At 48.1% G+C, this 71,050-nt stretch overlaps 1 protein-coding gene across 3 annotated transcripts; it reads right to left on the bottom strand.

Annotated features, from left to right (window-relative positions):
- Positions 1 to 11,938: 11,938 nt before the first annotated feature.
- Slc25a48 (solute carrier family 25 member 48) lies at positions 11,939 to 52,605 on the bottom strand. Of its 3 annotated transcripts, XM_048791975.1 has the most exons (9): positions 52,362 to 52,603; positions 47,419 to 47,462; positions 39,896 to 39,967; positions 37,011 to 37,269; positions 24,573 to 24,653; positions 23,345 to 23,602; positions 20,688 to 20,821; positions 15,006 to 15,162; positions 11,939 to 12,340 (listed from the first exon to the last, which is right to left on the bottom strand). In XM_048791975.1, the coding sequence occupies exons 1-8, from the start codon at positions 52,405 to 52,407 to the stop codon at positions 15,040 to 15,042; spliced, it is 1,017 nt and encodes a 338-aa protein (XP_048647932.1). In that variant the 5' UTR covers positions 52,408 to 52,603; the 3' UTR covers positions 11,939 to 12,340; positions 15,006 to 15,039. The 3 variants fall into 3 exon arrangements, with proteins under 3 accessions (XP_048647932.1, XP_015344071.1, XP_048647933.1); XM_015488585.2 differs by lacking the exon at positions 24,573 to 24,653 and having other exon boundaries at positions 52,362 to 52,600; XM_048791976.1 differs by lacking the exons at positions 11,939 to 12,340; positions 15,006 to 15,162 and adding an exon at positions 15,169 to 16,042 and having other exon boundaries at positions 52,362 to 52,605.
- Positions 52,606 to 71,050: the final 18,445 nt, after the last annotated feature.

Here is a 71,050-nt window from a genome sequence, read left to right as displayed (position 1 = left end):
TATTTCATTTTCTCGCCTAACTGCCTTGGCTAGAACCCCCAGTCCAATGTTGTACGGGTGGGCATCCTTGTTTGCTTCGGGTTATTAGTGGAAACATCCAGTCTCTCACCTGTAAGTACAATGGTGGCCGTGGGCTTCTCCTAAGTGCCCTTTACTGGGTTGAGAAAGGTCCCTTTTATTCTGTCTGTCAAGCATTTTTGTCATGAACTAATATTGGATTTTGTCAAATGCTTTTTTCTGTATCTATTATGACCATTTTCTTTTACTTATTAATACAGACATTATTCTTGGCCTTTGATTTTCCAAAGGAAAAGCTCCTAGTCCTAGGGATATGTCTACAGGAGAGAAGTCTGAGCGAGGCTGTGGCAGGCTGCTGAGTGCCCTGGAGAGGGTCTCTCTGTCTGCTGCCAGCACAGCCTCAGCACAGCCTGATTTGTGTGTCCTAAATGTCCTGAGAGTTGACAATCTGAAAAGAGAATGGCTTCCACTACCCAACACCTCCCAGGTGTGAAGTAGGGAGGGCTACCTGCACACAGTCCTGGGAAGTGTCGGTGGAGAGGCCAAGGTTTCCCACAGGGCAGAGAGGCCTCAGAGTTGGTTGATACAGCAAGCCTGGACCACAAGGTCAGGGGACAGCTGCGAGTAAAGCTGATGCCATTAGAAGCCACCATGGAGGCAAAGCCAGGGCCCAGGGCTACTCAGGAAGCAGCCCAGGGTAGGATGGAGCACCTCCCAAGATCCAGATCATTCCCCATATCCCAAATCCCAGAATCTAAGGTCACCTCCGGGGAAGGAGAAAATTGTGAACTAAGCAGTTGCAATTTCTAAGTTTTACCCTGAAATGACAAAATTACTTTTTCTGCCATCAGATAGATGGAGAATTAAGAGGGAAAAAACCCCTAAATTTAGGTAGAGGGAAAAAAAGCTTCATTTATTTTCTGCACACCTGAGAGGTGTTTTAATCACTTGACAACCACTAATAGGCACGCAGTGAGTGCCAGGTGCTGAGCTCAGCACACGGTGAGAAGCTGCCACTGTCCTCACAATCTTCAGGAGCAGAAGGGAAAGATCTGGTCAGTGTTGAGAGGAGACAGGAGAAATATCGGGTGGTACTGTTGTAGGGACAAACAAGGCAAGGCACCGAAGATAGCAGGAAACAGTTTTATTTGGCTGCAGCCAGGTTCAGAGGGCACAGCTTTTGCTGTAATCAATTAATCCCCTGAACCCCAAGTTCAGGGAGTTTCAGAGTTTTATACCCAGCATGTAAGGGGAGGGGCTCAGAATTCACGGTCTGCAGAAGTTCACATAAAAGCAGCTTTTTATTTCAATGTTTTGGGCAAGTTAACCCTTCAAGGACAACACCTGAGAAGGGGAGAGCTTCTTCTCCCCTTTCTTTCCTCCCCTGCCAGCTGTTACCATGGGCCCATTTGAAACTTATCTTAAAAATGTACACATCTCTGTGAAGCCCAGCTCAAGGCCAGAGGCCTTGTTTGTACACTTCTTCAAAGTACTATACTGGATATGTTTGTGAAAAACTAGTAAGGGGTGCCCAGCTCCTGGAGTGCTGGTATCTTCTTGGCCAGTGGCCAAGTAAACCAGGGCGACCCGAAAATAGGAAGTTTATCTACATTGAACTCTTTTGCAGAGACTCTTTTGCTGACAGTCCTGAAATCAGACTGGGTGAAGATTCTGGAGAAACCCAGTTAAGTCTTTTCTGTGGAGAAAGGGGGTGCCATTTCAGTACATGTACAGTACCCAGTGGGCTCAGGCGCAGATGGAGAAGGGAAGCAGTTCCTCTCTAGACAGATTTCTGGCTCTCTGGTGCTCATGGTCTGGACTCCTCTACAGGAGCAAATGTTTTGTACGAACTTCTTTGATGTCAATCCAGAAGAGCAGAGCTGTGGGCATCAGATCCTTAAAGAACTTTAGTCAATGATCCACCAGGCATTCTGAGCATCCGAAGGTGGTGTCAATCCCAAGTGTGCTTTTTGAATGTTGGAAGTCCAGGGGCCTAGGAACCGCACATTCATAGTTTTTAAGACAGCAGGCCCAGGGAACACCACTGCAGCCATCCTGGGTCTGCCTCCTATAAAAACAAACAGCCTAGACTCATAGAGAAGAAGGAGACAGAAAGCAATCAGAAAAATCAGCATCTTCTGTGCCTTCCCTGACCTCTGTTTTGCATTTTGCAATCTGCAAAAACACTTTTATCCTTGATTCTTTTTTTTGTATTTTTTTAACAGCTTTATTAATTGGCAAATAAATGTATACGATTTGATAAGTTTTGACCTATGTGTACACCCATGAAACCATCATGAGAACATATCCATCATCACAAAGAGTCCTCATGCCCCTTTGTCATTCCTTCTTTCTCCCTCCCCACATTTTCCCCTCCTCTCTCCTCCCCTTCACACTACCACTCCCTTTCCTAGTTCAATGACACCACCAATTTGCCTTTTTTAATTAATTTTTTAAAATTTATATATAACAGCAGAATGCATTACAATTCTTACTGCACATATAAAGCACAATTTTTCATATTTCTGGTTATATACAAAGTATATTTACACCAATTTGTGTCTTCATACATGTACTATGGATAATAATGACCATCACATTCCACCATCATTTCTGCCCCCTGCCCCCTCCCTTCCCCTCCAATCTCTCCTCCCTATCTAGAGTTCATTTATTCTTCCCATGCTCCCCCTCCCTACCCCACTATGGATCAGCCTCCTTATATCAGAGAAAACATTTGGCATTCGGTTTTTTGGGATTGGCTTACTTCACTTAGCATTATCTTTCTAACTCCATCCATTTACCTGCAAATGCCATGATTTTATTCTCTTTTATTGCTGAGCAATATTCCATTGTGTAATAAGCCAAATTTTTAAATCCATTCATCTACTGAAGGGCATCTAGGTTGGATACACAGTTTAGCTATTGTGAATTGTGCTGCTATAAACACTGATGTGGCTGTGTCCCTGTAGTATGCTATTTTTAAGTCCTTTGGGTATAGACCAAGGATTGGGATAGCTGAGTCAAATGGAGGTTCCATTCCCAGATTTCTGAGAAATCTCCACACTGCTTTCCATATTGGCTGCACCAATTTGCAGTCCCACCAGCAAAGTCTACCTTTTTCCCCACATCCCCACCAACACTTATTGTTGCTTGTATTCATAATAGCTGCCATTCTGACTGGAGTGAAATGATATCTTAGGGCAGTTTTGATTTGCATTTCTCTGATTGCTAGAGATGATGAGAATTTTTTCATATATTTGTTGATTGATTGTACAACATCTTCTGAGAAATGTCTGTTCAGGTCCTTGGCCCATTTATTGCTTGGGGTATTTTGTGTGTGTGTGTGTGTGTGTGTGTATGTGTGTGTGTGTGTTTAGCTTTTTGAGTTCTTTATATATCCCAGAGATTAGTGCTCTATCTGGTGTGTGAGGGGTAAAGATTTGCTCCCAGGATGTAGGCTCTCTATTCACCTCACAGATTGTTTCTTTTGCTAAGAAGAAACTTTTTAGTTTGAGCCCATCCCATTTATTGATTCTTGGTTTTAATTCTTGTGCTATAGGAGTCTTATTAAGGAAGTTGGGGACTAATCCCACATAATGGAGATTAGGGCCTACTTTTTTCTTCTATTAGATGCAGGGTCCCTGGTTTTATTTCTAAGTCCTTGATCCATTTTGAGTTGAGTTTTGTGCATGGTGAGAGATAGGGGTTTAACTTTTCATTTTGTTGCATATGGATTTCCAGTTTTCCCAGCACCATTTGTTGAAGAGGCTATCTTTTCTCCAATGCATGTTTTTGGCACCTTTGTCTAATATGAGATAATTGTAATTTTGTGGGTTAGTCTCTATGTCCTCTATTCTGTACCATTGGTCTACCAGTCTGTTTTGGTGCCAATACCATGCTGTTTTTGTTACTATTTCTCTGTTGTATAGTTTAAGGTCTGGTATAGTGATGCCACCTGCTTCACTGTTCCTGCTGAGAATTGCTTTAGCTATTCTGGGTCTCTTATTTTTTTCAGATGAATTTCATGATTGCTTTTTCTATTTCTATGAGGAATATCATTGGGATTTTGATCAGAATTGCATTAAATCTGTACAGTGCTTTTGGAAGTATGGTCATTTTGATAATATTGATTCTGCCTATCCAAGAGTAAGGTAGATCTTTCCATCTTCTAAGGTCTTCTTTGACTTCTTTCTTTAGGGTTTTGTAATTTTTATTATATAGATCTTTCACCTCTTTTGTTAAGTTGATTCCCAAGTATTTTTTTGAGGCTATTGTAAATGGAGTAGTTTTCCTTGTTTCCCTTTCTGAGGATTTGTCACTGACATACAGAAATGATTTTCATTTATGGATGTTGATTTTATATCCTGCTTCTTTGCTGAATTAATTTACTAGTTCTAGAAGTTTTCGGGTGGAACTTCTAGGGTCTTCTAGGTATAGAATCATATCATCAGCAAATAGTGCCAATTTGAGTTCTTCTTTTCCTATGTGTATCCCTTTGATTTCTTTTATCTGTCTAATTGCTCTGGCCAGTGTTTCAAGAACTGTGTTAAATAGAAGTGGTGAAAGAAGGCATCCCTGTCTTGTTCCAGTTTTTAGGGGGAATGCCTTCAATTTTTCTCCATTTAGAATGATGTTGGCCTAGGGTTTAGCATAGATAGCCTTAATGATGTCAAGATAGGTTCCAGTTATCCCTAGTTTTTCTAGTGTTTTGAACATAAAGGGGTGCTGTATTTTGTCAAATGCTTTTTCTGTATCTATTGAGATTATCATTTGATTCTTATCTTTAAGCGATGAATTACATTTATTGATTTCTGTATGTTGAACCAAACTTGCATCCTTGGGATGAACCCCACTTGATCATGGTGCACAATCTTTTGTATATGTTTTTGTATTTGATTTGCCAGAATTTTATTGAGAATTTTTGCATCTATGATCATTAGAGATATTGGTCTGAAGTTTTCTTTTCTTTTTTTGATGTGTCTTTGCCCGGTTTTGGAATCAGGGTAATATTGCCCTCTTAGAATGAGTTTGTAAGTGGTCCCTCTTTTTCTATTTCCTGAAATAAATTGAAGAGTATTAGTCTTAGTTCTTCTTTAAAGGTCTTGTAGAACTTGGCTGTGTATCCATCCTGTTCTGGGCTTTTCTTGGTTGGTAGACTTTTGATGGTGCCTTCTAATTTGTCACTTGAAATTGATCTGTTTAAGTTGTGTATATCATCTTGATTCAATTTGGGCAAATTATATGACTCTAGAAATTTGTGGATGTCTTCGATATTTTCTATTTTATTGGAGTACAAGTTTTCAAAATAATTTCTAATTATCTTCTGTATTTCTGTAGTGTCTGTTGTGATACTTCCTTTTTAATCACATGTGTTAGTAATTTGAGTTTTCTCTCTCCTTTTCTTCATTAGCATAGCTAAGGGTCTGTTAATTTTATTTATTTTTCAAAGAACCAAATTTTTGTTCTGTCAACTTTTTCAATTGTTTCTTTTGTTTCAAGTTCATTGATGTGAGCTCTGATTTTAATTATTTCCCATCTTCTGCTTTTGGTGTTGATTTGTTCTTTTTCTAGGGCTTTAAGATGTAATGTTATTTATTTGTTGACTTTTTTTTCTTTTAAGGAATGAACTCCATGCAATGAACTTTTCTCTTAGAACTGCTTTCAGAGTGTCACAGAGATTTCAGTATGTTGTATCTTTGTTCTCATTCACCTCTAAAAATTTTTTAGTCTTCTCCTTGATGTCTTCTGCAACCCATTGTTCATTCAGTAGCATATTATTTAGTCTCCAGGTGTTGTAGTGGATTTTATTTCTTATTTTATCATTGATTTCTAATTTTACTCCATTATGATCTGATAGAATGCAGGGTAGTATCTCTACTTTTTTACATTTGCTAAGGGTTGCTTTGTGGCATAGTATATGGTCTATTTTAGAGAAGAATCCTTGTGCTGCTGAGAAGAAAGTATATTCTCTCATAAAAAGATGAAATATTCTATATATGTCAGTTAAGTCTAAGTTATTGATTGTATTATTGAGTTCTATAGTTACTTTGTTCAGCTTTTGTTTGGAGGATTTATCTAGTGAAGAAAGAGGTGTGTTAAAGTCACCCAAAATTATTGTGTTGTGGTCTATTATCTGACATTCTTTCTTCCAAGTGGTCTAGTCATTGGTTTTGCATTCCATTGAGTTTTTTATTTGATTTATTGTATTCTTCATTTCAAGGATTTCTGACTGGTTTTCTTCAAAGTCTCTATCTCTCTCTTGAAGTAATATTTTGCTACCTGTATTTGCTCTCTTATCTCTTTGTTGGAGTGATCAATTTTTGCTTGTATCTGCTCATTTAGTCATTCTTTAATTCACAGATCATTTTAATTATGAACCTTCTGAACTCCTTCTCTGACATTTCATTAACTTTGCTGTCCATGGGTTCTGTTATTATAGTGTCCTGGTCTGTTTGGGGCACTTTCCTCCCTTGTTTTTTCATGTTATCTATGTGTCTTCCTTTCTTGCAGTGTGGATCTGAGATATTACAGTTTCTACCCTATATTCTTGTAGTACCTGTGCAGATTGTCTGTACCTCACCTTGATGTTGGGCTTCCAGACCCTGCTGGTGTCCCTCAGTGTATGCTACTGCATCTAAGGTTGGTGGCGGCAATAGTAGAGGTAACTTGAGATAATAGTTAAGGTATCCCAAGATGGAAGCAATGTCTCACAGAGAAGGAGCTGCAAGAATGGGCCTCACACTCCCTTTGGGATGCCTGCTCTGAGATGCAGCTGCTTGTAGGCCCTGTCTGTTGTCAAAGTTAGGGGCTACTGTGTGGGGAAGGCTATGGCGATGACTGCAGTGTCCAAAGATGGAAGTGGGTTAGGCTTAGGCTCCCAGGTGGGGGTCAGGGAAAAGTCGGACCTACCTTGGACCTGGGTCCTGCACAAGTTGGCTTGGACATATCTGGGCCAGGCCTGGGCTCCCGTGGTAGTCCGCTGGTCAGAAGAGGCAGTCCTGTGCTGCAGGCTGGGCTCGGGCAGGTGCCTGCTGGTGGAGGGGTGGACCCGGGCCTACCGTGAGCCTGGGTCCCGTGTAAACTGATGTGGGTGAATCTGGGCCGCAGGGCCTGACCTCCCACGGTAGTCTGGTGGTCAGAAGGGTGGTTCTGTGCTAGAGGCTAGGCTCTAGCGGGTGTCTACTCTGTGGATGAAGGGATAGATCTGGGCCTACTATTAGCCTGGGTCCCACATGGCTGGTGTGGGCGGGCTGGTCTGGGCCTGGGCTCCCCTGGTAGTCTGCTGCTCTCCCTTGATTCTTACTGAATAATAATTTCCTTAATGAATAATAGGGAAGGGGAAATAGTGTGATCATTTTACAGATGGGAAAACTGAGACCCAGGGGTCCAAATTTTGCTGAGATCATGCTGGTAGCCAAAACAAACTTGGGACAGGAACCCAGAGCTGAGTTTCTGTCTACCAAAGGGACAGGAAACGACAACACTACAGGAAATGGAAATACAGGGAACAGTAAAATTCCCAGGTCTTCATCACTATGGTCAAGGCCAAGGCCAGCATCTGCAGCGCAGGCACCTGGGAGAGTTTAGTTGACCTCTGCTGCCACCAAGTGGTAATTCTGCAATGTGTCAGCCAAGGAAGCTATTCTCAGCCTTTGGGTGACAGGTTTTTTTATTGTTGTTTTGTAGGACAGTGGTTCTCAAAGGGGACCACAAGGTCAAAATAGTGTTTGTAAAATCCTGAGATGTTACCTTTTTTCACTGACATTCCCCCATGAGCATATATGGAATTTTCCAAAGTCTACTGACCTCACAGACTGAAAGCAGAAGCTGATAAGGGACTTCAGCTGCTTTCTATTTAAGCCAGACATTCAAAAATGAAAACCCAGGCAAACCTTCTCATTATATTTGCTTGGAAGGAATGTTTTCCCAATTTCTTTTATTCATATTGACATGTATTAGGTTATTATACTTTAAATGAATAAATATTTCTTAAATTTACAATTTTCATTTCTGGTAAATATTGATAGATAAGCAGAAATTCTTTGAGGTCTTCAGTAATTTCTAAGAGTGGAAAGATCCCTGTTGAGATCACTACTGTAGAATGGTGAATGCTATTCCCAGTAAAGCTCCCTGGCCAAGGCAGAAGCCCTTCGACTCCTGGACAAGACACCAAAACTAGTGCCTCACTTGAAATTCTGCTGTTTCTAGTGTTTCTGTAAAGCACATGTCATTTGTTTAAAGACATTCCAGATGATGGCACAGAAATCAATACCTGACACTGATACTGGTCTTGGAAATCAGGATTGGGTCCTTATTCCCCCAGCGTTGAAGATTAAACACCCGAGAAATGCCAAGTCAAGAGTAGAAAGCAAGCTGGGTTGGGTGGTGCATGCCTGTAATCTCAGCAGTTTGGAAGGCTGAGGCAGGAGGATTCAAAGCCAGCCTCAGCAAAAAACCAAGCACTAAGCAACTCAGTGAGATCCTGTCTCTAAATAAAAATACAAAATAGACTTGGGGAGTGCCAGGAGTTCACTCCCCTGTACCCAAAACAAAACAAAACAAAAACAACAAAAAGAGAGACAGCCCAGAGACAGCAGACCTCTGGAGAGAAGTGGAGGCCCAGAGCTAGGTGTTGTGGGACGGAGTGGTCTTATCTCTTTTATAGATCTCAGATTTCCTCTCCCCATCCACACCTCCACTTTCTACCTTGTTTACTTGCCCAAGGGCAGGAAAGAGCCTAGCAGGAGGGTGATCATTAGCTACTTCAGTGTAGGGAGGAGCAACTCCCTAGAGGTGTTAGCAACTGGTTGAGGAGCGAGGTACTCTGGAGGTATTAGCAACCCTGTTTCCTTTTCTTTAATAATTATCCCTCATCTTTCCTAACTGAGCATTTACTATCTACTTGCTGTCCTTTGCCCCTATCTGAATACTAAGCTTCCTGAGGTCAGGGTCCTTGATGTTGTCACCCCATGTCTATTGCAGCTCTGGGCTGCGGACTCAAACATGTTGATTAAGAAAAAGACCTATGTTGTTGACCCTATGTGTTCCACAAGATCACCTGCTCACAATAAGGGATGGGAAGGCAAGCATGGGAGTTCACTGGATTAGATAAAGGGGAATGAAGGGAAAGGAGTGCGATGGAAATGGGAAAGACAGGAGAATGAATCAAATACAACTTTACTATGTTCATATATGAATACACAACCAGTATAAATACACATCACGTACAACCACAAGAATGGGAGTATTCCATGTATGTATAGTATGTTAAAATACACTCTACTGTCATGTAAAACTAAAAAGAACAAACAATTTTTTTAACAAAAAAAAAAAACACCTTCTCCAGAAAAATCTAAGAGGAAGCACTGCTGGCTGACCCCTCCCAGTGACTGGCTATCTTGAGATTGTCTGCGTTGGGAGACCATTCTAGAAGGACCATTCTGATGGCATTTATGGAAGACCTGTAGCTTTTTGTGGAGGAAGGGAACAGGAACATGTGTTGGAGGTGGTGTCTAACCAGCATGGAGGGGGGCAGAGGTGACAAAGGGCTGTCACTCAGAGCCTTGCTAGGGGTGGGCAGTGTGGCATAACCAGTTGGGGACCTGAGAAAAAAGTGCCAGCATGCACTGTGCAAAAAGGTGTGCTTTAATCTAAAAAAAATATAACACGATATAAGCTCACTGTAAGAACTGAGACACTTACTGATGTACAAAGAGACGATTATCAAAGTAGAAATTGACAAGCTTTCCCCAGTTCCACATCCCAGAATTAGCCACTGTTAAACTTGGTGCATATCCTTCTGGACTCTTCATTGCCCATGTAGTTGTGCGTTTACAATTCATATTGTAAAAAGAAAATGAGTAACATGCACTTATTCTGCCCCTTCCCTTCCATGTTTGTTACATTGCTGACACAATATTGCCATTACAATATGTGTAAGATCTGTCTCATTCTCTGTGACTGTGTGAGACTTGTCTGGAGAATGGCTGCATCTCCATTGATTTAAAACCCCCCCATCAGTTGGGCATCTAGATCTCTAAATTTCCATTATTACAGACAATTCTCCATGAATTGTGATGTTCCATGGTTTGCCCATAAATCTGTGCTTCCTTCATTTCAAACACTATTGGTAATTGTTGGTTCACAAGTGTGCAGATAAGGAAGACTGTGAAAGAAAGCACCCAGGGGTGACTCTAGCACAGGTTGGTGTATCATACCACTGGGGTTGTATGGATACCAGGGACATGGAAGCTGCTGGGGGGCGGAGAGGAAGAAACCTGGAAGCCCTAGGTGGTATACCTTAGCTGGGTCTGGAATGCAGACTTTCCTGTCCCTGGAGATGATGGGGGTGAGGGTGTCAAGGCCAGAGAAAAGTACAGAGGCAAGGGGGTCTGGAGGGTGGACGGCAGACACAGCTGTCCAGCGGGTCCATTGGCCACTCAGTCATTCCTTCAACAAACAATCGAGTGCCCTTATGCTCCTGATACTGGTTGGGATGGGAAAATGACTGGAGCACAGGAAACCTGGGACAGAGCAATGAAAGGGGAGTCTAGAAGGACCATTCTGAAGGCATTTATGGGAGACCTTCAATAGAAATTCTTGAGACTCCATACTTAGGTGTCCCAACAGCTTTCTGTTTTTTCCACTGAAATGATCATCACCATTTCTGCTAGTGATGTTCCCTGGGCTGGACAGCAGGGACGGTGAGACCATGGGAGGATTGTCAAGAGGGATTGGTGGTCCAGGTCCTCAGCAGGTGTTCAGGGACAATTGGAGTCTGTTTTCTGCATCTGTGAGCTGGGTCAGCGGTGATGCTCTCATTATCTTCTATTATTTGAGGAGCACCAAGATGATATGGACGACCTGAGGAGGGTCTGGACACCTGAATAAGGCTGTTGTATTGCAGACTCATCCGGGTGTCCAGTAGAAGACCCCAGATGACCCTGTGAACCCAACACCGCTTCTAATTAATCTGAGCAACCAGAACTAGCACCAGGACATGGTCTAGTTGGGGAGGACCAGGGTGGCGCAGAACAGAGACAGAGGAGCACAAGCTGAGGGGCTCCTCCCAAAGGGAGAACCTTCTGCTGGGCAAGAGGATGTTGCTGGACAGACTTAACACTTTCAACTCCCTTGTGTGCAGTCATGCTTCATTTTGGGTCTGGTGTTGGAGATTTTCAGAGGCATGATCCAAGTCACCAAAAGGCAAGGTGGTGGTGAGTGGGACCAGGTTAGTGGAGAAATCAAGGGAGACTCTTTTAAGGGAGTTTTAAAAAGGGAATTCAGGGACATTCCCCTGTCTTGAATTTAAGCCAGGGATGGCAAGTGGATTTATCTTACATTCTAGTTCTGACCGACTGGTGGTGGCTGCACAGTGTTGAGGATCCTGAAGTGACATTTAGCTCAGTGAGAAAGAGCTCTCTGCTGGACTAGGTTTGCCTACCTCAGACACAGAATTGGGAGTGACATCATGGATATGCCACTTCAATAGCAAAAGAGCCAGATCTCCCAAGTGGTTCTAATAGGAAATAAAACACAGAACAGTGAAATCATTCTGGAAACCAGAGTGTCGACAAAGTGTTTTGTTTTGTTTTATTCTCCAGGTGAAAATCAGGCCCAGAGAACACCCACCCCTCTGAGTTCAGGGTCACCATCTCTGGAGCCTTAAGGCACAGGCTGGGAAACACCTACCTGTCTTTCTCTCCGTGGCCCTTTTCAACCACGGTGCCCTTCACTGCTGACCTCAGGAACCTGGGAGAACGGGAGCCAGACAGCCATCCCTAGTTCCTCGGCTTACTTGCATGGAGCAGGCTTCTCTCTGGGCCATGCCATCTCCAGGAGCCTGAAGAAACTCAGGAATGAGGGTACCTGGTGCCTCTTGGAAGTCAGCCAGAGGCATCTGACACAGAAACAACCTGAAGAGGTTTTTAATGCTTTTATTTGAAAACCAAGAGTCAATTCCAGCTCCTCCATGTGAATCCCCAATGAGTTTATGACAGTTGCGAGGGCAGGGTTTATTTGGCCCTGACTTTTTACCATGCACTGATCTGGAGCTGATATAGATGGTCACTGCTTGGTCAATGGTCCATTGGTTTCTTCCAAAGCAACAGCTCAGGGCCCCAGGCTGGGGTGAGGGGCAGAGAGCCTGTAGTCATGAAGGAAGGCGTCTCGAGGCCAGTGCACTGGCTGGAGGCCCACTTGACACAGAGCCTGCATGGCCAGGGTCCTGATTTCTCTCCAGTAAATTTACTCTTGCTGGTTGGGCAGATGCTGCCAGCCCCAACATGTAGTGGAATGAGACCCTGGTCAGATGACACCAGTCCTGGGAGAAAAGGAGCAAAGATAAGAACATTACCTTTTAAGGCTGTCATCTTGGATCTTAGGGTCAAACAACCCACTCAGAGAGTTCTTGTGACTACTCATGGAACAGCAATGGGCCAAGCCTCACCATGAAAACACATGTACATGGCTGAAGGGCGGGGGCGGGGGCCGTCTGGGGTTATATGTAAATGTTTTTAAAAAGATATTATAGAAAGAATGTGTCTCCTTTCCTTGGATATTAAATTTTCCTGAAATTGAAAGTAGGCCACTGAGGTTTGGAGCATGCGTGTCAAGCAAAGAACAGATCAGCATTATTCCAGGAAGGTTCAAGGTACTGAGAGATGGGCAGGGATGCCCAGTTGGACTCAGAGACCTCAGAAAAGCCATTCACTGGCTGCTGGCCAGTGAATGGGAGCCCATCTCGACTGCCAAATGTCTTTCTTGAATTGTCTGTTGACTCTGGTTTCTCCATGTAAAAGATAAAAGTAAAATCCATCACAAAACAGAAACCTCACATACTGTTTATTGGGTTTTATGTTGTCCCTGGGTCACTCCTTGTACCTGAGAGGGAAATAAGGCAGGGGACAAATGGCAAAAAGTATTTTTCCTCCCTGAGAATGGAGGTGTTGGGTCCTCTATCCCTGGCAGGCACTTAGAAACGATCTCCACATGAGTCCTGCACCTGTACCCAAGGGACTCTTGAGACAGTCACTGTCCCACCACTGAGGAACTGCAGGGCTGCTTGGTCCTGTAATAGCCGTCATCTTGTTCTGTCTAAAGGGTGTTCTAGCTGCCTGGAAATGACCTGCCTGAAATCTTAGAGCTACTTGGTAAATTAAAATCTAGGTCTTGGTAGAAGGCCTTGGTATTCTTGGGTCTTGTTTAGAATACAAAGCTGAACACCTTGAGCAAGGTTTGTTCAAAATGAGGCTCCAGACCAGATGCTGGGAGCCTCCTCCCCGTCCCTCGCTGGCCTCTTTCCTAAGGGATGCAGATGTCCAAGGCCCTTGCAGAGGAGAGCACTTTCAGAAAGAAAAGCTTCCAATTGGGTTGGGCACTGCTCTGAAAGGCCAAATCCAGGACGGTCGTGACTTGGCTCACTAGAAACTTCCTCCTTCCTCCTGAAGTCACTGATCACCGGGACAGTCACAGTGGCACAGTCTGACAGCTTGGGCAAGCATCCAGCCACTCTGGGATCCGTGAGGCTGGCATTAAAACTATTTTGTAGCTGAAGATTTAATGACATGGAAAAATAGTCCTGAACTATCAGACAGGAAGAGTGAGTTATAAAACGCCGTGTAAAGTACAATTGGAACGTGGGGAGACACATTAAGAACACTTGGAAGAATACTAACAAGTTCCTGTGGTGGCAGGTATTTTTATTTTGCATTTCCAGTTTATTTGGATTTTCCATCTTTTCTACAGTAAAAATATGTTGATCTTATTATAGAATTTTGAAAAGTTACCTTTACCTGTTAAAGGTGTGTGTGTGGGGGGGGATGGTGGCTGATATCTGAACACATCTTCAGTAAACATGACAATGTCCCTGCCCCGCCCTGCCCTGGACATTATCCAAATGCAATAACTCTTCACCAAGATGTTTAGTTATGCAAAATGTGTTACTACCCTTTTCCTTTTATTTCCAAAAAACAAAAAAAAAAAAGGAGCAAAAAGCCAGAAGAGCTGTGAATGTCAGTCCTTTAGTAAAAATTGGAAGCAGTTTATTTAAAGTCAGCTCCCAGGGCTGGTCCTGGAAGTTTTCTAGAATTCTCTGATGCAGACCCTCCTTGGGAGAGTTTGTAGTCATGGCTGCTGGGAGGCCATCTGTGGAGCTCTGTGGGAGGCCCTAGCAGTACAGCGGGTGGGGTGCAGTGTGCTGGGGCCTTCACCTGGCTGGGAACGGGGCAGCAATCAGGCAGGTGGAACTCACCCGGGTGGCATGGGGTGTCTACAGCAGGCACCCCTCGTCCTAGCTGAGAAATCAGGCAGGCATCCTGGGGGAGGAGATTTCTATACCTGGGGCTGCTGGACAAAGACCTGATGAAGCCAAGACAAGGGGGAAGGAGGGAGAAGAGGGAGTTGGGCAGAGGGCGCAGCCTGAGTAAGACCTAGAGGTGAGGACGAGATGGGATGTTCAGGAGGGTGTGAGATTTGAGGCTGGAGAAGGGGCAGGGTCAAAGATGGACTCTGTCTGAAGGGCAGGGGGAAGCCACTGAGGGCATTTGAGCAAAGGAGTCACCTGCTCAGATTTGTTTTTAGAAAATCCCTCAGGTTCTGTGATCTTTCAGAAGCGGGCAGTATGGAGGCCAGGAGTGGTGGCAGAAGCCTGTCCTCTAGGGCCGCAGGAGCTTATGGGAGGCTCTCACACTGAGGCTCTGAAGTTCAACAGGGAGGTGGGGAGGTGGTGCCCTTGGAGCAGGGAGTGGAGGCCTTGTTGGGAGTCCTCGCTTCCGAGCCTGGTCACTCCATTGAAACGGAAGAGCTCACCACACTTCTCTCGAGGGCTGTGGGATGGGAACAAGGGGAGGCGAACTGGCCACACCAGGGGAGTTCTGTGCCCACCTCAGTCACTGAGGACTCAGCACACTGCCAGTCCACAGGCGACAGAAAAACAAATTCAGAAGGCCACAGCATTTTCACAACGAAGAGAGGAGTTTCATACTCACAACTGGCTGGGAAGGAAGCACAATGACCTGGCCCTCATGGGCTCGTCACAGCCTGGTCCCCGCGCAGGGCCTGCCGCGAGAGCTCATACCCAAGGAACATGGCGGCGCTCATGGGGAAGCCTCGCACAGCGTTCACAGTGATGCCTCTGAAAAACACCTTCGTACAGGAGGCCCAGTTAGTGCAGGACCTGACACACACCTTCTGCAGTGCCACCCCTGGGAGCCAGAGAAACAGCTGGTAGTGCTGCCCACCCTGGCCCCTGGCCCTGTGCAAGCAAAGACCACATGGGATGCCCCAGTCATGCCCCTGCCCTGACCCATGTCATGTCTGATGGAGCACCCTCCCCCTCCCCCGCCACTCTGATACACAGGCACTTAGGACCATAGGCAAACCACTGAGTCCCTAAGACACTGTCGAGTCCCTGCATACACTTGCTTGATTGTCCTCTCTCTCTCTCTCTCTCTCTCTCTCTCACACACACACACACACACACACATACGGGCTCAAGAATCTGGAAATCCTAAGTAGGCAGAACATCACCCATGCCACCACGGTGACAGGTGCTTCATTCATGTGACATCTCCAAAACTGCAAGTGAAAAACTCAGCTGTCCTTAAAACTGCAGATATGGAGTCAGGTCACCGCTTTCCCAATGAGTAGCTGGGTTACCTGGGCGAGTAGCAAACTCTCTGGAACTCAGCGTTCCCAACTGTAAAATGGAGCTGCTATTTGAGGGAATGAATGAGATGCTTCTGAAGTACTCACACAGCGCCTGACGCATGGTGAGCACCCAGCACGGCTGACTGCCACCCCCACCATTGTCATTATGGAAAACTGTCACCTAAAAGTGAGAAGAACTCAACCTCAAACGCTGGCTGAGGAGGCGTGGCCTGTCCTGAGGAGCCGCTAGACTCTGCCTCTGCGGCTCTGTCACCTGAATTTATCTCACATTCCTAGGGACATCATCAGATGCTTCCCTCCTTGAGTCTTCCTGTGTGGTGCTGAGCGGGCTCTGGCAAATGTGGGCAGTTACAACCTATTGGAGAACATGAGCCCCATTTAGGAACAACATAAGCAGACAGTGATGAGCACAGATAAGGGCTTGGGCGAGTGGAGGTGTGGAAGGATCTGTCTTTTCATGTGTTCTGTGGGCAGAAACAACCACCCAATCCTCACTCAAGCATGAATGACCTGAGAACTGTCAGGCACAAGATTTAAACCTGCTCTGACAGGTTTAAAGAGGTCATTAAGCTTGAGAAACTGACATGGCATTTGAAGAAAGCAGTGACCAGCCCTTTGTGTTTCTCTAGTTCCCTCGGACCCTGGGCTGCTGTGTTAGGATGGGTGAAGGTCATTGTCATTGGCCAAGATGCCAGGTGATCTTGACAACCTAGGGATTCAGCTTGGTCAATAAAGGAGCTGATGGACCCAGGTCCCCAGAGGTGAGCAAGTTAAACCCTGGAGCCATTTGGGCAGGGTACAAGCTAGATCCTGGTAACATGAGCCCTCCTCTCCAATGTCTAACCTTTTTGGAATTCCACAAGCTCACCCAGAGTGACAGAATAACAGCAAGGAACTGGGTCAACCTCCAAGAGGAAAATTCCATGCTGGGTGCCCACAGAGGCTTCCCTGTGGGCCTTGGCTTGGCTCTGCTCTATGAAGCTGGGCCAAGCAGGCTCAGCTTTGGAGTGTGGGCCTCCTGCCCCACAGAGGGATCTCTTTCCAGGAGCTGTGACCTGCTCTGCCGTGAAGCCCACGGATGAGAACAATGAGCAGAGCTGCTGGCTTTACCCCACGTTTTTCAGAACATATAGTCCTGCCTGACCAAATTACTCCTCTTGAAGCCTCCATAGCTGCCCAATAGCCAAAATCAAGTCCATGCCATTCCCTGGCCTGCAACATCTCATGTGCCCTGGCCCTGCACTCTCTCTGGGCTGCCGCTCATCATATCTGACACTCGGAGAAGGCTGACCACCTGTGGTTCTTTGGAGGAGCCGGCTCCCTCTCACCACTAGGTCTCCTCTGGTCCCCTCTGCCAAAAATGCTCTAGAGACCTGGCTTGCAGCCTCTGGATATCCTCACATGGCTTCCCCAAGGTCCATTATGACCTGTCCCCTTCTGTGCGCTCAGCATCTCCCCTTTACAGCACTTCCCACACTGGTTTCCCACCACCCGTGTCCTGTCTGTCCCCCAAGGGGCAGTGAGTGCAGGGTTGTGGGTGTGGCTGATCTCTGAGTCCCCAGCACCTGCCAGCATAGACCTTCTATATCTGCTTATTAAATGAGCCAATGGAGGGATCAGTAAATGAAGAGATAAATGAATTCCCCCATGTGAAAAAGGAACAGTCTCTGAGCCGCAGGACTCCTGGTGCAGAGGCAGTGGGGGATTCCTGGAGTAGGAGGAGGGCTCCAGACCCCCAAGGGACAGAAGTACCAGGCAACTGACCCCTGGTGCCTCAGGAAGCTCGTCCACCTACAGCATTTCTATCAGTCTCTCATCCAACCCCATCCTGCTGTCAGTAGCCCCTTCAGCATGGCCACCTGTGTGGCACTGAAGGATATGGAGGTGCTCCTCCAGCCTCCTCTGTTCAGATGACAACTCTCCAAACAGGAGCCATGGCCCAGGTGGCCAGAGATGAGCCTTGAGGTGGGCAGAGAGTGGATTCCAGGGCACTAGGTCTTCCTCCTGTTCTCACTCAAAAGCTTTCGAACAAGACCATGAACTTTTGGCTTCTCCACCCCGAAGGCCACTCCCCTGTCATCTTGAAGTGATTTACCAACAGCTACTCAAGTCCCGTTCTCCTGTCCCTTTCTTTCTGGTTCTTTGTCACCCCAAGTTGTTCTTCCACAGGAGACCAGAGCAGGTGAGAGGAAGATGGGCACAGGGCTTTGTGCCTGCCTCTGAGATACAGCAAAGAATGTTCCAAACACCGTGGTCCAGAGAGCAGAGCTCAGGCCCCTGGGGCTTCAGTCTCCCCCTGGCCCTCAGCAAAGGTGGCTCCTGCTGCTAGAAATGGCCTTTGAGGCAACCTGAGTGTCCAGGACTGTGGGTTTTTTCTCTTTTCACTGTACTATTGGAAATGTCCGTATATGCCCTCACACATAAATAGGCAATCACATAAATATGTTTGTGCAGGCAGTCTTCTTGGAATATATCATGAAAAACTCATAATAGCAATTGCTTTTGAAAGGACAGCGGCCATAAGGGGGCCATTGAGACAGCCTGCCCCCTGTGCCTTTGGAACTTTCCTATGCTCACACATTATCTGTCTCTAATCCATTAATTAAAATTTAAAACTTAATCTTGAACCATCCGGCTGGGGCCGTGGTTAATCAAGCTGAGTACTCCTGTGTCTATTTCAAACCCTGCTGTGAAGAAACACCACGGACCCCAATGGTACCAAGACTAAGACCCGATTGCCTGGCTTGGTGCCTTCTAGGACTCCACTTTTTATGGAGCCCGTAATTTAGGGAGGAAATAATATCAGCCGTATATTTAGCCTGTATAGATTGCTTGGAATTATGGCACATTAATATTTTGGGAAACAGACAAAAGCAGCACCCCACTTGAATATCTTTTGTGTTTCTCTGTAATTGTTGGTTGAATTACAAACTGTGCCTCTGCTAAAAGGAAAAAATACAAAAGAAAGAAAAAACAACAACAAAAAAAAACTTGACCCTTTTGTCAGAGCAGCTCTTGTAAAAATAATAATAGTAACAATAAAAATAAAACAGAAAAGCTTCAAGTTTTCCCCAAACACAGATAGAAATAAAATTCCCTCTACATCACATCTTTTTATACCAGAGTCCCAGTGTCAGTGCCTGCCTTTCCTTCACGTGCTATGAAGTTTTACTTCTGGTCTTCATTCTGAGCAGCATCCGTGTCCTAATCTATAGATAGTGACCAGAGGTGGACACAACATTCTGTCTGTGATTCACCTCCCTTACTCTACCCACTCTGCTTGTATTAATGAAGCCCTGGGACCTGCTTCCGTCATTGGCTCCCTGGCAGTTAGCTTCATCAGAGCATGGGCTGTGTTTCTTTATTTACTGTTCTAGGCCCGACTCCTAGAACTGAACTTGGCACATATTGGTTGTTCTAAAAGTAGGCATTTGTCAAATTAATAGTGAACACATAAAAATAGAAAGCCCTCAGGCATTTTTCCCAAGATCCTCTGTCAAATCGGACTGCAGCCTCCTCTACAGAGGAGACTGATGATTTCATAGGAAGGGCTGTAAGTCACACTGACCCCTTGTAGTTCTGTCCTTTGGATTTGGCCCTTTGCTCTAGCTTCAGGGGATTTGGATCCTGCTCCCTTTCACACAGCATGCTAGCTAGCCTCCTGTGGGTCATCCAGAGCTCTGGACCTTTCTCCAAGTAGGGGAGGAAATAGCAGAAGAGGAGAAGGGCAGGTATAGAAAGTCTGCTGTCCACTGTGGTGCGTGAGAAGCGCCATGCAGGAGGACAGGAGAGGTGCAGTGGACTCTGGGGGCAGTCGTGCTGGGCCTGGAAGTATGGGGTGGAGCATCTGGCAGGGCTCAGGGTGAGGCAGCCATGGAGAAGACCCAGGCTCGGGGGCAAGTAACCCTGGCAATACTAAGGCCGATGACAAAGTCCACTCTTCCCTTTGGGTTCTGCAAGAAACTGGAGCACCTTTCACAAGCCCAGTTTAATTTAACCCATGAACACCCCAGTCCTTCATGGTAAGAAGAGTCCTTTAAAGTCACAGAAGTGCTCAAACTGAGGCACTGGTGCTTATCCAGGGAGGGTGACCCTAGCGTGTGGCCCCAAAGTTCTATTCCACATATTTGGAAAAGAAAAGGGATTTTGAAAAAAACAAAAACCCTGTCCCTAATCCTTTTTGCAGCCCCCAGTCTGACCTTTCTGGGTGAGCAGCCTTTCTGCAAGTGTCTGTTCAGCTTCTCCAGGTTCAATGTAAATCTGGGGGAAGTTTGGATACCCCTAGCTCACAGATAACCAGGCCCAACCTTAAAATTGTCTGCTCACTCCAACAGCCAGGCCAAGAGAGCAAGGGGTCACTGTAGGGAGGGCCGGCACAGTGGTTTCTCTGGAGGGCGATACTCTCTTTATAATCTTGGACACCAGATGTGAAGTCTGGTCTGTGCTCGGGGATAGATTGGTAGTCAGAAGGGGATAAGTTCTTTGGCTACAGAGAGAAGAATGGAGGAGACAAGGCCTGGGGAGCCGGGTCAGAGATGTCTCCACAGCAGAGACCAGAGGTGATGGGGTCTGGCCTTGGGTGGGGTGGGGAGCTGAAGATAATTCTGGGGGCCTAAAGCTGGTAAGGAGAGATGATCCAGGGGCAAGAAGGATATGAGGGGGCTCTGGAATCTCCCACTTAGAGGCAAAGGAAAGAAGGACCCATCCCATTTTGATGAGAAGCAAACTGGTGACAGATGCAGGTGCAAGCCCCAGCTCCACCACCAGCAGCCATGTGACCACAGCAGGTCACCAGTCCTCTGGGATCCTGTTCAGGTAGGAGGCATACCTCCCCCGTCCACCAGCCTGGGGTGAGAACTAGACAGACAGCACAGGCTGGGTGCTGGGTGTGGCATCTGCTCACGGTACTTGATAAATGGTACCTGACAGCACCTCTGGGGTCTCATGCCCCCCACATGTCTGAAGCATCTCCCAGGGACTGGCACAGGACTGGGACTTACTTTGAGGCCTTCTTGCTGGTAACTCTGGGAGATGCAGTCCAGGACGCCTTTGTATTTGTTTAAATAAACCCCATCAGCTTGGAGTCGGCTTTTCACAACATCCATAGGAGTCGCTGTCCCCCAGGAAATCGCTCCTGCAAAGAGAGAAAAGATCAGGTGTCAGGGCTGGCTGGCTGGCTGGCTGGGGTCTGGAGGGACCTGGCTCCCTGAGGATTTCCACCACAAAGAAGCTCCCTAAGCTGCTGAGGGACCTGGAAAGAGCTCAGGGCTGGGACCTGCAGAATCTGTTTCTGATCCTGCCCCGCCACTTGTTGTGGGACTCAGAGCCTGGGGCCCCTCATCTGTAAAGTAGAGCAGTGCCTATCTTCACGGAGCAAGGACCCAGTGAACTGATAAATATGAAGCCTTGACCATGGACTTGCCAGTCCACGGTCAGTGCTGGACAAATGGCAGCGTTTATTGTTATGATGGGTGAGACAGTGACAAGCTCCACAAGAATGTGGCAGCAGGAGGCAGTGCCCAGGGTGAGGCTGCTAAAGGTTTTCAACTCCCCCAGGGCAGGATTTACATTGAACCTGGAGAAGCTGAATAAACACTTGCAGATGGCTCCTCACCCAGAAGGGCCAAACTGGGGATTGCATAAAAGATTAGGGACAGGGCTTTTTGTTTGTTCCTGTTTTCCAAAATCCCTTTTCTTTTCCAAATATGTGGAATAGAACTTTGGGACCACATGCCACAGTCATCCTCACTGGATAAGCACCATGCCCCAGTTTGAGCACTTTTGTGACTTTAAAGGATTCTAGGAAAATAATGCCAGGTTATTGTGTAAACACAGAAATTGGCACATTCTCTGGTGGAGAGAGAAAATGCACCAATGTCAAAGTCCAGGGCAGTCGGTTTGCTAGGTTAAATAATTGCTGCTCAGCAGCTCCTAAAAGATATCTTCACTTATTCTGAACCTCTGCCGCTCCTGACCTTCAAGCCCCCTGTAAGCCTCTGGATCTCAACTCCTTCCAGCCTTCTGCCAGAATAATGGGATGCTTCCTCAGGGCTGCCCTGGTGCGCTCAGCCCACGACAAGGGCATCGTGAAATGAGGTCTGCTGCCAGGCTGCTTGCACCTGCTCTCAACAGAAATGAGAGCAGATGGAAACTTCTCATCCTCTGGGCCAACCAGTGTTCATGCACTTTTACCAGGAGCAGGGCAAGGGACGGGCCTCAGATGCATGGGGGCACAGGGAGCACAGAATTGTTTGGTGGCAAAGACGTGGGCTGTATTATGTATTTGCTGAGTTCAAGCATAGCTAGTTAGGAGGAGGAGAAGGAGGAAGGAAGAGAAGAAGGAGGAAGGAGCAAAGATTTTCTTCTCTCTTGGGTCGGTGAGTCAGCAAGGAATGTGTCAAGATATCTGTCTTCCTGAAAAGCAGTCTTCTCTCGACTTCCACGTGCTGCTCTGCCCACAGCCTACAGCTCCATTTCTCGATTCCTCATTAGAGCACAGCAAAATTTGTCAGAAGTATTGTATATACTTGGGTTCTCTAATTTCTTTCATCCCATTCTCTTTGAATCCCACTTAAATGAGGTTTTGGGGTGTTTTTGTTAGTGTTGTTTTGGTACCAGGGGTTGGACTCAGGGGTGCTTAACCACTGAGCCACATCCCCAGCCCTTTTTAAAATACATATGCATATTTTATTAGGGATAGAGTCTCACCGAGTTGCTTAGGGCCTCACTAAGTTGCTGAGGCTGGCTTTGAACTCGAGATCCTCCTGCCTCAGCCTCCTGAGCCTCTGGGATTACAGGCATGCACCACTGCTCCCAGCCTTAAATTAGGTTTTTAACACCCTTCTCTCCGTTGAAATGACTCTCATCAAAGGGGGAGAACAGGGCTTAGTCAAGTTGCAGCAAAGAGATGAGTGTGGCTGGAGAAGAGGAAGTAAAGGGAGAGGAAAAGTAGAAAATAAGGTCCGAGGGGTAGCAGGAGCCAAATCAGAGAGGGCCTGGAAAACCACTGGAGGCTGTTGAGTGTTACCATAAATCAAATAGGGATATGGTGCAGGGTTCCGGGCAGGGAGGTTAAGTGGCAAATCCACAGTCACAAAATGAGTTAGTGTGGATTTGAACTTGGGTTTTTCTGACTGCAGGGTCCCTGCTGTGAGACTCATCCCTGAACTAGCTGTATGACCTTGGGTGGGCTACTTAGTATATCTGACCCTGAGTTTTCTCATCTGTGACATGGGGAGGTTGATTCCCACCTTCTAGACACAGTGACTTCCTCACATCAGGAAGGTTGGCAGTGAGTCAGCACAGGAGAGCCATGAGAACAGACTTCCTGCCCGTGGCTCAGCAGTCCCTGACGTAGAGTGCATGCTCAGAAAACGTTCTGTTGTCTGGGAGTCTGTGAACCCCCATGGGGACTTCCATTCTCACAGCTCCAGAGTGAAGGGGATAAGAGGATGAGGGGGCATCTGCCGTTCTGAGCTCTTTCTCCACCTTTCTAGGCCTGGCGCAGAGAAGTACTTAACCAAGAATTCCTGGATGTGTGGCTGGATGAGTCCCACCTCCCTCATGGCTCAGAAGGTCATGGTAGGCTCCACCACTGTCCCCTGTTGCACTTCAATGGCTGGCCCAGGGACAGGGCTCTAGCTGCTGTTGCTCTTACCTGCCATGCCACCTGCCAGCCACACAGCACAGGGGCTGGGACCTGCGCAGGCCTCGGGTGTGATCCACTCACTCAGGAACACATAGGGGATAAAGTAGAGACAATAGCCCGGGATGTCCCTCAGCAGCATGGCACTGGCCCCCCGGTACAGCCCAGCCAGGCCCTCAGTCCTCACGATGGTCGCAATGCAGTGCACCGGTCCCTGGTAGGCTGGCTGCTCCCCAAGAGCCGCTGCCCTGGACTTCACACTGAGGTTGGCTACAGAGACAGGGGAGAGAAGATGGCATGTGACCCAGGGGTGAGAAACTGGCCATCCCTGGTACTGGAGCCAGTGCAGCCCATGACAGTTCTACTCACGTGGCTTGGGGTTTTACCAAACCTTCCGGCCTTCTTGGCAGCTCACAAAAGAATTTGGAAAACCCAACAAGGAGCCCCTGCCAACCTGCACAGTTGGATTGGAGACAGTTCCAAGCAGGTGATAAAGTTCAAGCTGCCTTAGGATTCCCAGGGCCTTCTGGTCAACTCTCACTGTGTCTTTCTAAGCAGATGTGACTGCAGAGTGCCTAGGATCAATGACAAGTAGACACACCAAACTCTTTCTTGAAGCAGAGCCTAGAGAATCTAATGTGCTATCTCTCCCTCTCTCTCTCTCTCTCTCTCTCTCTCTCTCTCTCTCTGTTGTGTGTGTGTGTCTATGTCTGGGTATGCATGTGTACTGATGCCCAATGTAGCACCAAAGTAAATGAGGTTTGGAGCCAGTATCCTGTCTGCAAATCCTAACTCCACCACTTACAAACTTTTGATCTGGACAGGTCAGCATTTTCAGCCTGTTTCCTTATCTTTAAAACAGGGAAAGACTGTTGTGAGTTAAATGAGATAAACATGTAAAGTACTGGGCCTGGTGGTTAGCAGATTGTCGGCTCCATAAGTGTCCAGAGATTGTGACAGTGACAGCGAGGCGTCTGGTGTGATCAGTTGCAGGACCCCATGGCTGCAGGGCTGGGCATGTTCACTCTGACTCACTCAGCTCTGGCCGGGCTGTGCCCTTAAACAGTTGTAGGGCAACATTGGAGCCCTTGGGCCTTCAAAGTCCATGGCTCCAGGGTAGTGGCTCCTTTTTGGCCTCTGTGCTGGCAGATGGTGGCTTATGCTGCTGGCTTCTTCTAAGGTTTATAGAGCCAGCAGAAAAATTTTTCCTTCCTACTTAGTCCTCCGGGTCACTTCTTACCTGCCTCCCTGGGGTTCATCTTGTTCCCTGCTTCAAACCTGTTAGCACAGCTTTGGCTCACGCCCAGGAGACCTTCCAGTCCTGAGAAGATAGAGTGACCTTTCTCAAGAAACTAACACAACATGAATGAAGTCTGCCCATGATCATGACACTACTTTGCTACCTGGGTTTAATTCCCTGTATACCATGTTCCAATCTGGTTTCGTACATGCCTCAGGATCAAACACTTGGCTACATGACTCCACAGTCCCAACTGCAGATTTGGGATTAAAGGACAACCTGGACTTTCCCAGAAGTCCTTGAGGTCAGAGGGAGGTTTTTATTTGCCTTCAAAGTGTGCTTGAACACAGTCAACCCAGATTTCCATCCGTGTGTGGAGAAGTGAGTGACTCCCTGACATCCACAAAATGTGGACAGGACACTGAGCCTCACTCACCTCCTCCACTGTGTGTCCCATAGGAGGTGATCAGGGGTAAAGCGTACTTGGGAGGGCACAAGTTTCTTTGAGCAAGATCAGACAATGTGGGCATTGAAAGCCCACTGAGAGGTCTTTGGACATCCCTTTCTTTCCCAAACCCTGATGATATTGCCTGGGCCATTCTGGGAAGTTTGCCCATGACACAGAATAGATGTCACTGTCCCACTCTATGAACTTTGGCCAGGCCACTTTCATCTCCAGGTAACACTGACCTGACCAGGAGTTACTGGTTGAAAGACGACAGCATGCAAATAACAATTGGCTTGTTTGGAGGCACAGATCCCGAAAAAACACTTGCCAAATCACCAACTGGCTTTGTCAACAAAAATCTGTATTCTATTCCTTTACTCTCCAGGGTAAACAATAAATTTTCTTATATTCTTCTAAGTTTGCAACATAAAAAATCTAGGATTTTCATTACAGATAGGTGTTCTAGAATGTCAAATAACTTTTTCTGTGCCAACTGACATAGTCAAATTTTTTTTTCTTCTTTTTAATGTGAAGATGATGAATTACAGATTGATTTTTCAAATGTTAAATTGATCCTGCATTTACAGTACAAACTGCTTATGATATATTATCTTTTTCATAAATTAGGAATAAGAGAACTTTCTCAACCTGATAAAAGGCATCTGGAGAATTTGCAGCTCACATTAATACTCAAGCATGAAGACTGAATATTATATCTCCTAAGTTCTGGAGCAAAGTAGTGGTATCTATTCCTATCATTTGTATTCAACACTGAATCTGAGGTCCCAGTCAGTGCAGTAAGGGGGTTGAGGAGGGACGGAGCATACAAGTTGGAAAAAAAAGAAGCAAAACTGCTTCTATTTTCATCCTAAGGAACTTATAGAATAAAAGAACTACATAGCAGGCTTAGTAAGATTATATTAGTAGTTGATATAGAAAACTAACTGCATTTTATGTATTATTTTATGTATTAGGCCACCATTTAAATTTATAAAACAATGCTTTTTCTAATATCAAAAATCTGAAATATTTAGAAATTTAATAAAGTATTTGCAAGGCATTATGAAAACTGTAAAATATTAAGAGAATTAATGAAGGCCTTAAATAAATTGAGATATATACCATGTTCTTTGATTATTAAGAAACTAGTTTTCCTCATATCTATAGATTGAATGCACTTCCAATAAAAATCTAGCAATCTTTCTTATTAAAAAATCTAGGATTTATTGCTTGAGAATTACCCACTTATGATTATTAAAGCAACATAATTTTCATAGTGACTACCCTAGTGATTATCATCATCAGGAGGCTGACACAGCTCTGCATTGACTCAAGTTTGTACTGTTGTGTCAGTTAGCTCTCCATCACTATAATAAAATGACTGAGGCAGTCGATTTATGGAGAGAAAAAGGTCATTACAGTTCATGGTTTGAGAGGTTCCTTTCCTTGGTTGGTTGGCTCATTGTTTTGGGTCTTTGGCGAAACAGTACATTATGGTGGGAGTGCATGATAGAGGAAAACTGCCCACCTCATCAGCCAGGAAGCAAAAGGGAATAAGGAAGGGTTAGAGTCCCACTATTCCCTTTGAGGGCATGCCCCCCTGCAATGACCTAAGTATCTCCCTAGGCCCCACCTCTCAATAGCATCACTGTAGGGATCAAGCCTTTAACACATGAGCCCTTTGGGGGACACTCATCCAAGCCACAGCAACCATATGGCTTTAGAGCTCCTCTCAGCTCACTCATGCTCCCCAGGTGTGGGTAGGTGTGGCTTTCAGGAGTGACTGATTGAAGGACGGGTTGTGGTAAAATCCTCCTTGTTTGGAGACACAGATGTTGGAAAAACACATGTCCTGAACTTGCTTTGTCACCCAAACCCAACAAGGACAAAACATCCTTTTTTTCTTTTATTCTCAAGGTAAGCAATAAGGAAATTCTTTTGTATACACACACATATATTTTTCACACATATACACAGTTTTCCTTTGTAAACTATTTCAGGGTGAGTTACATACATGGCTCTTCACCCCTAAATACTTCCGAATGCATTTCTTGAGACTAGGGATACCGTCTTATGCAACCATAGCAGAGTTGTCAGCTTAAAACATCTAAACTGATAATAGTTAAATCTACTCTCTAATAATGTTTTCCTTTATAGCATTTTCTCCCTTGATCTGAAACATTTTCATGGTCTTTATTCTTTAATGCCACTGACGGTTTTTAAGAGGATACCACTTTACTTCCTTAAAAGAGCATTTCCTTATGAGCATATTGAAGTATACTAACCTTGGCTAGGTCTCTTTCCTATTCATAAGGCTTATCTTTTTTTCCATGAAGAGCAATCATTCTCCTGAGCTTGTGACCTTCTATCCTTGTTTTATTTGTTTGCTTTTAGTGTTATTCATTCATTCATTGGGTTGGGGATCAACCCCAGGGCCTTGTGTATGCTAGACAAGCATTCTACCATTGAGCCACACCCCCAACCCACAGTTTTTCAGTTGAGGTCTAATTTGTATTCAGTAAAAGATGTAGCTCTTGAGTGCGTGGTTGCTGAGTTCTGATGAGTCCTGACAGCTGTGTGCACATGTATGACCACACCTGACCCGAAAATCACTTCCTACACTTGAAACAAACTATTTTGGTCACAGCTCACTTAGTAACAGCTAAGATTCCACAGCCGATCACCCTCTCCTGATTCTCAGGGTGAAAGAACTCTGTGATACTCAGGAGCTGACACTCACCCAGAAGAAAATCTCTGAAGAGGCAGTTTTTACTGTCCATCTACACTGGCAATAGTGGTGAATGACTCATAGTGAGATCTCAAATCACAACTTCATCAAAGTTAGTCATCATTATTTTATGTCCAAATAAAAATGCATGGCGTGGCTGGGGCTGTAGCTCAGTGGTAGAGCACTTGCCTAGCACGTGTGGGGCACTGGGTTCAATCCTTAGCACCACATAAAAGTAAACAAATAAAATAAAGCATGCTGTCCATCTACAACTAAAAAAAATTTTTTTAAATGCATTGCCACCATACCATTGGTTAGGTTCAAGGTCACAAACTAAAATAATAATGAATTTACACTAATTCTTCTTTTTAATTCAGTAGCAATAGTTGGAGCAATAAATATCCTTGACCAGGTCAAGCTATCACTTCTGATAAATGAACAAGAGAGTCCTCTTCTAGAAAGCAGCAGTATTTCCCAGGTGCTCCATGGTCTGGAAGGTATGGCCCAGGACCCTTGGCAGGTAACCACAGGAAAGGGCTGAATCAGAGATTTGCTAACTCAATTAAAATAAAATTGTGGACCAATTTTAGTTTGGAAAATTTTTAGAAGGTAGCTCTTGGAAATTTGCACAAGAAAAGTCTCTGGACTTGCATGTCAGTTGTCCAAGGACCCCGGGGAAGGTCACAGGATGCTAGAAGCTCACATGGACCACTGTCTCCAACCTCTTCCTCAGGGCTTGGTTTCAGGGCACATGTGTGTGTGAAAGGACTGACATAAAATTTATCTTCTTCTAAAGTAAAGGTACTTTATTCCTCTATCTAGAAATTTTTATTCTGTAATGATGGAAATATAAATCAAATTTTGGTCATATCTCATGAGTGCTTTGCCATTGAGACCATTTTTTATAGCCTTCCTTAAATCAAAGGCATATTATCTTTTTCTGTGATAAGAATGAATTATATACCTCAAAAACTCAGGAGGCCTGGGATTCTTTTCTTTTCCCAAATTCAACTAGGGCTAGCTTACACCCAACACCAAAACTGGCAGGACGGTTAAGGTCAGTGGAATTGGCTCCCACCTGCTCCTCACCTCCACAAGGAGTGAAGGAGCCCACACGGTGCTAAAAGAAGCCCCCTGCAGGCCCCTGCCTCATCGACTCGTCCCTGCCATTGCTCCTTTGACCATATGTCATGGCCATCTGGCTTCATTGCTCACTGGCCTGGCTGGGCCAGAAGGTCCCTGGAGGCATGTGCCCCTGTAGGTAACTTTGCCTTTGGGGGGCGGGGGGAGGATCCGACTTTGATGCTGCTGTGTTCTGAGCATATGTATTTTTTTACCCTTCCTGGGGCAGCAAACTTCCTGGTGATACAGAGACCCAGGGCCTGAGACCCTATGTACCTTGGCATTGTTTCCCAGGAGCATCTGTTCTGGGTGGGTTCCAGCACTGAGGCCTCCCTCCCAAAGCATTGCACGCTTAGTATTTAGCAAAGGTCGGCCCTATCTGATGCTTGGGCCAGAGGCTTGAGATACTAAAAGGAACTCCAAAGTCATGGTCCCACCTACAGCACTGGTCTAAGAGGCTACGGGGGCATCCAGTGATGTGGTGGTGTGGACTCCAGCACAAAGCTGGCCATCATCACCTCCTTGGTTTGGGTTTGGTTTGGATTTTTGAGCAGCCCAGTGTATGGAGAGCAGTGATTTGGATCATGGTCTCTGATTGCCTCGTGGTTGCATTGCACTGGGAACTTCCTGTGCAAAGGTGAAGGTCAAGATGACCCAGCTGCTCTGGTGATGCTGGCCCGAGGAGGCTCCAGGCAAAGCAGCAGAGCTGTATCAGTCGGGACCTTGAGCTCAGGCACCAACCCTCAGGGACTGAGAATTCGGAGCCTAACAAGATGACCCTAATATTTCACCAGTCCTGCGTCCTTCAGATGGCCTGTTTTATTGAACCATTCCCACAAATAACCTTTTGATGAAACCTATATTAAAAACATGCTGAGCTAGCTCTGGGTCACGGCTCCTCCACCAGAGGTCGGGGCTCCCCTGGCCCCAGCTTTTTCTCTAAGTGTGTCTGTCTGTCTTTTTTTCACCCCACACCCCCAACCCATCACTAGTGTTTTCCTGAATTAATGGCCATGGCTGAGAGATGAGAGGGCCACAGCACCGGCGGACCCCTTGCATCACTTTCCCAGGACATAACCAGCTGGAAGCTCTCCTTTAGTGCCTGTTCTAAGACTCCAGCCATTTTCTAAGGACCTGAATGGTCTGAAATAGGCAGACGCTGTAACAGAAAGAGCCCTGCGTTAGAGGCTGACGGGGATTCCCATTCCTGCTCAGTTGCTATTGTTGCCCAGCCCTCTGCAGGGGACTCCACCTCATTGGGTCTTTGCTTCCTTATCTATAAAAGTAGGGTCAAGGAGTGGCCTGTCCACCTTCTTGGCTTTTGTGATCATCCAAAGAGAATTTTGGCAAATGGCACTTTACTAAAACCTGTGTTGTTCAAGTGCATTTATTCAAGGCAAATAGTTATCATTCCTGAGTTTATTAGCCTGTCCTGATATGACTCCGGATCCTGACAGTGCTGGGCCTGCCAACCGTAGGCATCCGTGGCCTGCAGCCAGGTCTGCTGCAGGAGATCACCGGTGCCCACACAGAGCCAAGAATGACCAATACTGGCATCAAGTCCAGAACACAGGATAATACTTGCTCTTATCAATTGATTTAAAAAACAAATGATGTGCCATCACTGGGCCACTACACAGTGAATTTTACAATGGCGTACATTACAGTATAATATACTGTATGTATGTTACGATGGTAATGGTAAATAATTATTGTATTTACCTTCATTGGTCCCTGGTAGCCATGTGGGACTATATTTTGAAAAGGACTCAGTCAGAGCTCAAGGACTTGTTTTGAACTGCATGGCTATATGCCTGGCCTCTCCATAAAATTCCTCCCTCCACTCCTGGGCTGCCAGTGTCCCAGCCCTCACTTCCTGTTGGCAGCCTGGAGCCTACATGAGAGGCAAGAAGGCCCAGACTGTACAATCCTGGGTTATCTCCAGGTTGTGTCTCTTGTCATGCTTCAAGGGTTGCTGCCTTTCCAGAATCTTCCTTCTTTAGAAGTTGAATGGAACAACTCATGTCACCTCAGGGATCTACCATTGGCAGATACTGCCCTGTATTGGGAATGACTTAAGAAACCTTCTGTTCCTCCTGGAGGCCAGCCTGCCTGGAGAAGAGTGCTTTTCTCAGTGGCCACCCATCTTCATGGAAGCCATAAAATCATGTTGCCAAAGAGAAAAACTGAGGCACTCAGGACCTCAGAGACATAACTCATAACCATCTCAGCTGGGAGTCTCTGAGGATTTAGGGAAACCAGAGAAATGGTTTTGCCCCCTTTTGTCCCCATGTAGATCCTTGGGCTTAAATGGTTTTGTGTTCTATAACAGATTTAATGATGTCACCTGCTTAGAGCCACCCTCAGCAGGCCCTCTCTGCCACTCATCATTCAGTACAACTTATCTCCTCTTGGCATGTCCAGAAAGGAGGGCCTTCTACTCCACAAATCCTGGGCACTCTGTTCCCATTCTCCATTCAGGTCATCTTCCATATGGCAAAGCCCGTTCTCCTGATGTCACTCAACTCCCTTCCTCTTGCCCTCAAAGATCTCTGATTTTTTTCTTTTTTCCTCTTTCCTTTTTCTCTCCCAACTTGGAAAAGAGATTTCCTTCTCTGCCCCTTTGTCTCTGTACCCTGCTTTGCAATTGTCCCCTCTTTACCTAACCCCCCCATACTTCAGTGATACCAGCATCTCAGGGCTCTGTTCCTAGGGGCCATGATGTTGCATGGCCTGGGATCAATCTCTGCCTCACCTTCGAACAGCCAGGTAGGCATCAACTAGTTGAACAACTCAAGCCTCCAAGTCTCCACCCATAAAATAAAGGTACTGATTGCGCCTATTTCAGAGTTACTGTGGGGTTTTCATGACGGAACATGCATTAGCACAGAGTACAGGCTCAATGATGAGTGAGCTCACGTTAGAGTTGTTGTTACTCTAATTCCTCTGAAATCCTTTCCCGAGACTTCTCATCATGGCCATCTTCCTCGACAGCTCACTTGGCATTGGCATCTGACGCCATGACTTCAACTGTCAGTTCTAGGCCTAGCACAGCTCTGCCAGCACCTGCAGCCTGACGCTTGCAGCTGCAATCCCGCAGGCACCTCACCCAACACAAACTCAGCCAGACTGTTGTGTTCCTCCAGCCAGGCTGCAAAACATCAGCATCAACAATAAGCATTTTCTGATCACAACTCCAGGCTCAGCACTGTCATACGCACGTCATCGGCCACCAAATTCCCTGTGGGGAAGACCTCCTGTCCTGATCGATGCCCGATTTTGAAATCCTGGGTCAATTTTGACCTGCTCCTCTCCTGCGGGTTCCTCATGCTTGGCTTGTTTGTTCTACACCATCCAGGCCTTTGATCAGCTGCCACTCTACCCCATGCCCCTGGCCCTGGGCTGGGGCAGCACCTCCACGCCCACCTCCGCTATTCCCACCACCCTCCCACGCCTTCTGAAGGCCAAATCCATCTTCCTGCAGTGTAGCTCCGGGTCAGTCATTCTGGTGTCCTAGGTGTATCTAGGTGTATCTGCTGCCATGCAATCTCAGCCCATCCTTGGCTAAGAAACCCAAGCTCTTCCCAGCTCTCTCTGTGTCCCATCCACATCCCCTACTCTCCCTGTACTATGTAATTAAACACCTCCCTAATCATGCATTTTCCTGCCAGTGAAATCATGCTCTACACTGCTGCCCCAATATGAAAGACCCTTCATCCTGAAACCCCACCTCTAAATCCTTCCTAGCACTTGAAAATCTCAACCATAGCTGTTTCCTTTTTGGTTCCTTCCTGATCGTAGAGTCAAAGTTGAGGGTTCCAGAGCCTTCCAGGGGGCCCTTTTCATTTCTGTACACATCTGGTTCCCCATTGGATTAGGGGCTCCCCCAGGCAAGGCTGTGCACCCAGCACCTCTGCTTTACCCACCCCACCTGGCTCAGCACAGGAGCTCAGCAAGTGCTCATGAATGAAGGATTCTAAGAGCGAATTCCAACAGGTGTGTCACACAGCCCCTTGCCTCCTGCTGGGCCTGGTGAAGTCCTCAGGACAGTCAGCAAGTAGTTAAACCAGAGTCCTCTGATCCTCTGAGATCTGGCCTCCTGTTTTGTGACAGTCTTGTGACATGCATTTTAATTAGGACTCTAATGAAAACACAGACCTGAGAGTGAATGTTACTGGCCATCAGCCCTGAGGGTGGGAATTGGCCTGGACAGCAAGGAAACTGCAGGCCCCAGGACCTGGACCCGACTTTTAGCTTAGGCCGAGCAGAGCACCTAGTTAGGCTCACATCCCGCAGAAGGTCATGATAATGTTAAAAGAGAGGGTTTCTGTACTTTTATAGGCATATTCGACTGAACCCAGGTCAGCCCTCACTGCCTACCAAGTGGCAGAAGCCCCAGGAGAATACTCTGGTGAGCTGGAAGAGTTTGCACGAGGATCACTCAACCATTGTTGAGTGTGCAATGACAGTCAGTGCCAAGTAGAAATTCCCTTTAAATCTCAGCAACTGCTGGTATGATTTGCTAAAGCCCTTCTGAATAACAATTTCACAATCTTAAAAGTGACCACACCCTTCCCATGAAACAAAGAGCCCATGCATGTAGGGAAATAACCCTCAATGAAGGCAATTCTTTATAAACAAACTTGCTGATCACATCACTGTTTTGGGGAGAAGACAAACTGTAATAAATGTTCACCAGTAGGAAGATTGTTAAATAATACATTTACTGGGCTGGGGTTATGTCTCAGGGGTAGAGCCTAGCATGTGTGAGGCACTGGGTTCGAGCCTCAGCACCACATAAAAATAAATAAAATAAAGGTATTGTGTCCATCTACAACTAAAAAAAAAAAAAGTGGGATTTTCCCCCACATATACACAAAATAATACATTTGCTAATAGTATAGCTAACAGTACAGTTAATTCATGTTTTCAATATGCCAGACATTATGCCAAAATGTTCACATTTGATACATCATCCCTATGCATCCCAGCCAGGAAGCGGCTACGGTGGTGAGTGTGCTTGCTTTACAGATGAGGAAACTGAGGCTTGGCGATGTTAGGTGAGTCGTCCAGTTTCTAGGCATTGGTGGAGGCAGTATTAGAAGCAGGTGGTTAACTCCAGAAACTCAATTCTTACCATGTGATACTGGCCCTCCAGTGTGTGTGCGTGCGTGTGTGTGTGTGTGTGTGTGAATATTGCACATTGACTTTAAGTTTTACCCATTGATTTTCAGTACTTTTCATAACAAAATATGTTGAGTTCAAAAGGAAATAAAATTGTCTATAGGGCATGAGTAGAACCTCTTGCCATCACTAGCTTAAGTATATAGAATCGGAAAAAGAAGCATATTAATGTGGTGACAGTGTGCATCCACTTCTGGGCTGTATTTGGGAGATAAGCATTTCCTCTCTCTCCTTTTGATGCTCTGTAGTTTGTAAATTCTCAGCGAAATCATGCTCTACACTGTTGCCCCAGTATGAAAGACCCTGGGTCACTACCCATAGACACCCAGGAACAAGTCACTAACTCTCTCTTTGCCAGCCCCCAGCCAGATGAACTGGGCTCTCGCCCCAATGTGGCCTCTGGTCTACTTGTTGCGTGTCTCAAAGCAGAGAAGCCAAGGCCTTTGGCACCTGGCTTCAGTACTTACTGACCGTCACATCACATGGTCATTATCCTGGACCTGGACTGGCAATTTGGGGGTAAAATCACAAGCCAAGAAAGATTCCACAAGCTGTGCCCAAGGCTGCTGGAAATGCCCTTGACAGCAAAGTCACCACCCAGAGAAGGGTGACCCAGAGCAGAGACCATTTGTTTTCAGCTGGCCCCAGCCTCATTCACATAGCTTTGGGGTACACTGTGTTCCGTTTGTGTTTATTGTCACTTTTAATTGAATCACCTGACAATTTCCAACTGAAGCGCCTCACAGGATCATCAGAGGCTCCATGATTGTCAGGTGGAGCACTGACAGCCATGCCCTCGGGTGGATGTGGGCCACAGTCTCCACCACTTGTGACTGCCTCCCGGACACCTCATCTGTCACCCTGTGCCTGAGCTGCTGCTGTCTTTCAAACAGCAGAGGGAGGCAGACCATGGAATATGCCCTGTGTTCATGTTTCAATCAAAAGAGGAAATCTGATAGGAGGGCCACGGGTCTCAACAAAAAGAGAAGAGGGCAGCTTCCCTGGGTACCTCTGGCTCACTGATGTGACCTCCCTGGTCCTAGCTGGTCTTTGAGTTTTCTACTTCTGGCCAAGAGGGTTCCTGAGAAAGAAGTTCAAGAGACCACATCCTTCCTCATTTTCTGGAGCGATTCCTGGCCAAAATGACCGCCTCCTATTCCTGTCAGCCTCCTACCCCTTCTCAGTGGCTGATACTGCCAGGCACCTGCAGTCACCAGAGGGCTTGGTGTCCACACAGCCAAGGGACACTTAGAGGGACAAGATGCAGGTGAGGAAGGGGGGGGGCTGCTCTCAGGAGCACTGGAGCCTCATCCCTGAGCCTCTTGCAGCATCTGGACCCCAAAGAGCTTTTTGACTTAAGGAGAGGTTTCCTCTCATCAGAGACTAAGGCATTTCTAGAGAAGAGAGGGCAGACAAAACAGCCAGTGTGGGGGCTGACTCTGCTTACCATGTTCTTCATCGCTCTACATCTTTGCTTTCACTCCTGGGGACAGGACCACATCAGCAAATTTGAAACATTCCTCCAAGGTATAGGCCTTCAATCAAACTAAGTTGACTACTTCAAGTAGATAAAGGTGAGGATCTGCCTGTTCCATGTCGCCCTGGTGGCCCCACATACTGAAGGCGACTGTGCACACTGGCTGATGAGACACATCCTCGGGGCAGCCATGCCTCAGGCCCTCCACCTGTCCCGACAGGGAACATCAGCTTCCTGTTCTGTGCAGGTGTGGGCCCTCTTCTGGACATCACCTGGCAGGGGGCTGGGTATTGAGTCGGGATGTTCCTGAGTGAGTTTTGGGGGCTTCAGTTGTGACACAGGGGTTAACCCCAGCCTCTATGAGCAGAGGGGTCATATGGAGGACATTCAGGAGGCTTCCAGGGAGAGGGGATTTATCCAGAGAGGGACCTCAGGTCCAGCCCTTCCTCCACACAGAAAGGGAGACAGAGGCCCAGGAAGGGTTTTATCCTGCCTGGGGAGACTGAAAATTAGTGGAAGATCTAAGAAGGAAAGCTCGAGGTACTGAAGTCTATCTTCTACGATGCCCAGCTTGTCTCTCCACCAGAGCTGACACTCAGGACTCTGCACACCAAGCACCTTCTGTTTTTTCCTCCCATGACACTCACTCGCCAGAACACGAAGCTCTAATGGCTCTGAGGGCCAGGAGCCAGGGAGGGTGGGAGAGGATGGGCAGGTGTGTGGAGCAGGCAATGCTAAGACCAGCAGCTTGGTAGTAGGATGGATAGGGGTATGAGTCCCAGCTCAGCCCAGGGACAGCGTCATGAGGCTGAGAGCTGTGCGGCCACACGGGCTCCATGCTTGGGTTAGCGGTAAAATTCCTAACTATTTTTTTTGCTGTTGCTTTTAACAATCAGTCCTTGCATTTTCATTTGACATTGGGTGCTGTCAAATAATGTAGCTGGTCTTTGCTCGCCGTCACTAAGTGTTCTTGAGAAACAGTTTTCTCTGGGAACTTCAGTTTTCTCATCTGTAAAACAGAGGTAATGGTAGCACCTGGCTCACGGAACTGTCACAAAGATGAATTAAGTGAACACATGCAGAGCTCTCAGCAGGTACCTGCCATATAACCTGTCATGTACTAAAGACTTGACTTATGACAGTTACTACTACAGCTAGAGTAATGAGAACACACATGGAGGAAGAGCCAGAGGCAGGGTGTGTGCACGTGTGTGTGTGCACGTGTGTGTGTATGTGTGTGTGTCTGTGCATATGTGTGTGAGGTTCCTGTCTCTGGCAATTAGGGTGCAGCACATGTGGTCAGGATTATTGGATTATTGGATTCTGTACAGTGGCCTTTTAGAACATCTCTAGAACATGACATGATAACATGAGTGTCCTGCTCAATAACAAGGATGTTAAAAACACCATCCCAGATTCAGCCACCCAGGAAAGAGTCAAGGTCCCCAGACACCAGCTTCCCCTTCCCTGGCCTCTTACCTTCCCGAAATGGCTGTGTTTGCATCTGCAGCCGGATCTTGATGAGGTCCACAGGCCCGCCCAGCCCAACAGAGACCATGCCAGCCACCATGCTGGCTAGGAGCAGGTCAGACAGGCTGTGGCGAGGACTGGTCTCGGGCTCCCCGCAGCGGTGTTGGCTGAGGAACCGCTGTGTGTTACTGAAGACCCCAAACACCACTGAGTTGTAGACAGCGATGCTGGCCAGGGGGAAGGACATGCCCTTGAAGAAGCCGAACACCTGTGGTGAGACCCAGTGAGGGAAGCATGAGGCCCAGGGATGCGGCCAGGCCCCCTGCAGGCCACACTGCCCTGGCCTCTGATAAGCCACTGTGTCGGTGAAGAGCCTTGAAGAGGAACCTGATGGGACAGGAGAGGGCTGCTGAAACTCAGGGGCAGGCATGCCTGCCGCTGGAGAGAAATCACTTCTTTTAATTTTTTATTTTTTGGAGGGTACTGGGGATTGGACTCAGGGAGAATTGACCACTGAGCCACATCCCCAGCCCTATTTTGTATTTTATTTAGAGACAGGGTCTCACTGAGTTGCTCAGCACCTCACTGTTGCTGAGGCTGGCTTTGAACTCTCGATCCTCCTGCCTCAGCCTCCCGAGAAACTGGGATTATAGGCGTGAGCCACTGCAACCAGCTGAGAAACCACTTCTGCACAATGTTTTGTCTCCTGTGTGGTGGTCTCCAGGCCACCTGCTGCTTCAGTGGCAATGTCTGGGGCTGGCCCATGGGACACCTAGGGAGAAGTGGCTAACCACCATACATATCTCCTTATTTGACCCTCAAAGCATTTTCTGGTTACTTCCCATGTGCCAGGCCCTAGGGGACAATAAGAAATAGTTTTCACCCTCACTGAGCTCACGGTCTAGGGACAGGGCAGTTGAGGGCAAGGGCAAGGGACAGACAAATTGACAGGCAATTACAGTGCAATTCACTAAGCCCTTGGTGAGGGTTTCTTCAGGGGTACGTGGGTCAACCTGCAGATGAGGGCCCTGAGCATGAATGTCTCCTGACAGAAGTGGCTGAAGAGGGAAGCCCCGGAAGGACACAAGAGCAGCCCTATGCCTGCACAGGGGGCTGAGGAGAGGTGCTGCAGGCTGGGGTCAAGGTCTTTTCTCTACTGCATTCTCAATGAGCACTGCACATGGGCTCTGAGGAAACCCAGAAAATTCCATAGGCCCTTGGAGGAGTCAGGGCAACACCCAGATGCCAAAATAAAAATGTTCTAGGAATGTTCTAAAAAGCCACTGTACAAAATCCAGGTTGTGCACTAATCCAATAATCCTGACCACATATGCTGCACCCTAATTGCCAAAGACAGGAACCTCACACACATATGCACGCGCGCGCGCGCGCACACACACACACACACACACACACACTGCTTCTGGCTTTTCCTCCATAACAAGGTCCTTCAGATAACTTTGGACGCTGCTTAGCCAGGAGCTGTGGTACTTCAGAGAAACCACCTACAGTCCCCATCAAAGCCCCAGAACTGGGACACTGGCTGGTGGACTCTGTGGGAATGGGTGCCAAAATGGAGACAGACCCAAGGGCTGACTTTCAGGGGACTTGGGGATCACACCACATTACCCTGGAACACCAAGTACTAGGTTTGCAGTGCTTGCCCTGATTTCAAAGCAGCCAATCGGGAGAGTTAAATCACACTGATGCAAGATGCCCTTTGTCTGTGGACAATGTCACAGTATTGTAGGAGGCTCCCAAGCCCTAGTGTACTAGAAAAGAGCAGTCACCATAGATCACATTTTCTGGGACTCAAGGAAAATCTGCAGGAATATCACAGAGCTTGTGCTGACTTTCTGTTTCTTTTTTCGTTTTCCTTTTTTTTGAACTTTATATAATTTCTTTATTTGTTCTTTTTAGTATGTGACAGTACAGTGTGTCTTGTCATATTATACATACATGGAGTATAACTTATTCTAATTAGGATCCCGTTCTTGTGGTGGTACATGATGTGATGTTTCACTGTATTCATTTTAAATATATTCATTTCACTTTGAATTTTCAAACTTATTTTAAATCTCTCAAAGAGGGGCCTTAGAATATCACATGGTAATTCTCAAGAAGGAAGCTGATGTGTCTTACAAAACTTTAGCCAGTTTTTCTTTTTAAAATTTTTATTAGTACCTTATAGTCATACATGATATTGGGGTTCATTGTGACATAATTAGAGATGCATGGAATATAACTTTCTCAGTACTTCCACTTTCCATCGTTTTCTCCTTTCCCCTGCCCCCTTTCCTCTATCCTATCAATCTTTCTTCTATTTATTTATATTTCTTTTTAAAGGAGTGCATTACAGATGTACACAAAGGTGAGATTCACTGTGGCATATTCACATATGTACATAGGATAGTTGGGTCATTTCTTTCTATCATTCTTCCCTTTTCCCATCCTCCCTCCCTCCCTCTCAATCTCCTTCCTCTACTCCCCTGATCAGAAAAGCTTGGGTCACATGGTGAGCTCAGTGTCCCCAGGCACACCGGGATACATACCTGTGGGCACATGGTTTCCCTGCCACTCATTCCAACTCAAAAACTGACAGGCCACCTTGTTTATGCAGGAATTTTCCACACTGCGGTTTTATATTCCTCAGATTTCTCCAGAGAGGTTACACAGAACCAGGTTTTTCCCCAATAATATTGTAGTAGGTGACAGGATAAGTTAGGGTAACATGTAATATGTGGGGTAAGAAGAGAAGGAAAAATCAGGCCAAGGTGATGAGCGGAATGAGTGGCCTCTTGCCTTACACACTGGTGTGGGAGCCATGACCTGGGCCCCAGCCCATGAGACCCTGGCAGGGATCCCTCCTCCCAGGGGGCGGGGGGGACACTTACACTCTCTCTCTTGTACATGGTACGGATGCAGCTGAAGGTGTTCCCGTAGCCCACGCCAGCCTGCAGGCGAGTCTGTGGAGACAGACAAGGACACGGGTCATATGAAATCAATCGCATCCCCATAGCCCCAAAAGATGCCCAGAGGAAGAAGACCCTGCCCAAAGTGACCCAGTCAGGAGCCAGGCCTGGCCAGCCTGTGCTCTGTCTTCTGCAGGCACTGTCCTGTTCTAATGTCCCACTCAGTCCTGCTCAGTGCAGCAGAGCTTGCTTTGCCTCCAAGAAGGACCATGGCCAGTCAGCTGTGCAAAAATTATGGCTGCTGAAGTATGGTCTCTGCCGACTGAGTACAAATATCCAACTGCGGCTCTCTCCTATCAGCCTCTGTCCATCGTTCCCACACCTCACACATCCCTGGGAGACCTGCTCTTCTTGCCTCCAGAATCACCACCCTGTCCTCACTCCTTCATCTCTCACCTGGACGAAGGCCTGGCCTTCCCTCTTCCTGTCTCTTTGCACAATCATTCTGATCATGTTCAAACATCAACGTCACTCTGGTTAAAGCTGTTCAGTGGACTCCCACCAAACTTAAAATAAATACTACACTCTGCCTGTACCTAGAGAAACCTCGGGTAGAAGGTAGAGGACACCTGAGCTTGCCCCTTACCCCACAGGCCATTTCCTGTCCATGCCTTGGCCTCCATGCCCACCACACACACATTCCCAATCTCTGGAGCAGCCAATCTCTCCCACCTCTAGACTTTTCTCTGACTGTTCCCTCCCCTTCAAAGACTCTTCCTCCAGCTCCTGTTCTCTTGGGTCTGACCTTAGCAATGGCCTTATCTGCTTGTTTACATAGGGTTTATGTTGGATTACCCGAATAAGGCAGGGCCATCTGTCTACCTTCCCCTTTTGTCCCCAGAGTTGAGCACAGCCTTGGCACAATGGCTGCTCTGCACTGGCTAACTGAGGGGCTGAATGGTGAAGGCATGGTGTCCTCTAAGGAAGGCTGGCTTTGGTGACCAGGGACAGCAAATGACAAACAGAGGGTCTGAGGAAGCCCACAAAATTCCCCAGATCACCTCCTACCCTGGTCTCAGAGGATTTCACTTCTTTAAAGATGCGTAGCTTATTAAATGGTTTGGCGGTAACCATGGCATGCTACACCCATGCAGGAAGGGAGCTGTGAGAGCCACAAAGGAGGAGATGCTGGCCCTGTTCCCACAGCACCCAGGCACACTGAGGAGCTAAGACCCAGGGAAGATGGAGACTCTTCACAAAAACTGCTTGAGCTCACCACCAAGGCAAGTAGAGAGGACCCAGGAGGAACACTCATCCTCACGGTGGTGGTCCCCTAAGTGATGCTTTGGGGCATGGAACTTTTCTCCATTTCCAACTTTCCTACAATAAGCGAGGGAGACTTTCATTATCTTTAGCTTATATGGTTTTAAAGATGATTTTAAGTATACAACTAATATGGAATGAATACAATCTCTCAATTAAAAAGTTTTAATATCACAGATAAAGGTGAAACCTCCTTTGGCCCACTCTCTCTCCCTCTGCCCCTCCCAGGAGCAATAATCATGATGAGTAGCATGGCCAAAGGTTTGATTGGCATCCATCTATTTTTATAAACACATGTAGCCATAGGAAATAAGCAGGAAAGGGTATCACATTGTTCATAAGTATTACTTTCATAATCAGGGAAGGGAAATGTATTTATTGACTCCTTCAATCAATATTTGTTGAGTGTCTGCAGCAAAGGAGTCTGTTCCAACTTCAGGAAATTCTCAATAGAGATGACCAAGTCTCTGACCTCATGGAACTTACTAGGGCTGGAAAAAATAGTCAATAAAAAATAATTCAAAGGTAAATATGTATGTTCAATGGTGATATGCTAAGGAGACAAATAAACCACAGATAGGAAAGGCCGGGTGGTGATGAAGAAACTCACTTCTAAATTGTGTGGCAAGAGGGACACCGGGAAGAAAGAGCAAGATGGAAACTGGGTTGTCATGTTCTCCTTGTTAAGCAGAGGTCTACCTTAGGATGGGGTGTCCCCAATGAGGACAATGATGACTTGATGTAGACCTTTCTCTATGTCCCACATAAAGCAGGTTTGAGATCCTACGCTGTCTCGTTGTCCCTGGATAACGAATCCACCCAATGATAGGGTCCCCAGAAGGATCAAGTTTCCACTAAAGTTGAGAATTCATACTACTTAAGAAAATGGTACATGGAGGGACTTGAACCAGAGCAGAACCCAGGCCATAGAATAATTTCAAAGCCATGGAACAAAGGTCTTCCTAGCATGTTGAGCTCAGCATGGCCCTGAGGCAAGTGGCAAAGCCCATGGCCCTAGGATCACCGGTTACAGCAGGAGCTGGCATTTAGTATGCACCAATTACACACATGGCATCTCGTAGAAGTCACCTCACTGAATCCCACCCATGCCGAGAGGCAAGATATCACCCACATTTTCCAGATGAAGAAAGCTGACTCTCTGTATTAATTTCCTATTGCTTTGGAAGTGGCTGAAGCAACACAGGTTTAGTCTTATACAATTCTAGATGCCAAAAATCTCAGCTTCGTGACACTGAGGAGCCAGCGGCTAGCTCCTCCACCAGTGGCCAGGCAGACAGAGGAAGGAGCCTTGACCTAGGACTGCAGCTCAAGTCCCGGCAGCTGGACTCTTCCACAGGTGGGCCCTGGACCTCAGGCAAGTCACTCATCTGCCTCTCCACACCCTCCCATGTCTTTCCATCAGGTTGGGGCCATCTTGCTGGTCACTCTTTCTTCAGAATCTCCATGAACAATGTTCATGACAGCCTTAGCAAGGAGGTACTGTGTGCAGATTTTACAGACAAGAAAACCAGGTTCCAAGGAAGCTAAGTGCTGTTCCCCGGGGTTACGGGAGTTGGTGGGAAGGTTGGGACTGAACTTCCAGTTCTTTAAACTTGCCCAGATCTTTCTCAGTGACAGGTACTCCAGAGAAAATGTCAACCAGAGGGAAGGAAGGTAGTTCCAGGTTGAACAAAGGACAGTGGGACACCTCAAGGACAAGACCTGAAAGTCAGTCACATGAGCCCCATTGCCAGTCTGGTGCCTGGGCAGCAGGTTCTCAGGCTGGTCACAGACTAGCTTAAAAAGAGTCCCCCTGAGGTGCAGGGGCAGAATGGAGAAAAGGAAGGGGCCCCCAAACTTTCTAGGTGATAAGTGGACAGGTTTGCATCTAAGCACAGACAGGGAGAGGACTCACTCCCCTGAGGTTCTTAATCCAATGACTGACATCCATAGAAAGGAGACGGAGACTGGTCACACAGTCGTCCACAGGAAAAGACCATGTGAAGACAGAGATTAGCACGATGCAGTCATGACCCAGGAGCGCCAGGACCGCCAACATGGAAGCCAGAAGAGAGTCCTGGGACTCCCTCAGAGCCTCCGGAAGGGACCAACAACTTAGTTTGAGCTTCCTCAAAATTTTTTCAAATTTTTGTTGTTTTAAGCCAACCAATTTGCAGGAAAGTGGAATAATTGCCTAAGGAAGCTAAGATAAGCACCAGATTTTTTACATTTAAGTCTCTCACACCCTGTGCAACAACAATTTGTTACCAACTCACTTTTCTCAAGTCAGCCTAGAGAAATAGCAGCCCTTTCCCTTGCTCTGACACACAGAGGTAGATACTTGACAAGTTGCTCCATGGTCAGGTGACTGGGGAAGCCACTCTGGACAATGACTGCCCATCTTTTGAGGTGTCCCCGTGATCCAAAGAGAAATTTATACACACCATTTAAGTTTGACGTTTTTAAACACATGTCTCCAAATTTGGTTAAAACCCAGCTACCTATTTTCACACAATGTCATAACTGAGAAAAAACTTCATCTATATAGAATGATGTTGATAAAAATAGTAGCTACCAATTTGAAATGTCTGCTGGGTACCAGGAGCAACACACTTGCCTTATATTTAAACCAGGGATTTGGGTCCTAACAGAAGGCTATGCAGACAGGAAATGGCAAAAAGTAGGGTTCAAACCCAGAGCCTGCGTGGTTCTAAAACCTGTGCTCTTCAGGCTCAGCCCTGCTGCCTGCCAGTGATCACCTTGTCAATTGGCTTGTCAATTGGGACAGACTAGGGAGAGTTAGGCAAGTTGGAAAGGATGGGGAGGTCAGGGAAAGCCTTTTCTTCCTAAAGTCATCAAGAATGGCATCTGAGTCTTCAAAGTCTCCATAAGGCCCAGTCCAGGAGAGCCCCCTGCACTGGGCTAAGATCCTGGATAGCCGTTTATTTAGCTGTCTCAAGACAGTGCCTTGCTCTGAACTAAGCTGTGCTCTGAACAGGGCAGAGTTGGAACTACTGGCTAGGAAACTCAGCCTTCTCGCTGTGATGCACTCTTGGGATACCTGGCCTGCCCTAGGGAGACCAGAGAGAACCCAGTGGGCATCCACAGATATCACAGAGGTGTGGAGGACCCTCCAGAGGGCTTGGCTTGGCTTGGCTTGGCTCCGGAGAGTCCTGGGGGCTTTACATTTGGGCAGCAGGTCTCAGCCTTGAGATGCTGGTCAGTCCACTTCAGACCTGAACTTACTCCAGAGCCCTCCTGGTGGACTCTGGGAGCCAGGGCCTGGGTGTGCAGGGCTGATGGGAAGAACGGACACCCTGGCTGACCTGCCACCATGCAGTCCTGCATGTGCAAGGACAATGGTCACAAAACATCCACCTCTGTGGGCCTGCAACCTCTTCCTTCTCTGGCCCCCTGAAAGATGGACCCCAGCAGCCATTGTGCCCAGAAAAGGGAATGGGGAGGCTGAACAGGCAGAGCCCCTGGGATAGCCCCCTCCTTGGCATCTGAAGCAGCCCTCACCCTCTTCTACATAAGCCTTTCTACCAGCTTGTGCCTCTGTCAAAGCACTCTGACCTCCGTTTTCTGTGTGTGGCTTTTTGTATCATTTGACCACCTCCCCTTCAGAAAAGCCATCTTGACCCCCCCCAATATAGAGAAGCCCCTAGTGACTCCTTCTCATCACCTTGCGTTATTTTCTCCCTGGCACCTACAACAGCCTACAAATGCCTTGTGCATATATCATGTTCCCTTGTCCCCTATGAATGTTTGTCCCCTCACTTGCCTCCCTCACTGCTAAATCATCAGACTTAGTGGTCAGCTAATGGCTCCTGCAGTCGGGGACTGGATGGGTGGACAAGTGCCCAGTCTCCCTCCCTCAGTGTCTCCAGTTGGCTCCATTGGCACCTTCCCCTTGTGACATACCCCCCCGCCGGCCCACCCATATACAATAGCAAAGCTCCTGACACAGTCCTCCCAGCCTCCCTGCATGGCTTTCTCTCAGGCACTCAAACAAGTGCTTGGCAAAGGAGTGCTTCGAACAAACCAGACTCTTTATCCTCTTCAATGCAAGAGGCTCCTTCCTCGTCCACCCTCTCATGAGGGTGGGCAGCAAAGGTCTAGGCCCTCCTTGGAGCAAACATTCTTCTTAGCCTGAGACTGGCTGCTGATTCTGCTCAGTTGGTAGGCCTCGAAGCTTCCCCCTGGCCTCAGCGATAGTTGTAGGGCCCTCTGAATCCCGGCCACAGAATCCCATGATGCCCTAGCATGTATTCCACACATTACAGCCTCACTCCAGGCTGCTTTTCGCTTCCCTGGGGAAGCGAAACCTGGGACTCCCCACTGAAGTCTAAGGACCTACCATCCTGCAGTCCTGAATGTGCAAAGACAATGGCCACAAAACGTCCACCTCTGTGGACCTGCAGCCTCCTCTTCCTCTGGCCCCCTGAAAGATGGACCCCAGGAGCCCATCTTTCCCAGCTATTGTGTCCAGGAAAGGGACTGGGGAGGCTGGACAGGCAGAGCCCCTGGGATGACCCCATCCTCGGCATCTATCTGCAGCAGCCCCCACCCCCTTCAGAAAAGCCACCTTGACCCCCAGGCCTCCTGATCCCAACTCCAGTTCCTCTGGGTCCCTCTGCTCTGAACACCCAGGCAGATGGGAGAATACATAGACCTTGGCAGCCTCAACCGAAACAGCAGAGGACCTCAGCTGACCATGGACAAGGTATGGCCTCGAGGATGGTTTCCAAAATGGGGGGCATCTCCAGAGCCCAGTTCTGACCACTTTGGCCAGGAGTATTGGGGGCGCTGTTCCTCCGGGGGCCAAGCCCACAGCGACCTGACTGGTGGTTTTGAAAAAGTGGCTCTGGGCCATTGTCCTTCATTCAGAAAAACTATATTGGGTCCCAGTCTGTTCCAGGGGCTCTAAATGTAAAGAAACACTGACCAGTGAGGTAGGCTTACTGGAGGCCAAGTCCACTTTGGGACTTTGAGTCCCAGCCCTAATGCAGCCCCTCTCTAAAGTCTGGTTCCTGCCTTTTATCTCTCTCATTGTGTCTACAATGGAAAGCTTGTACTGCTTGGCTCACTGCCACAAGTGCCCACTGTCCAGCACTGGCCCTGCCTGCCATCCTCTTGGTAGAGGCTATTAGCCAGTGTTCTGTTACCCCCGCCCCCATCAGCTCATGAGAATCTGCAGGCAGGGATGGAACATTCACACCCTGCTTTTCTATGTATATTAAGACAAGTAGGATGATCTTCCAGTTGAGAAGAGACTAGGCCTGAGCTCTGACCTCAGAGGGGCCCATTATCATACAGGGAGGAAGATAGTGAGAAAGGAAATTGTAGCACAACCCAGGGAGATCTGGAAGTCAGGAGTGAGAAGACATTATGTATGGCCACGTTCCCAGGTGACCGAGTCCTGTTCACCTCTGGGGACAGAAGACAGGGGTAGGGTGGGGTCAAAGAGCACTCTTTTGTAGCATTTCACTCCTCAGATTTGAACTTATGTGACCTAAGGCAAGCACCGTCCCCTGTCAGAGATAAATCCCAATGTCAGAATGGCCCTGCTATCTCTAGAGTCTTCACATCCTTTATGCCTGGTCAAGTTACAATGGCTCCCACTTCCAACTAGGTCCAAGGTGCTAACCTGACATTCAAGTTCTCTGAAGATTGAGTGCTGACCTGCTTTACCTGGATTCTGACCCAAAGCTGCACCAGGAACCTGACATATCAGCCAAACTGGCCATCTGGCCTTTCCCAAGCATGGATCCTGACATCTCTATCTCAGTGCCTTTTAGACCCATGCTGTCCCCTGTGCCTGGTACATCTTTCCTAATTATCTGAAATTCAACCTTACATTTTGGGCTCAATTGCAACCTCACATTTGAAGCCTTTCTTGATTGTTCAGCTGTAGAGGGACTTGGAGGAGGATATTGGCCATTGTCCTGTCCTCTATTCATCAACTCATGAGAACCTGAGGCAGGGATGGGACATTCACAGGAACAAATTCACCATCAAGTAGAAAGGGGAGAGCCATTCCAAACCAGGACTTCTGGCACCCCCAGACCTCTGAGCTGGAAGCAGAGAGCCTTCCCTGAACCAGAGAATCTCAGGAGAATCAGAAAGAGTGAGCACAGACCAGAGGCTCCAAGATGTAATGGGAAACATGGGAACTGTACCTTGACTGTGTCCAAAGGGTGGCCAACAATGACACTGGCTGCACCTGTGGATCAAAGAATAATATATGGTCACTCATACCTTGGACTCCTGTTTGTATCAGCTGGCTCTTGGAACAGGACAGAGGACTCAGGTATATGGGTTCACTCATTCAGTCGATGATCAGTTGCTACAGAGCTTCCAATGTACACTAGTCCAAGTACCAAGGAAGGCAGAGAAAATGGAGCCAACCTAAATCTTGACTTAAACACCTCAGAGAAGGAAAATAAGGTGCTGAGAAAATGACATGCATATGCAGAAGAATGGATTTAGTTCCCTACCTCATATCATACAAAATATTAATTCAAAATAGATCAAAAATCTAAACGGGAGAGCTAAAACAATAAAACACTTAAACTAAAACATAGGGGAAAAAAAACTCCATGACCTGGGATTTGCAATGGACTCTTAAGTATAATACCAAAAGCACAAGCAACAAAAGAAAAAATATAAACAGGGTTTCACAAAAATGCGAAGCTTTTGTGCATCAAAAAACATTCTCAAGAAAGTGAAGACAACTTGCAGAATGGAGGGAAATATTGGCAAATCATATATGTGATAAGGGTCTAGTATCCAGAATATATAAACTCTGACAACTAAGAAAATTATGGGTAAAAGGTCTTGAATAAACACTTCTTTAAAGAAGATATACAAATGGCCCAGAAAGACATGAAGAGATGTTCAACATTTAGGGAAATGCAAGTCAAAATCACAATGACATTCCCTTGTATACCTGATAGGAAAATAATAAGTGTTGGCAAGGATGTAGGAAATTGGAAGTCTTGTATGTTGTTGGTGGGAATGTGAATGGGTGCAACCATTGTGGAAAACAGTTGGATGATTCCTTAAAATAAATTAAACATCAAATTATATAATTACTACACAACCCAGAAATTCTATTTCTAGAGATATATCCAAGAACCAAAAACTAGTACATATTAATGCAGGTTCATGTCAGTATCATTTACAAAAGCCCAATGTCCACCAACCAATGAATCAAGAGTGGTATGTCCATTCATACAATGGAATATTATTTAGCTATAAATAGGAATGAAGTACTGAACATGCTACAATATGGATGAACCTCAAAAAACACATGCTAAGTGAAATACATCAGACACAAAGGCATAATAATTTCCACTTATGCGAATTATCTAGAACAGGTAAATTTGTAAAGAAAAAAAAGCAGATTAGTGGGTTTACAGGGCTGTGGGCAGGGGAGATGGGAGTGGCTGTTTAATGGGTACAGGACTTTCTTTGTCTATGTTAAAAAGTAAACTGAAGCACAATAAAATTTTAAAGCATTTGTTGAGCAAACAAACATTTATGAATTGGACAACTGCAAGGAAGGAGTGGTTCAGAAGCTCCACACACAAGAGAATGACAGAGGAAGCTTCTAGATACAGAGATGCAGCAGGGAAATCATGATCATGTGAGCTCTAATGATGGGATGCAGACTCAATAAATGCATCGTTAAGTGGTTTCATCTTTGGGCAAACACCAGGGTGTACTTACACAAACCTGGATCCTGGAGGGTACAGCCTACTGCACACCTAGCTACGTGGCATGGCCACCATCAACTACATGGTCCATCATTGACCACGATGAGACTTAGGATGTGCAGCACATGACTGTATTTGATTGGTTACACAGGTGCTGTCTTAGGTAAGTCCTGTTGGAAAGTCCCTAGTTATATAAGTTAGCTGATTACTTCTGAGTCATCAAGCATCAATTCTGCTTTTCTTTAATATAAGAATTTACAAGAAATAGCCCAAGGCGTTTTACTCATGTTTGCAAATTAAGCAATGTTAAGGTCTCTGTTTGAGACCTCACTAACTTTGTCTGCCCAGGGATTCTTCAGGTCTGTCCTGATTTACTTTAATCATCATGAGGAAAATGGTTTAGAACTAGATAAAGGTGATGGTTTCACAGGATTGTAAGGGTACAAAAAATGCCACTGAATTGCACACTTTCAAATGGCTAATTTTACATTATGTGAATTTCAACTCAAAAAGCAAGGGGGTGAAGAGAAAACCCAGCAACTTTTAAGTTATCTATAGATTATTCAACTTTTCTTTGTTTCATTTTATTTGAAGGGGTTGGGGTCAGGCACTGGAGATTGAACCCAGGGGCACTTTACCACTGAGCCACATCCCCTGTCCATTTTTTTTTTTTTTTGAGAGGGCCTCAGTAAGTCACTAAGGCTGGCCTCAAACTTGTGATCCTTCTGCCTTAGCCTTCCGAGTAGCTGGGATTACAGGTATGCACCATAGATATTGTCACTTTTGAATGATGTTCTTTTAAAGATCCAAAGGTGATACAATGGACCTTTTCATTAAAAAAAAAAACAAAAACAAACAAAAAAAAAAACCTGTCTTCACAGAGGCCTGTACCATTCTGGGAAGAGCAAGGCCACCTAGATAAAGAAGCCCTTGTGGAAGCTGGTGACTGAGATTCAAACAGGAGCTGTTCTTCCAAAATAAATTTTCCAGTCCAGTGACTTAAGAGACAATGGCTCTGCCAGCAGAAGTGATTTAACCAAGTCAGCTAAGTCAGGGCCCTGGAATATTCTGTATTTACAGGGACAGAGAATTTAGCTAATCCTTTGGTCCAGATCTTCCTGTCCTCTCTCACCTCATCCTTATCCCTGAACTGGGCAGTGGCACAGAAGTGATGGTCGGTGGAGGTCAGAAGAAAGCCTGGAGCCTTCAGTCCCACTTTGCAGGACCCCTCCCAGCAAGGTGGAAGGAGCTCTGGTCCTCAGGCTGGGAGGCAAGTCCCCCAGAACCAGTGCTGGCTTCCCTCTGCCTTGAGCACAGTTCAGCTCTGGTCTTGGGTCAGTGTCTCCCTGCTCACACTCATCAGCCCACCCATCTGGAAAGCAAGAGGTGCCAGATTTTTTTAAAATGAGATTTGGGGGTCAGTAGTTTCCAGATCTTGGGATCTCAAAGACTTATATAACTCCAAATAAAACGTGGAGGTTGTTATGGGGAAATTTTTCCGTACAAGGTTGTTAACAAAGACAACAAGTATAGACAAGTCTGGGAGTTACCACCCTGGCAGTCAGACCCTGGTGCCCAGTTGTCTGGGTCAGAATACCAGTGCCCATGTTAGATGCATGGCCTCAGGATTTCTTTGTACCTCCAATCTGTAAAATGAGAATGTAATAGTACCCACTTCATTTAGGGTTATTAGTAAAGAAATATGTATGAACAAATGCAAGACACCCCACTTTTCAGGATTTAGCTGCTATGAAAGATCCAGGAAAGGCAAATTTACAGAAGGCAAATTAGTGGTTGTCTAGGGGGAGGAAGGGAAGCAAAGCTCAGCTGTTAATGGACTTGAGAGATCTTCCTGGGGGTTGACAATGCTCAATAACTCATTTATAGTGACGGTTGCACCACTTGGTAAAGTTGCTAAAAATCATTCAATTGTACACTTGAAATGAATTTTATGATAGGTAAAATTAACTTCAATAAGCTTTGCATAAACCTCAGTAAAGTTACACCTAGTAAGCATTCATGTGACTACCTTCACCATCATTTCAGGCAGGCAAAAACAAATAAACAAACAAAACAAAACAAAAATAAGGGCAATCTCAGAATTGTCTTATCAGAGGTCTGGGTTCCTCTGCCTCAGCCCACCCTCCAGGGCAGTTCTCAAACCCAGCCATCTGCAACTCTACTGAAAACTAAAGGGGCCATACAGGGAGGGGTCTCCCCTCTCTGTCTACCCCTCCAAGTGGTTGAAGGACTGTTCAAAGAGGGCTTGGGTATGTCAAATGGGCCTCTGGCTGGTCAATTTAGGAGAGGCAATTCTCAGCCCCACCCACAGGCTCCTGTGCCAACAGAACTGGGTGCTGTGGAAAAAGCTACCTCTGTCCAGGAAGGTGTGTGCAGGACCAGTTGCCAGCCACCAGGGAAAACATCAGAGGCCTGCTAGGTGGGAGGGGAGGACCTGGAGTCTTATCTGGTTTGTTGATCTTTTTATTTAGTGCCCCTCCTTTGGGGGAGGGGCTGAATTTAACAGCATCTCTTTTAATTTTTTTATATTTTTAAAAGCATCTCTTTTAATTTTTTATATTTTTTAACAGCATCTCTTTTAATCTTGGGCCGGTCAAAATAAAGGTAATTTTTTTTTTACAATCAACAAGGTCCATCAAACGTCTACACTTACTCCCTCATACTTGAGAAAGGAGGAATACAGGCATTTTAAAAGGAGAAGCAAGGAAATTGGATGCACCTCTGGCCCAAGCAACCCACCTGAGGTCCAGCAGAGCAGCTCAGGGAGTGATGGCGAAGGGACCAGTAGGCCCAATAGTGCTAGGAAGGACCTTGAAGGAGCGCATTGGCTGAAGGCTGACCACTGCTGAGAACAGGAAGGGTTCCTGCCAGCTGTTACTGAGCACCTGCAACCTGGAGCTCCCCTCCCTGCGCTCTGCTCCTTCCAATCCGGGCTCCCCCTAGAGCCAGCCGGACCTTGCAACCCCTCACCATCCCGCGTCCAGGATTCAGGGGCCAAGCGCCAACTCGCAGCCAAGTTCCTGCTAGCCACGTCCCCAGATTCAGGTGCAAACCCGTCACTGAAGGGTGGGTGCCCGCCAGGGAGGCTCCATTGGCTGTGAGCTCTACGGACTGCTTAATCATTACCAGATCAAACTCCTCGGATCCTAAGGTTGAAGCAAATCAGCTCAGGGTCAATCATGAAATCAGAGGAGTTCCACTGAGTAGCCAGACCACCCGAGAGGACTCGAGGGCTTCGAACCAGGGACGGTCCCCGCACCAAGGCGTCGCGGCAGCCACAGCGCGTGAAGGAAGGTGCGGGGGGCAAAGTTTCCAAAGCCAGAGGACTTGGTGCAGTGCGGGTAGCTCACGCTCCGGTCCGCGAGTGTCCCCTCGGCACTCACCTCCGATCCAGCCCGCGGCAAAGTCTTCCAACTGGAAGCTGCTCATGGCTGCTATAGCGCCGCTCGCCCTCCCAGAGCCAGGGCAGTGCTCACTCAGTGCCTGCAGGACATGGCCCGCGGGGGCCAAGTGCTCTGATCAAAGTGGGAGTCTGGAGCCCTCTGCGGGTTTTACTCCTAACCCGGCGTCCAAGTCACCCGCTGCGCAGGCTGCCGGCTCACCTCTCTAAGTGCTCCCGGGCCGCTGACATCACGCCCCCAGTGGACCTTAAAGGCGCAGCACTCAGGCAGGATGAGGGTGCGCACTGCAAGTCCCAGGTCCAAAGAAGCAAGGGCCACCAAATGGAATTCCCTTAGCCCTCCCTACTTCTAGTCATCCTCTCCCTTGCCAAGTGCAGAGCCTCAACGCCTTTGAGGTGAAAGTGCTCGCCTTAGCCTGAAATAGATCACATTGCCTCTGACACTGGAAATGACTTGAGGGATATTTTTGCAAAGTTCAAGGGAGGGAAGTTTTATCCAAGGTCAGGAAACATTTGGTTACAAACACCATAGTCTTGCTGTGATAGGATTATTTACCTGTGGGAACATGTCATCCTGTGCACAAGCTGAATAGCACAGAAATAATTTAGAAACGCATTCTTCATTATTTGAGGAGCTAATTAAAAGCCACAGATAGTTTTGCCATAAAGTACACAGAACACATGAGTTTCCAAATGAGTATTAGAGTTAGGGAACCCCCTCAACTCCCGGGATCCCCCCCCCCAGGCTCTCTCTGCATTCTCCAAGACCTGTGGGTTAAGAAACTCCTCCCCGCCCCCATTAGTAAGTAATGAGATAATGTGTGGAAATCACATAGCTTTAACTCACCTCTAAATAAATACTAGCTATTATGGATGTCCAGCATTTTCTGAACACTTAAATCATGCCCTATTCCCTGTGCTGGATTTACTCTTTAGAGTAGCTCTGTGAGTTCTGTGCTATTAACCCCACATCACACATGATGGAAATTACTATATGTTCAATGTATATAATGTGTATATATCTCAAACTACATTTTAATCTTTTAGCAACTGGCCTAAATTAGGATGTGAAAGTTTCCACATCTGAATTATAGACTTGGCTGTCTGAGAACAGATTCCAGCTTATTCCTGAAGAAGTGGCTTTCATTGGGAAAGGCCCAGGGAGACCTCCCCGATAATGGAAGGTCCTGCAACATTCCTGCTGAGAGCACGCAGCCCACTGGGAAGGAAGCCCTACACAGGGGGAATTTTTCAGAACCCTGCTCCTGGCCAGGTAGGTAGCTCACTGTGCCTCTGGGAGGCTCTTCCTTCCCTGTAGCAGCCAGAAACCACGGATACCCCCATTTTAGTGAAGCAGGAACAAAGGTCAGGCAGTTAGTGTAGCTAGAAGATCTCGTCAGGAAGATGGAAGCTGATTCAAAGGGAATGGAATGTTAATATCTTCAGGACACATCCACTTCACTCCAGGCCAAAGTCTATGACCTCTGGGTATCGAAATGCTAAAGCTCTGAAGCAGGCCAGAGACCTCTACCTAGAAGACCTTACAAAAATAAACCAGAAACCCTCACCATATTTGTGGCATGTAAGTTCCTCTTAGCTTATCAGAAAGCTTTTTATCAGCAAAAACTTCTGCAGAAGGGCATTGTGGTAGTTTCCTCTTCTTGTAAATGCCTGGTTTGCAGAAAAAAAAAAAAGAAAAAAAAAACTTGTGAAATTCTGTCTAGAGGATGGAATGTAAAGCGCTTGTCAAGCGACCATCCTAGCCCCCTCCCCCCACTGTGTATAAAGTTCAAAGAATTTCTAAAATAGTCATTGTAAGGTCCATGCTTAGCATCTGGATGGCCATCTTAAGTGACAGCCGCCATCCTAAGAATGGCCCTTTCCCACCCAAGGGCCTTTCTGAGAAAGGTTCACCACTCTCTCATACCAACCCCACCCTTAACCACCCGAATTAGGACCCGCCAGGCTCTAATCCCGGAGCCTGTCCCATAAAAATCCCAGAACTCAAGCCTGTTTTGCCTCTCTCCATCTATGGAGAGATGCCCTTTAAACTCTCCTGCGCAACTCTGTCTAGTCTCTGAAAGGAAAGCGAAGAACCAGGAGATGGAGAATGAGAAATGAAAGTCGGAGACCAGGCAGAGATACACACGACAGTTTACTTGTCAGAGCTGACAGATAAAGGCTACCTCTCCATAGATGGGGAAAGGTAATACAGGCTTCGGGTTTGGGACATTTTGGAGGGTGGCTCAGGGATTAGAGCGGGGCGGGTCCTAATGTGGGCCATTAAGGGTGGGGTTGGTATGATTGAGTGGTGAGTCTTTCTCAGAAAGGCCTTTGGGCGGGAAAGCCTTAAAATGGCAGCTGTCACTTAAGCTGGCCACCCAGATGCTAAGCAAGGACCCTACCATCTCCTATCTTTCATTTCTTGCTTGCCCGTCTCCCGGTTCCTCGCTTTCCTTTCACTCATGGTCCAAGGGAGAAATTTTAGGCACTAGCCCTTTTGGACCCTGCAGTCAATAAACCTGCTTCCTGAAAATTCCTCAGGTGTCCAGTCTCTTCTGTCATGCTTCACCTCCAGAGCCCTTTACCTGCTGTTGTCAAGGTGACCTGCTTTCAGGGAACTGTTCTTCCCAACTAAGGGCTATTAATGAATGCCTCCTGGGCAGCTCTCTTCCAGCCTGGACCCCTGGAGGATGGCTTCATTCATGACCTTTTGGCCCACCAAAAGGTCATGAGTCACTTTGGTCACTGGCCATGTATGCAGGATGGCGGGGAGAGGCCAGGAGAACAAAGAAATTCTGAAGTATATAAAAGGGGCAGGACCTCCCACTCCCTGGGATACCAACCCTGGGTATCTTCTTCCTGGGAGAAGTCTGTTCTCATCCTTAAGTAAAACTTGCTTTCTGCGCTTGCCTTGGCCTTTTCTTGGGGTTCAATCTTCACATCTGGGGAAACAGAACTCGGCCCTGATTGAGTCTGATCACGGGTGGTTATCTCCAGCTCCGCCATCTGACCCCTCCCTCTATACCTCTCATCCTGCTCCCCGACCCTTCCCATTCATTCACCTCTCCTGAGGTGGCACTTGGTAGGTGATAGGTTTCCCTGTGCTATGTCAACAGTGGGATTCTAAGCCACTGTGGCTTCCTCTGCCCCATGCCATCCCTGGGCAGTGATGCCTTTGAGCACATCCCAGCCAGCCATCTCCCGTTCAGCACCCTCGGCCCAGAATACCTGGTGGCCCAGAGTCATGACTAGCTTTCAGGTAGGGCTTCCCAGGGCCCAGCTCCTAGGCACATGATGGTTCAGCTTATACTGCCCAACCTGGGCCAGTCAGAAGGCAGATGGTGGTCTCCCTCAGTAGGCAGATGTGCACCCAGACAAGTCACCAGCTGTGGTCCATGCTCAATGAGGGGTGTAGGTCAGCCATCTATGGGACTTCTTTTCCAGTGGAGCATCCTGCCCCTCCCTTTAAGGAAGATGATACCTGTCCTTGACATCCTGCTAGTTTCCTGTAGGGACCCGGCTGTGGCTCCCAACCAAGGTACTCCAGGGTTGACAAGAATGCTAAGGAGTATGGTCTGGAGGAAGGAGTCTGCTGGGTCTGCTCTTGTCCCACTGGTGCACATCCATGTCACACTAGACAGGACAATGTTCAACAGCAGCTGGCCAGGACTCCTTCTCCAAAGCAAGATGGAGTCTGACCATTGAAGCTTGATCCTAACAGGGCCTGCTGAGGAGGAGGGGGAGCTTGGAGGTAGGAGGGGCCCCCCTGCAGATCCCACCTCCCACATCCCAGGTGCACGCAGAGCATACCTGTGTTTGGGTGTGAGAGCCAGATCTCCCCCTCTGCAGGAAGATCCCAGGATGGAGCCCAAACCTGGCTGGGGGAGTCTAATAAAGCCCTATCTTTGAGCTCAGCTCCTGCTACACGTAGGGACCCATTCAGTCTTGAGGCTGCAGATCTACCACCAATACATGCCCCCTCACCCCCAGCTGAGCCCTGTCATACTTAAGACCTATGCCTGGGACATTCATGAGAAATAAAAGGTCTCAGCAGAATGGCCCTTTGGCGAGTTCACTGCTGGAATGAATCCACAAATGGAAAGGCTGCCAATTCCCAAGGCCGATCTTCTGCAGGACCACCTAAGTGTCTCCAGGCAGATTGCCACCCCTCAGTCGAATGGCAGTACCCGTGGTGAGGTCCTGAGTTGGCAGTCAGCGTCCCAGGAAGCCAGAGACAGAGCAGGCCCAAAAGCTGCTGTTTGAACTGCCAGAGTCAAAGCAGAGCAGAAGGAGAGGGCTCCCTTTCAAGAAGAACCACTGTGCTCTATTAGCAAATGTGTGCCATGAATTTGCTCAAGAGGCACGGAACCAAGGGAGGAGGGTAGCCAGGAGGAACACAAAGTTTAGTGGCAGTGACAGGCCAGGCCCTGCGAACCCCAGCCCACCCAGCAGCCTGCTACTTCTCCCTGGCTTCCTCACTCTAAATGCTGCTGTCCACATCTGTATTCTACCCTCTGGAGGGAGACGCAGCTACTGGCACTCCCACAGGCACAGAAACTGAGGCCCAGAGACACGGAATTCCTGAATCACTAAGGCCAGAAATAAATCCCTTTTCCTTTCTCCCTCAGTTCCCTCCCTACAGGGGACTCCTAAGAGCATGTCCACTGCAGTGGGACACACAGAGGACAAGTGCTGATATCATTTGATAACAAGGGGCCCACTGTCTCATTCTCCTTTACCACAGCAGGTCTGGTGTGAACCGTTGCCCCCGGGTCTGATCGCTCAGGTATAGCAGGTGGGCATAGGGAGAAATTGTGTACTTGGCCAAAAGAGTGGTCAGAGAGGGAGGAGCTGTAGGCTGGAGTTCAATGGCCAATGCTCTTTCAATGCCAACAGAGATGCCCTAAACACCAAACACGTGCCAGTCTGTCTTAGAGAGGAGGTAGTTTATCCGGAAAGCCCCATGGAGGAGCCTGTGAGAGCACCGGAGGAGATGTCCCTTGTGCTTCCAGCAGTCCCGAATCCAGCCTACAGCTCCTCCCTCTCTGACCTCTCTTTTGGCCAAGTACACAATTTCTCCCTATGCCCACCTGCTATACCTGAGAGATCAGACCCTGGGGCGATGGTCCACACCAGTCCTCCTGTGGTAAAGGACCTGCTCCTGGCCTTCTCTTGGTTTTTAGAGCCTGCTCTGCCCTGACCTTCTTCTCCTTTCTCTTGTGTCCTGCCTGACCTCAGATGTGGGGCTCCTTGGGGTCCTCATGTGGACCCTGACCTTCCCACATCCACCATCTCTCAGCTCACATCCTGTACCCTTCCTTCAATTCAGACCTGGATTCTGAGCTCAGAACGTTTCCTCTTCTTCATGCCTCCATGCAGATGGCCCCATGTCTCAAACACAGCACATCTCTTGAGAACTCTGTAACTAACTCTTCAAAGTGTGTGTCCTCCCAAGCCCCCACAACCTGAAATGCATCTCCACCCAGTCAGCCAACCCCACCCCAACCCTGGGGACATCCTGATTTCTTTCTCTCCCAAGGCCTCACTCCACCAGCCATGAAGCCCTGAGGCGCCATCTTCTCAATAAACTAACATCCAACTTTCTTTGCCAGCCTAGTCTAGTCTGTGCCACTGGATCTTGCTGGACAGAGGCCTCTGGGTCCCTCTGCCCTGGTCCTGTGTCCACTCTCCAGCTGCTGACACATTGAGCATCCAAAACCTTGAGTCCGCTTTGGCCCTTCTCTGTGCAATGACCCCCAGGGACTTCCCACAGATTTGAGACCCGGTCCACAGCACCAGATCTGGCTACCTTTCCTCTCCCTACGTCCTACCACTCCATACTGGAGCCCCAGCCAGTCCGTGCTCCGTGTCCCACGTTCTTTCCCCACTGCACAGGCTGCTCCCTTGAGGGACATTCTTCCCCCCTTCTGGGACTAGACCCAGTGTCCTTCAAGGCTCTGTTTAGCTGTTACCTTCTAATATGCTCTTCCACTCCATACTAGTTCTGCCAGCTCTCAGCTGTGTCCCAGTGTACCCTGAGTGTACCCACATTGCTGCTGCCACACTCTATGGCTTATGTCTGTCTTTCCATCAAGTCTGTGAGCCCACGGGAACAGGGCTCTGCCTTACTCTCTTTAGGTCCTGCAGAGCCTGGTGCAGCTCAATTTTCATTCAGTCCGCTGGGTCTTAAGTGGAGAGACCAAGGACCATGTCTGAAGAAACTGCTGGCCGCTGGCAGCTGAAGAGAGAGTCCAGGTACAAAGCAGAGCCGATGAGGCAGCCGTCTCATTTCTGGAGCAAGGCCCCTGCCTGGGACTTTCCTAGAGCATCAGCAATGCTTAGCTTATTTCAGGCCCTTCAATGTACTAGCCACTTTTTTTTTTTTTAACCTCAGGGTCTTGGCACAGATCATTCCCTCTGTGAGCAGCTCCCTCCGACTTCCCTTCTACCCTTAGGTCTATGCTGAAACAGGGAGGCCTCTCTAGATCCTTCAGAGGTCAAGGCCTCTTGTCAGGCACCCCTGTGTCTCCTCCAGTTCTCACCACGTGGGTCCATCTCTGTGCAGTCTCCGGTGGCTCCAGGGGTAGAACTCGTCTGACTTGCCCACTGCTGTATTCCTGGGCTCCCCACAGAGCAGAAGGGAGGTAGTGACTGAAGACTGAGTGCTAGTGTCTGGTGGCGACAGGACCTTGGATGTGGTCCTTGGAGTTTGGGCAGCTGCCTTGTTGCTGCACTGGCCTCAGACAGTGGGAGCTCAGTCAGGAAAAGGAGAGGACTGCTCTGTCATTTTCCAGGTGCTCCGTGAGCTTCTTTTTAGGAGCAGGATTCCTTCCACGTTTGACCCATTGCCCGTTCAGTATGACACTTAGAGTTAGGAAAAGAAGCAAGTGGCTGTAAAGTGAGATGGGCAGGTGGGCCACTGGGATCTGGGCCCAGTGCTGCGGGTACCCCGACTGTGTTTTGGAAGGTAGGGGTGGTGCCTTCTTAGGTGGTGTCCAAAGGATGAAATTCTGGGCCACAGACACCAACAGTGGGTGTCTTGCCAAGATGTGCCAGAAGAGGGTGCTGCTGCACAGCACTTGGGGCTTTCAGGCACAAAAGGCCCCAAGGCTGCCCACTCTGGACAATGGCACAAGTTTTCCTGTTCCATTTTTCCTGGCACTGACTGGCAGGGAGCCAGACTCAGTCTATACCTGGGTAAGGAAAGATGCTGATCTGGAATCTCAGACAGGAATCTGAGGGTGCCAGACTGAACCTTAGAGGCTTCCTGGGAGCTGTATACTTGGAGGGGAGAACACCCCAGCAGAGACAGAACACCTGGGAACTTTACCTGCCTTGATTTATCAAGGCCTCACTCAGTGTGACAGCCTCCTTTCCACCCAGGGTTCCAAGCCCTCAGTGCTGTGTGCTCTATTTATGCCATCCCATTTTTTAATTCTGGCGGGTGGGACAGAACTTTTCTCATTTTGGGGGGTGGGAAGAATAAGACTTAGAGAGGTTAAGCAATTTCTGCAAAACCACACAGCCAGTAAGTGGAGGGATATGAATTCACACCTGCTGCTTGACTCCTGGCCAAGACTCAGAAAGTGGAATTGACTTTCCTCAAGGTCCTTGTTCTCGGCCCCATGGCTCTGCATGAATGTCCTAATATCTCTGCCTCAGTTTCTCTGCCATCAGTGAGACAGGATTCACATTTGTCAGCTCCATCATATTCTTAGGGCTCCTGGGAGAGATGACACAGTAATCGAGAGAGGAAAATACCTCCCTGAATTCCATGCCAGTGCCTGGGCCACGCTGGTCTTTTTTTCCATGACTGGACCGTGTGGGCTGAGGCTGGCTTGGTGGACTCTGAGAAGAAGTCCTGGCTCCCTTTGCTTTTACTTCTCAACTTATGGACACAAAAGGGCTAGTGCTGAGGATAAGTGGAGATCAGGCAGTCAGGGGTCAGGGGGCCTGGGCTGGGGGGATCTGGAATTGAGGGGCACCTCTGGGAGAAGAGAATGTGGGAGGTCCTGGAAGGAGCCCTTGCTGGTGCTGAGGTCACCTCTCGAAGCCCGGCTGAGCACCTGCTAAGTGCTAAGCTGCCTTGACACACAGAGAAGTTTATGGTGCTGGCGGTGAGAGGGGCATTTGTGTCTCGCGGTGGGTGTCCTCTGCCATGCACTCACCAGACATCAGCTGCAGGGCTCTGTGCGGAGACCAGCGAACCTCCCTGCCATTCCCAGCCAAAAAAAAAAAAAAAATAGAGGCCTCAAACAAACTACCATAGAAAGTCTGAGAGCCCACTCAGAAGAAGATCGTGGGGGCACTTGGTCATGGAGAAGGGACATAGCCTGAGCTGTGGCAGGAGGGAGAGAGTCTGGAGTTCTGCTCACCCAGAGCCCTCCCTGCTGTGGGAGGGGAGGCTGCAGTCTGATTCTGACCTTGACCAACAGGGTGAGTGCTTGGATGGAGTCTGAGCACAGTGGCATCTGCAGGTTAGTGGCGGTCCTCCGTCCTGTTGCTGCTGAGTGGATGGAGAACCCATGGGGTCCAGCTGCCTCTCTCCTGGGGGACCTCCATGGCCCGCACTAGGACAAGCATGGATTCCTTATAAATCAGTGTTTGCTCTCTGTGGAGACCTGGAGGGTTTGCCAGATCAGTGCACCATACTCAGTGGTCTCCTAATGACCTGAGTGGGATGGAGACCAGGTTTGGGGACATGAATTTGGGTGTCTGGAATGAAAATTATCAGTGTATTTTGTTTCCAATGAAAGCCCAGGTTTTCCCAACAGCTGTGAGTCTTTGATACACCCCTGTTCCTTCTGGGCCTCAGTTTACCCATTTATAAAAAGAAAGTTCGGCACCTTGCAGAAAGAGTCAGAATGTGATGTGCCATTCGGCTCTGAGCCCACCCAAACCCAACTTATCCTCTGCTCCAGGGTCAGTGTGATCATGACAAAAGGCAGACTTCCTATGTGTAACAGCAGGAGGATTGTGAGGGATTCCAAAAGTAATCTCATTTTTTTTTTAATGCAAACACAAAGAAAAACATTTTTAAAACCAAGGCTATGGATTTAGAATTTCTCCAGAACATCCAAAAATTTCTTAAGTGACAAAACCTATACCCAGGGTAAAGGCTCGGAAGGATCAACCTTATATGAGGTGCCAGCCCAGCTGAGGTGGGGTAAGGTAGACAGCAAGCTGTTCTGTGCCCAAGTCTCCCACGGGTCTCCTGGCCACACAGCCAGGCTCCTGTCTCCACTCCTGCCTAGCTCTTGACACACAAGGACCAGAAGCACAACACCACAGTAGTTTTTGAAGTCCCTGCCAAACAGCCATGTCACTGTGAGCCACATCCTGGTAGAGAGGACACAGCACCATTCAGCCTCTCACATGGTATCAGAGGAGAGAGATCCTCAGGTGAGTGCCTCGATTCAGCCCACACCCTTTGGTCTTGGGTCAGGGTCTTCCTGGAGCACCTCCTGCTTTGACTCAAAGTGAAGTTCCTTTCACACATAGGTGGGGCAGGGGCTCAGGGTCATTGCCAAAAACCTCAATATGGAGAATGGGCCCCCCTTCATAGCCAATCTCAGGAGGGCCTCCTTAGGAAAGCTGGAAAAACAGGCTCAGGCTTTGGTCTCCTTTAAGAACAAGGGGGAAATGCTGAGGTGAACTCTAGTCCTCCCTCAGCCATGGCTACAAAATGCTCCAGAGCCTTCAATGGCTACCCGTGCTGATGGCACAGAATTTGTTATCACCTGGCATTCAAGTTTCTGTCTGGCCTCAATTGTCCTTCCGCTCTCCTTCCTCCACTAGTGCCCTGGCTACGGGCTCCATTTAGCCAGAAGGTGTCCCCTTTTATAATCTTAACCAATGCCTCGTTCATTATTCCAACAATTAAGACTCCACTACTTGCTGTGTGAGCCCAGGTACATACTAAACCTCTCTGAATACCTACTAGGGACTACTGCTAGGTGGCAGGGATGTAATACTTTTCTTTTAGGCACGTCTTCCTCAATATAGTGCTAATGCTACCCCCTGAATCCCCTCTCCAACTCCAGGGCTTGCCTGGTAGGATCTCTCTCCAAGAAGCACCAGAATTTGGGACTATATTACAGGTTATGCCATTAAGATAGCCTGACTTCAGGATGGTCCCCCGTGACCTCACCACTCCTCCCCGTCTGAGGTCTCTTTCCACCTTGAACTAAAACTAATTTCTATGACAGAGCATGGCCCCTCCACGTGGCTGCGAGAGTGCTTTCATAACAAGGTGACTGCCTCCCAGAGCAAGTGATCCAGGCACCCAGGGAAGCCCTGAGTTCACTGCCAGTGTCCTGTGGCCACGAGCCTGTGCTCACCCCTGCATCAGCACCGGGCAGCTCCCCGCCCTCGCCGGCTGGGTGGGCCACAGACCAGCTGCTCCTCCAGCTCAGTGCACCCCCTCGCCCCGTCTCCCCAGCTCTGGATGCTTCCTGCAGACTGTTCCCTCAGGGAAGGTCTCCTCAGCCCCGTGAGCAAGTGAGGTCCCTGTTCCCTGAGGCCCAGGATGCCACACACACAGTGAGAGGGGAACACGCCTTGGCCCAGCTTGGACTGCCCAGGGACAGAGTGGCCCCGCTGCTCACGCACACGTGGATACCTGTCAGTATACCTGTCTGTTTCTGAGGCCCGCTGACGCCAGCTCCCAGGCCTGGCCCACACCTACGCTGGTGGGAAATTAGAGGAAACAGGCTGACCCAGGCATGGAGTTTTCCTGGCAAGAACAGCTTTATTTCTCTCATGGTCTCCAACCCCAAGTACTCTAACCCAAAGGGAAGGCATAAGAGTGCCTTGGAAAGATCATTAAAAGAAGCTCCTCCTTGTACCTGGGCTGTGACACATTTTCTTCTCTCCCTTCCTATTCCTTGGCTTCCCCTGGCAGGGAGCAGGGAGCAAGCAAGCTCATTCCAGGCAAAAGCAGCAGAGACCACCCCGCGGGGGTAGGGGGGTTAGTGGAGGACGATATACCCAGCACGGCAGGACAGAGTGGCTGTGAACTGGGGACCCACGGGTATGCCTGGGTGCCAAAGGAGCCAGGCCCTGTGGCTGGTCCCAGGAATAGGCAGGGCCAGCATACTCTCACCCCTCCAACCCCCGTGTGCTTCAGCTATTGGCCTCTGCCACGATGCTGTGTGAGCCTGGGGTCACAGGTCCGACTGGCCACCAGAAAACATGTCCACAGAGCCCAGGAGGGTCAGGCCTAGAAGATGTGTGCTGAGTCTCTGTCCCCACCTGCTGCTTCAAAGGGCAGGGGCATGGGAAGGAAACACACATAGGCAACGGGTAGAAGGATCGGGTGGGGCTGGGTCCAGGGGAAGCCTGGGGGGCAGCATGTGGCTCTTTTCCTGGTCCCTTCAAAGGAGGGATGCAGTGGGGAAGTGCTTAAGGATTTAGGCCCCAAGGGCAGACAGAGCTGGTATGAATCTAAGCTCCACTTCTTGCTGTGTGAGCTCAGGCATGTTGCTTCACCTCTCTGAGCCTGTTTCTTCATCTGTAGAATGGACTTTAAGGATCATGGAGATGCTCTCCATTCAGGGCCTACTACATAGTGAATGCTCAATACATGGAAGCTGTGGCGGTTACTCCAAAGAACCAGGGCCAACTCTTGTAGTGATATGATTTATTTGCAAAATCAGCCTCTGGGTGTCTGCACCCCTCGTTGCTCAGCAGCCCCTCTGTTCCCAGCTTAGGGCAGGCTACAGATGGCACAGTTGAGGCCTGAGAGAAGATGGACAACCTTGATGGAACCCCTTGAACTGGGGCTCTTCACTCCTCATCTGACAGTACTTTTAGCTAGGAGAACAAGTGGGGGCAGCCTGGGGGGTCTGCATTACTTCCTGGGGGACAGTGGGGCGGCTGAACAGGAGCCCAGGAGGAGCTTCTGACCTTAGCTCCTCCAGGAGTCAGGCAGACCCCAGGCCTGCTGGGGTGAACCCCGGGGTGCAGTGTTACACCAGCGGGTCAGCTCAGGGCACTGAGAGGGCAGAGGACCTTCAGTGGTGGGTTCCTCCTGCTGGCTGTGCAGGGCAGGGTGGTGGGATGCCCTTGTTAGCAGCCCCGGGCAGGGGGAATAAAGGCCTGATGTCTGGGCTCCCGGGCCAGCTCTGGTCCCAGGGCAAACTACTGAACTATGGTCAGTAATGCCCTGAAAGGACTGACCGCGGGTGCCAGGGGCTGGTTGTCCAGGGGCCGCTGCTTCCTCACAGTGTGGCTGCACTGGGCCCAGGCAGCTCCCCCGAGGGCCCCAGGCTCCCTGACCGAGAGACAGGAGGCCCCGGGCTGGTGCGCAGCTCCTCCTCGGGGGTTCTGTAGTAGGGCACTAGGCCCTCGGCTCCAAGGTCATGGCTACTGCAGACAGTGATGCCCAGGCTGCTGTCCCGGGAGCATCCCTCTGAGACCAGCAGGATGGGGCAGCAGCCCAGGGAGCATGAGGACCCAGAGAGGAGGTCGGAGCCCACCGAGACAGCCTGGAGCGGAAGGCAACAAGATGGTCGTCAGGCCCAGATGCCCGGCCACAAGAGCACAGCGGCTGTCGGGGGTGGGGTGGGGGGGTTCTGCCGAAGGGGAAGCACCTGGCAGTGCCACTAACCCATCCAGAGGCACCAGTGGGGAGGGCGGAGTCTGGGATTCAGAGCCACCTACCAACTCCCCCCACTGTGTGGGCACAGTTCACAGGGCCCAGCCTTGGGGGGCTGGTGATAGGTATCCGTGAGGTTATAGGGGACAGGTTGGGGCCAAATCCCAGCCTTGCTACTTGCTAGTTTGTGTCCTTGGCCAAGTTATTTAACTTCCTTGAGACTCACTTTTCTTATCTTTAAAATGGGAATAATAATATGACTTACAGAACAAACTAGGATTAAAGGAGCTGAGGCGCGTGAAGCATCTGTCTGGGTGTCTGGCAAGTCAGAGGTTGCTGTGAGCTCAGCTCCAGGCCAGGCCCTCTCAGTGCGTCACCATGTGCAGCGCTCACGGGGCTCTCAGGGAGGCCACTATGGCTCCCTTTCCCTTCTAAGAAAGCTGAGGCTGAACAGCATTCACCAGGCCACTTTCCTAACAAGGGGCAGAGCTGGGATTCAGTCTCTTCCACCCGAAATCTTAACGGGTGACCAATGACTCTGAAAGCCCCAGAGAGCCCTCTGGAGCCTGGCCAGTGTCCTGTGGAGTGGGGGCCTTGGTGGAGAAGTCTGGAGCATGTCAGGGACCCGGGGCTCCCCCATCCTTCCGCAGTCTCTCAACTCACAGAGCACTTGTCCCTAACAGTCATCCTGCAGAAACAGCCACCCTGTGCCTCCCTGTTGGGGAGTGGGCTTTGGGGGCCGCTGCACCACCCGTTGGGAGGGGCTAGGCTGGAGAGGCTCTCCTCCTCTGAGCGGAAGTAAGGGCAGAACCCGCTGGGTGGCTCGGAGTCCTTTGGGAACGGTGTCTTTGGGGTACTCCAGCCTCCTTGGTCCCTGAGAAACTCAGCCTGTGGGGCCAGCTCCTCCTCATCCTGGCGCTGCTCATAGGTGCGAAAGAAAGGCAGGTACTCTGAGGCCACCAGAGTCCTGTGGGGGAGCTCGAGATTGCTGAGGGAGTCCTTGCTCTTTGAACTGGTGGCCTGTAATTGCTGGGACAGGGATTCCCGCTCCTTCACCTCCAGGAGACTTGGAGAGGATGAGGCTGTGGACTGGCTTTTGCAGCTCTTCTGGGACATCTAGGAAGACAGGGGTGTCCCATCTGTTCCTGGACCCCAGCTGCCTCCCCAGTCTTGCCCCCATTGGAGGTCAGAGAGGTCTCCCAGAGCCCACCCCCAACTGTGGTTCTCCTCTGTGAAAATGCAGCAATGGCTTCCAGCCAGGGTGAGAGGGGCCAAGAGCCCCAGGGACCGCGGCCCTGCAGAAATCTACAGCCTCATCATGGGTCCTCGTCCGCTATCCCCTCCCTACCCATCCGTCCTCTTACCGTTCCTCAGTCACACCACACTTGGAAGCTATGCCCAAGCTTGTTCTCAACTCTCAGCTCAGAAAACCCTTCCCAGGTACCTGGCTCCCCCCAAGTTGACTTAGATCTCTTCTCCCTCAATGAAGGATTTGTCTTGGTCTCTGGGCTGCCTGTTCTGTGTTTGAGAAGGTCTTGCCTATCTGGTGCCCCTGGCTCATAGTAGATACTCAGTTGGTACCCTTTCAAATCTGTTGACTCTAAGCCTGTCTCATATTCCTGTTACTTTGTTCAGTCCAGCCATACAGACCTTTCTCTCCTGACACTCACACCTCTGCCACAGGGCCTTTGCATTTCCTAATGGTCCTTCCTACCTCTCCTTTTCTCTAAGTGATAACTTTCTCGGTGCTTGGCTCAAGGTCATTTTCCTTACCTCCCTGGCTTATTATATCACTTTATTAAAGAAGGGTGGATGGAAGAAAAGAGGTACAAAGAAAGAGAATATCAAATGGGACTTGGCCAGAAACTAAGTGCTGGACAGATTCCATGTTGGTAGAGGGAGAAGCCATGTCTTGGAAACACGGTGGCAAAGGGGAACGAGGATTACTTCTCAGGCTGAGGGGACTTAGAGGTCTGGAGTCTTTGAAGTGAGTGAAAAGCCAGCCTGTTTGCCTGTCTGGTCATTCCCAGAGCTCATGGATACATGGTAGGGCCCTTGACCCCGAGTGAGACCTCAGCTGTCCCAACGTGTAGACTCTGTTGTGGTCTGGCCCCTGGTCTCCCTGGCTCCACTGGGGCCTTGGGGCCTTGAACCCCCTTCTACTGCCACATGCCCATGTGGTCGGTGCTAGGCCCTAACTTCCTGCATGTAGCCTGGCCACAGAGGTTCCCTTTTAGCAAGAACCCTGGGAAGGTGCTGGTGCATGGAGCTCCTCAAGAACTCCTCAGAAATGAACTCTGAGCCCCAAGTACCAGTCCGGGGCCATCTTTGCTTGGTTCCTGCCACCTAACACTCTCCGCTGTAGTCTGGGGTCCTTTCTCTGCCAGGTAATCCTGAGGAGCCTGCCAGGATGGACTCACCTTAGGCTGAGTGGTGACACCAGGGCCTGAGTCCTCGTCTGCCCTCCTCTAAAGCCTGCACTCTTGGCACTGGGACTTGTATGTTGCTGCATGTCCCATGGCAGCTACGCCCAACTCCTAACCCCTTGTACCTGTGAGCACGACCTTATTTTAAATAGCATCTTGTCAGATGGAACCAGATTAAGATGAAGTCCTGCTGGTTAGGGTGGGTTCTACATCCTGTTACTGGTGCCCATATCAGGTCAGGGAAGTCTGGACACAGCCACACAGGGAGCAGGCCAGGTGACCATGGAGACTGGAGTAATGCAGCCACCAGCCAAAGACTATTAGTCATAGCCATCCTAGAACGGAGGCATAAAACAGATCCTCCCTCTGAGCGCCCAAGAAGGAACCAATCCTCCCTTGATTTTGGATTTCTGGCCTCCAGAACTGTGAAAGAATAAATCAGGTGGGTTTTTTTTTGGGGGGGGGCACAGAGGATTGAAGTCAGGGGCACTCAACCACTGAGCCACATCCCCAGCCCTATTTTGTATTTTATTTAGAGACAGAGTCTCACTGAGTTGCTTAGGGCCTCGCTTTTGCTGAGGCTGGCTTTGAACTTGAGATCCTTCTGCCTCAGCCTCTGGAGCCACTAGGACTATAGACGTGCACCACCGAGCCCAGCAAATCAGGGTTTTTTTTAAGCCACCAAATTGTGGTGACTTGTTATGGCAGCCCTAACACATGTAAGTGGTTTGGATGGCTTCTTTGTTTGAAGGAGAGAATTTAGCTCCAGGGTTCTCCCAGTTCGGCCTTGTGGGGAGAAACCTGTTGTCATGACCACAGTCCCCTCCATGGGAGGCTCATTGAAGGCCTTACCCTTTCTGCTATCCAGAGGGTGCTGGCTGGGGTGGACTCCCCCATGGTGTGGGCAGCACTCTCCCACACCTCAGTCTTTCCCACGGGGGCCCTGGCTCCACTTCACCAGCGAGTCCCGGTTTGCAAGAGGCCAGGTGTGACTCCACAGACTCCTCAGAAGGCCCTCAGCAAAATGGCACATGCACAGTGCCACTCACACTCTCCAGCAGGCTCCACCACAGTGTCCTGTGTTGGAGCCAGCAGTGTCCCCGGGGCCTGATAATTAAGCCTGATCTTCAGACTCAGATGGGAAAGAGAAAGCACCTCACAGGCCTCCTCCTCCTCCTCACCCTGGCAAACACCCCTCTGCCTGCCCAGAGAAGATTCCACCATGAAGTCACAAGGCCTGGTGCCAGGCAAGAAGGCCAGATGGCTCTGTTACCATGGAGACTCCTGCCCAAGCGTCCAGCACCTGTGGTCCTCACCTGCCTCTTCATTCAGATTTCCCCCAAGAGATTCAGGGGAAACAAAGAGAACCCAAACGTCTTCTGGTATTAGATCAGCTCTCCAGGGCGGGGCCAGTGAGCTCGCCCGGGGACTCTGCCCAGAGACTTCTGGGTGACGGGCACCTCAGTGGAAGGTGAAGGGAGGTCCCAGGGGTCTGCTCCACTAAAGTCCAGACAGCTGGAATGAGCTGCCTAGGGCTGTGTGGATGTCCCCTCCCCTGGGCACCCCAGCCTCTCAGTCCCCTCAGGGCCGTGGCCTAGACCTGGGTCTCAGCCCTTGTCACTTGATTTCAGCTGCTGGTTCTCTGTGGTCACTTGTGAATGGAGACAGTTATGGGAGAACAGGTGTGTGGAGCGTTTTCTTCCTCCTGCAGAGCCACCATCTCAGTCCTGTCCCTGAGGCCTGGTGCTCCTGCTCAGAGGGAAGGGACCAGTATTGTTGACACCATCTCTGTGTCAGCGACCACCCTGGGCAATTCCCACATGGTGTCAGGACATCCTTAGGAGAAGCTTTCAAGTCTCCAGAGTTGAGCCACTTCACAGACAGGAGGATTGAGCCTCAGGAAGGAGGGCTGGTGTTTGTGTCTAGCCTTAGGAGTGAGCAAGGGAACCTGCATCCCCCAGGATTCCCCAGGGCTGTACCCCAGCAAGGCCTGGCCCAGCAGGGTTCTCCTGCCCCGCCCCAGGGTGCCCCCATCTCTCCACCTTCCTCCTCCGCTCCTGACCCTGCTGCCTTCCTGCAGCTGGGCCATCTGAACTGACTTTGCTTTTTTACTTTTTAATAGACTTAACTTTAAATCCTTGTGAAGTTTATTCTTTGTAAGTGGTAACAGGCTTCAATGTTACGTTGTACTTTGAATGATCCGTTGACTCAATATCTTTTATGAATGATGCATTTCTCCCCCAACTTGATTTGAAATACCAAAGTAACCCCATTATAAACTCACGTTAGTTTCTAGAATTTATTTTCTTTGTCTCTCTTGATACTCATAACCATATTATTAGGACCTCTTTAATTTTATATAACTAATTCATATTATATAGTTATACTTCAAATCAATTCTATTAATGGCACGCACACACACACACACACACCATAAAGTGTACTGTTCACAAATCTATATGCCCATGTAACAGTCCCCAAATTAATAAATAGAAATGCCTCTTTTCAAGTAATGCCTCCCTGCTTCTCAGCCCCAAGTAATTAGTGATTTGCTTTTGGATACTATATTACTGTTCTAGAATAAATGGAATCTCGCAGCAGGCACTCTTTCAGGGATACCTAGCTTCCTTTTTTCAGCACTATGTTTTTAAATTCGTCCCTGCCGTGTCGTGTCATTTGCTCCTTTTTATCGTTGACTAGCGCAGCATTGCATGGTATAATGCAGTTTCTGTAGCCATTCATCTGTGCATAGACATTTCAGTTTTTTCCATTACAAATCATGCTGCTATGAATAGTTATGCACAAGATTTTGTGTAAGAGTAGTTTTTATTTCTCTTAGGTAAATAACTGGAATTCAAAGAGCTTGATCATATAGTAAGTGTATGTTTACATAAGAGACTGCCTAATTGCTTCCAAAGTGGATGTGTTATTTTTGCATTCCCAACAGCAATGTATAAAAGTTCTAGTTTCTTTAAATCCTCACCATGATTTTTTAATTTTTGCCATCCCGGCAGATGTCAAGTGGTGTGCCTTTATGGTTTTAATTGTATTTTCCTGACGACCAAAGATGAGAATCATTTCATGTGCACATTGTCAATTTGTGTCTTTTCATTCGTTAAGCATTCAAATGTTTTACCCATTTTAATAACTTAGTTGATACAATTAAGTCCAATTTTTACAAAAATTTACAATTTATTTAAATAGTAAATTTGACCAGTTTTCACCTACCGAAAACAGGAGAAACTATCACTACAGTCAGGATAGTCAAACATTTCTATCAACACTTAAACTTTCCTCTTGTACTTTTATAATCCACCCTCCCAGCATTCCCATCTCCAGGCTATCACTGACCTGCTCTCTGGCACATTCTCTAGAATTTCAGATAAATAGAATCAAAAGTAGATACTTTTATTTGACTTCTTTTACTTGCCATAATGCTCTTGAGAGTAATCCATGTTGTTTCAGTCAATATATTGTTTCCTCCTCTCTGTAGAGTGGTATCCCACTGCACAGACAGACCACAGTTGTTATTCTACTACATGTTCTGTGAATTTTTCTCTATTTTTTTTTTTTTGATACCAGGTTGAACCCAGGGGCACCTAACCACTGAGTCATATCCCCAGTCCTTTTCATTTTTTTTTTTTT

Source organism: Marmota marmota, unplaced genomic scaffold (genome assembly GCF_001458135.2).
Source record: "Marmota marmota marmota unplaced genomic scaffold, marMar, whole genome shotgun sequence".
NCBI lineage: Eukaryota > Metazoa > Chordata > Mammalia > Rodentia > Sciuridae > Marmota > Marmota marmota.
The sequence above is the reverse complement of the archived record's forward strand: the minus strand, read 5'-3'. Positions and strand labels throughout refer to the sequence as shown.

What these genes read in the sequence shown, in the direction of transcription:
- Slc25a48 (XM_048791975.1), bottom strand. Translation starts at nt 52,407, where the DNA reads ATGAGCAGCTTCCAGTTGGAAGACTTTGCCGCGGGCTGGATCGGAG. An exon ending in CCATGTACAAGAGAGAGAGT is followed by an intron (nt 37,270 to 39,895) that starts GTAAGTGTCCCC and finishes GTCTCACCACAG; the next exon opens with GTGTTCGGCTTCTTCAAGGG. An exon ending in GATGAACCCCAGGGAGGCAG is followed by an intron (nt 23,603 to 24,572) that starts GTAAGAAGTGAC and finishes CTGTCTCTGTAG; the next exon opens with CCAACCTCAGTGTGAAGTCC.